This window comes from Suricata suricatta, chromosome 7 (assembly GCF_006229205.1).
Source record: "Suricata suricatta isolate VVHF042 chromosome 7, meerkat_22Aug2017_6uvM2_HiC, whole genome shotgun sequence".
Lineage (NCBI taxonomy): Eukaryota > Metazoa > Chordata > Mammalia > Carnivora > Herpestidae > Suricata > Suricata suricatta.
In genome coordinates this window covers 66,412,475-66,484,563 of record NC_043706.1, presented here as the reverse complement: position 1 = coordinate 66,484,563, position 72,089 = coordinate 66,412,475, and positions in this window count along the sequence as shown.

The following is a 72,089-nucleotide window of genomic DNA, read 5'->3' as shown; positions in this document are numbered from 1 at the left end:
GCTGTCCTCTTTGGAGAAGTGTCTGTTCATGTCTTCTGCCCATTTCTTCACTGGGTTATTTGTTTTGTGGGTGTGAAGTTTGGTGAGTTCCTTGTAGATTTTAGATACTAGCCCTTTATCTGATATGTCATTTGCAAATATCTTTTCCCATTCTGTCAGTTGCCTATTAGTTTTCTTGATTGTTTCCTTTGCAGTGCAGAAGCTTTTTATCTTGATGAAGTCCCAAGAGTTCAGTTTTGCTTTCATTTCCCTTGCCTTTGGGGATGTGTCGAGTAGGAGATTGCTGTGGTGGAGGTCTAGGAGGTTTTTTCCTACTTTTTCCTCGAGGGTTTTGATGGTTTCCTGTCTTAGTGAGATCATTTTTAAATGAAATGGTCAACCAGTGGCACAAGTATGCTGAAAGAATACAAATATAAGAAAATTTAGAAATTCAGGAGGTGTGATATAAAGATATTTAACTGATGCCTTAAAGGATTTATTACATATTCATGTTTATTTGATAAACATGCTCTGAGCCACTTGTCACCAGGCTTGTGATGAATTATGTGATAAAGTGTTTCCCATTTTGTTTAACTATATAATACAGCAATAAGAATTTTTTAAAAAACTGTCATAATTGTTGTCTTCATTATTATCTTTCATGGAAAAAAGGGGGCTCTTTTCATACTGGACATAGGCAACATCATGAGGTAAACTTACTCTTCTTTTTCCTTTCCCTTTCCTCAAGGAATAAATTTGGTGACATGAAATTGTGTGAGAGACAATAGAAAGACTATTGAGAAGGTATTGTGTGCCAAGCACTCTGCTTTAAGGGTATTCTACCTCTAATCCTCATCCAACTCAAATGGTCCCCACTGTGTTTTCTGCATTTTACAGGTGAATGATGGAAATAGAGACAGCTTACGCAACTTGCCCTAACTCTCTAAGCCAGGCAGCTGTGAGCCAGGCAGTATGACTTCAGAATCAACATGTACAAGCGCTAGGGTGTGTAGCAAAATGTCCTTACATTAAAGACCATTGCATTTTTAAGAGATTTTGTGCAAAGAAATCTAGAACATGGCCTAAGTGATTTCATTCAGAAGAATCCATGACCTGAGTGTGAACTGAGTCGGAAACTGTTTGGACTGGGAGAAGCCTCCCTAATGTTCCTTGAGCAGAATCCCTTGGGAGCTAACGCCTTCTGCCTAATTCAGGTCACACCCATCCAGGGCCATGGAAAAGGAAGCAGGCAGCTCATCTGTTATCTGAAGGACATGTAACCTCCTTTTCCCATGTGATTCGTTCAAGTTTCACTTTTTGCAGCTCTTGCTGTGCACTGGACTCTGACTCTGAATACATGTGTGCCCTTGTGTGAAGTTCTCACAACTTCCTCCTCCACCTTCCAGAAAAAGTAAATCGATCCCAGTTAGCTCTTAATTTAAGCATACAGAACCATCTGAATGCAACTGGGAAAAGAGCCCTTGTGACACAGCTCCTTTTCGTATCTGGTTATGTCAGGGCGGCCTCACGACATAAGTCAACATCTAACTTGAAGAGTCACACAGGAAATGATGAGAAGCTCAATTTGGCTTGTGTTCCATGTTCCTAGCTTTTCTTTTATTATTTATTTCTTATTTTGTTAATCACAAGAATTTATTCATGTCTTAAATAAAAAATAATGCATATTTAAGGTATCCAAGATGATGATTTGATATGCATATATTATACATAATTAAACAATTACTATAGTCAACCTAATTATCATATCTTCTCTCACATAGTTACTACTTTTTATGTGAGGAGTGCAGCTAAAATCTACTTTCTTAACAAATTTCCAATATTCAATACATAATCATTAACAGTAGCCCTCATGATGTACATTAGGTTTCTAGATGTATTATCCTACATAATTGCAATTTTATATACTTTGAGCAACATCTCCCTACTTCCCCCACCTCTCCAGTCCCTAACCCTGGCAACCACCTTTCTACTCTCTGCTTCTATGTATTCAATTTTATTTGATTCCACACATAAGTGATATTACAGGGGTTTTTTTTCTTCTATGCCTGTTTTTTTTTTTTGATACGTCTTTTTTTTTCTTTTATAGTTCATTGTCAAGTTGGTTTCCATATAACACCCAGTGCTCATCTCTACAAGTTGTGCCTGGTATTTTATACTTAGATATTGCCTTCTTTATTTATGTTGTTGCAAAGGGCACAATTTCTTTTTTTTTAAGGTTTAATAATATTTCATTTTTACTTTCTGAATATCTTTCATTTTTTTCATTTTTTTATTATAGTCATCCTAATGTGTATGGGATTTTATCTTGAGGATTTGACTTACATTTCCTTAATGACTAATTATGTTTAGCATCTTTATGTTTGCTGGTCTTTGTATATCTTCCTTGGAGAAAGTTCAATTTAAGTCTTTTGCCCAGTTTTTAACTGAGTTGTTTGTCTTTTTGTTGTTGAGTTGTAAGAGTTCATTAGATATCCTATATAGTAAACTTCTATCAAATATACAATTTGAAAATATTTTCTCCCATTTTCTAGGTTGTATTTTCACTTTTTTTGTATTTTCACTTTCTTGATATACTTCTTTAGTGTGCCAATTAAAAACATTTTTGTAAAATCAAATTTATCTATTTTATCTTTCATTCTTTGTGCTTTTGTGTCAAATCTAAGAATTTAGTATCAAATCAGAGGTCATGAAGATTGACCCCATGTTTTCTTCTAGGATTTTATGGTTTAGCTCTTATACTTAGGCTGTTGGCCCATTTTGGTTTTTTTAAAATTTTTTAAATATCTTTATTTAATTTTGAGAGAGAGAGACAGAGAGAGAGAGACAGAGAGTGAGCAGGGGAGGGGCAGAGAGAGAGGGAGACACAGAATCTGAAGAAGGCTCCAGGCTCTGAGCTGTCAGTACAGAGCCCAACATAGGGCTCAAACCCACAAACTGTGAGACCATGACCTGAGCCAAAGTCAGTCACTTAACTGACTGAGCTATCCAGGCACCCCCTGTTGACCCATTTTGAATGGACTATTGTGTATGGAGTGAGGTACGGGCTCAACCAAATTCTCTTCATGTAGTTATCTGGTTGTTCCAGTAACATTCATTGAAAATATTCTTTCTCCACTGAATAGTCTGGCACCCTTGCCAAAAATCAATTGGCCATAGACTTTTGGGTTTATTTCCGGGTTCTCAATTCTATTCCAGTCATCTTTATGTCTATCCTAATGCTGGTACCACACTATTTTTGATTGCTGAGCTTTGTAATAAGTTTTGAAACCAAGAAGTGTGAATCCTCCAACTTAGTTTTTCTTTCTAAATGTTGTTTTAACTCTTTGGTGCCCCTTGCAATTCAATTTGAGTTTTAGAATTGGCTTTTCCATTTCAACAGAAAAGGTCATTGGAATTTTGACAAAGGTTGCTTTGACTCTGTAGATCACTTTGGGGAGTATTGCCATCTTAACAATATATGCCTTCTAATCCATGAACATGAAATGTCTTTCCATTTAACTAGTTCTTCTTTAACCATGAGTTTCAGCAACTTTTTATAATTTTCAGTGTATAATTTGTTCACTTCCTTGGTTAAATTAAGTTTAGTCCTAGGTATTTTATTCTTTTGGATGCTATTATAAATGGAACTTTTTTTGTTCCAAAACTTGTTTTGTTTTGGTCAGCCAATGGACATTTGGACTCTTTCCATACTTGGACTATTGATGACAGTGCTGCTATAAATATTGGGGTGCATATGTCCCTTTAGATCAGCATTTTTTATCCTTTGGTTAAATATCTAGTAGTGCTATTGCTGGGTTGTAGGGGAGTCCTATTTTTAATATTTTGAGGGGCTTCCATACTGTTTCCCAGAGTGGCTGCACCAGTTTGCATTTCCATCAGCAAGCAATTCAAAAAGGTTCCCCTATTCTGCATTCTTGCCAATATCTGTTGTTGGCCGAGTTGTTAATTTTAGCAATTCTGACAGGTGTGAAGTAGTATTTCATTGTGGTTTTGATTTGTATTTCCCTGATGATGAGTGATGTTGACCATCTTTTCTGTTAGCTATCTATATGCCTTCTTTGGAAAAGAATCTATTCATGTCTTTTGCCCATTTATTTGCTGGATTATTTGGTTTGGGGGTGTTGAGTTTGAGTGTTATATGTTTCTAGGTTCTGGATGCTGACCTTTATCTGATATGTTATTTGCAAAGATCTCCCATTCCATCAGTTGCCTTTTAGTTTTGTTGATTGTTTCTTTCACTGTGCAGAAGCTTTTTATCTTGATGAGGTCCCAATAGTTTATTTTTGCTTTTGTTTCCCTTGCCTCCAGAGACATGTCAAGCAAGAAATTGCTCTGGCTGAGGTCAAAGAGGTAGTTGCCTCTTTTCTCCTCTAGGATTTTGATGGCTTCATGTCTTCCATTTAGATCTTTCATCCATTTTGAGTTTATTTTTGTGTATGGTGTAAGAAAGTGGTCCAGGTTCATTCTTCTACATGTTGCTGTCCAGTTTTCCCAATGCCATTTGCTGAAGAGATTGCCTTTTTTCTATTGCATATTCCTTCCTGCTTTGTCAAAGATTAGTTGGTCATACATTTCCGTATCCATTCCTGGGTTCTCTATTCTGTTCCATTGATCTGAGTGTCTGTTTTTGTACCAGTACCATACTGTCCTGATGATTACAGCTTTCTAATACAGCTTGAAGTCCAGAATTGTGATGCTTCCAGCTTTGGTCTTCTTTTTCAACATTACTTTGGCTATTCGGGGTCTTTTCAGTTTCTATACAAGTTTTAGAATTGTTTACTCTAAGTCTGTGAAGAATGCTGGTGTTATTTTGATACGGATTGCATTGAATGTGTAGATTGCTTTGGGTAGTATTGTCATTTCAATACTATTTTTTTTTCCAATTCATGAGCATGGAATGTTTTCCATTTCTTTGTGGCTTCTTCAATTTATTTCATAAGTTTTCTATGTTTTTTAGTGTATAGATCTTTTACCTTTTTGGTTAGGTTTATTCCTAGGTATTTTATGGTTTTTGGTGCAATTTTAAGTTGCATCGATTTCCTGATTTCTCTTTCTGCTGCTTCATCATTGGCATTTAGAAATGCAACTGATTTCTGTAGGTTGATTATATATCCTGCAACTTCACTGAGTTCATATATTAGTACTAGCAGTTTTTTGGTGGAGTCTTTCAGGTTTTCCACTTAGAGTATCACGTTGTCTACAAAGAGTGAAAGTTTGACATCCTCCTTGCCCATTTGGATGGCTTTATTTCTTTCTGCACGGTGTCAGATTGCTGAGGCTAGGACTTCCAGTACTGTGTTGAGTGGGTGTAAGGTCATGTTCCTGACCTTAGGGGGAAGCTCTCAGTTCTTCCCCATTGAGGATGATATTACCTGTGGGTCTTTTGAATATAGCCTTTATGTTCTTGAGGTCTGTTCCTTCTATCCCTGGTTCTTATCCTTTCTTTTATTAATGTAATATATCACATGGATTGGTTTGTGGACATTGAACCAGCCCTGTACCCCAGGAATAAATCTAACTTGATTGTGGTGAATAATTCTTTTTTTAAAATTTTTTAACATTTATTCATTTTTGAGAGAGAGATAAGAGTGCAAGTGGGGGAAGGGCAGAGAGGGAGACACAGAATCCAAATCAAGCTCTGGTCTCTTAGCTGTCAGCCCAGAGCCTGACACAGGGCTGGAACTCACAAGCAGTGAGATCATGACCTGAGCTGAAGTCAGATCCTTAACCGACTGAGCCACCCAGGTGCCTCTCATGGTGAATAATTCTTTTAATTTATTGTTAAATTCAGTTTGCTAGTATCTTGTTACAAATTTTTACATCCATGGTCATCAGGGAAATTGGTCTGTAGTTCTCCTTTTTAGTGTGATCTTTGTCTAGTCTTAGAATCAATGTAAAACTAGCCTTGTAGAATCAGTTTGGAAGCTTTCCTTCTATTTTTATTTTTTGGAACAGTTTGAGAAGAATAGGTGTTAACTCTTCTTGAAATGTTTGGGAGAATTCTCATGGATAGCCATCCAGCCCTGGACTTGTTTGCTGGGAGATTTTTTTATTACCAATTCAACTTATTTACTGGTTATGTGTTTGTTCACATTTTCTATTTCTTCCTGTTTCAGTTTTCATAGTTTATATGTTTCTAGGAATTTGTTCATTTCTTCCAGATTGCCCAATTCATTGGCAAACAACTGCTCATAATATTCTCATATTATTGTTTGTATTTCTGTGGTATTGGTGGTGATCTCTCCTCCTTTATCCTTTATTCATGATTTTATTTATTTGGGTCCTTTCCTTTTTTTTTTTTTTTTGATCAATCTGGCTGGGGGTTATCAATTTTGTTAATTCTTTCAAAGAACCAGCTCCCAGTTTCGTTGATCTGTTCTACTGGGTTTTTTTCTCGATATCATTGGTTTCTGATCTAATCTTTATTATTTCCCTTCTTCTGCTGGTTTTGGTCTTTATTTGTTGCTGAATATCTTTTTAAAGGCAATGTGTAATGTGAGGAAGCTGTACACTGGGTGCAACTTTTCTAAATGTAAGAGGAAAGAAAAACTAACCAATCTTTCTGAGTGCTGGCTGGCCTTTTAGCTGTAAGTATGGAGAAGTTTGTTTGGAAAAAATGTTCCTTACTTAATTCATGGAATTTGACTTCTTATAAAGAGTCTGTAGAATGTCAGATTTCTCTGCCTCCAGTGGAGAATTATGAATCACAAATACGAAATATGAGAAATCCAAACTTGAGTATCCAAATCAGAGCTCTCAGTTCAAACCGATTCACATGCCAAGAACAGTTTGATCATAGTTATGCCAACCAGACACCTTCATGGTTGCCTGGGGCTGGAGCAGAGCAGTATATATACACCCTGGTGCACTGCACTGACCAATGGAAATGGTTTGCTAATGGTTTGACCAGAGAAGTGCAAACTAAGAGGGCTTGCCATTTATCATACTTAAAAGGGTATGTTAAATCTAGATATCACTCACTTTACTTACTGAAAATTTTATCCTATTTCTTTTTTCACTACCTCTGGATTTGTATCTTTACCTAAGGTTAAAGAATATATATGATCACTTTCAAAAAGAATTTTGTTTTTGTGTAAAACTTAGATTATTTTTCTTGTCATATGTTTTATTTATTGCTAGGAATATTTTGTTTTCTTTTTTGCTCTTTTGGGTATGAATCTACCCAGCTGTCCCAAGTGGCTGGCATTGTTATGGTTGTTGGTTATGAAGTGTGCATCTAAATAGGAAAGGGAAGTATTGAATTTGCATTGGCTATAAAAAGCATAATGATATAATTGGGTCTAAAAATGTACAGTATAGGGGCGCCTGGCTGGCTTAGTCAGTTAGGTGTCCGGCTTTGGCTCAGGTGATGATATCACAGCTCATGGGTTTGAGCCCTGCGTCGGGCTCTGTGCTGACCGCTAGCTCAGAGCCTTGAGCCTGTTTCAGATTCTGTGTCTCCCTCTCTCTCTGACCCTCCCCTGCTTGTACTCTCTCTGTCTCTCAAAAATAAATTTAAAAAACACTAAAAAAAATAAATAAAAAACATTTAAAAATAAATAAATAAAAACGTACAGTATAGCAAACCCAAAATGCTATATTTAAAAAAAAGAGGTCATATTTCCCATCACTCTAAAATGCTCTTTAAAACACCACTATAAATGTGTTATTGTTATGCCCATATATATCCCTTCCCTAATTTATCTTGGAAGAACTTCTTAGTTGATGTGACAATTTAAAATCCAATAAACAAAGAATCCAATAAACAAAATTGAGTCTGCTGGCAGATATTTAAGAATACCTCAAGTGGTTTCTCAAAAGCATAAGCCACACTTGCCATTTACCCACTGGCAGAATTAAACTAGTGAACATGGGCTAAGTCTGACACCAGGTATGGTTGATGGGTATCAGATTTGCAGTCAGAGAAAATCTTTGCAAAGTAGCTTTGTGGACAGATGCAAAAAGCAGGTGGCCTTGGCAGTGGTATCAATAAGGATGCTTTTAGCTGCGACTTGTGACTAAAATTGGAAAGGCATTTGCTAGATGACATTACTGGGAGTTGGTTGACATCAAGGTTGGTTGATTCTTTTGCTTAGCAAAAAACTGAGTTCTCAGATTCTTTCCATTTCTCTACTATATCAATAATAGTGTTGGTTTCATCCTTGGATTCATGGCTGAAGCAGTTCCACATACTCGATTCAGATAAAAACTATATCCAGAGGTTAAAACAAAATCCCTCTCCTACTCTTCTACTAAACTCTCCACTAAAGGGTTTTTTTTGGGGGTTTTGGGGTTTTTTTAATCATTTACTTAATTTTCACTTTTTGTTCTTGAACCAAATCTTATTAGCAGAATGGATTACTTTCCTAGAACAGGGTGTCTATTGAAGTTGGGACTTCACTGTTGTTAACTATAGCAATACTTCAGACTCAAAGATCCACAGAGACCACCTTAAGAAATTCCCTAGATAGATAGAAAATATTAACACACTACATTCCTCCACTTCCCTTTAATATTATATCTATTTCCAACTATCATTCTCTCTAATATAATTTTACCTGTATGATATTAAAATACTTCTAAAGTACTTTCCATTGTGTTCTGATAAACTGCTTAATTTGGCCCCCACAAAAATCATGTTTCCCCACCATCATCCCCCTTCACCGACCAATAATTGTATGAACAATCATGTTAATATATTTGTTACATTGATATGCACCTCCCTTCTCTCACAGACAGAGGAATGTACATTTCTTGAAGACAGGGAACATTTCTTTATCATCACAACTAAGGCTGACCACAGTTTTAGTAGAAAATTAATAAAAGCTGTTTAACAAACAATTACCAAAATTGGTTGCGTAGAACACCAAGGTAGGATAGGAGAGTGTTTTTGATCAACTCTGCTCCTATATCATAGATTCTGCAGAACTGGCAACAACTATATACAACACAATTTATTTCACCATTTCTTTATGGTTTGATGTTCAATTAATTTATTTTTTTCTGTATTTTCTACTAAAATTAATTACGATGAATATCATTTTACAAAATTGTGTTTTTTATCTTGATTTTATCATTGTATTAAATTCCTAAAAATAAAATTATTGAGTTAAAGGGTCAGTGCATTTTTAAGGTTCTTCATAAATATTGCTTGTTTTCTGGAAAGGTTGTATCAAATTATACATGTCTGGAAGGATCTCTGTGGTCATATCCTGAGAAGCAAGTTTTGACTTTGACTTGGGTATTTGCTAATTTGAGAAGCCAAAAGAAAAGAATCTTCATTGCTTTTGAAGAGTTTTTTTCTTTAATTACTAAGAAGCTGTGCGATTTTTATATTTGCTGTCTTTTGTAAGTCTATTCATGGTTTTACATGTTACAGATTATTTATTCACATCTTTGACTCATTTTTCTTTGGATTCTTCTTTATTATTATTATTCATCATGCTTTCAACAGCTTATATTAAATCTCTAGGGGTGCCTGGGTGGCTCAGTCGGTTAAGTATCTGACTCTTGGTTACAGCTCGGGTCATGATCTCATGGTTTAGTGAGTTTGAACCCCACATCTGGCTCCAGTGCCTGCAGAGCCTGCTTGGGATTCTCTGTCTGCCTCTCTCACTCCCTCTCTGACCCTCCTCCACTTGCACTATCTCTGTCTCTTTCAAAATAAATAAATAAACTTAAAAATATTTATAAATCCCTGTTATACATCCGATGTTTTCTTGCTTTCTTATTTGTAGTTTAATTTTCTTTGACATACAGCAAACTTTGTTTTTTCAGAAATATATTGATTATGCCCTGCTGTTTATGACTGTCGTCATTAATCTACATATCATACCTTTTTTCTTCCTTAGTATGTATTTGGTATACATGTAATTAGGAAACATATAGTATTTTTATATGTGTTTTTATGAAAATCCATCATTTTTCTTAATTTGCATTCAACCTTGATTTTGAAATCTCCCCATGAGTTCATGTGGAAATATTGATAATTGCAGTGTAGTATTCTTTTACCACAATCACTGTAGCAGATGCTTATTGGTGTTCTGCCTATCCCCTCAGACTTTCTTAGCAGTTTTGTGTTTACCAGACAAATTTCAGATGGCTAGCACTTGCAGCTTTGGTGGTGTCTTACCCTTGGGCACCGCTTAACAATTGCTATTTGGGTGTGGATGGATAAATACCTTTGCTCCCTCATCCTTGGCTGAGATTATTTTGATATGTGTTTTCCACAATTCTCCAGAGACTATTCATGAGATTAAACTTAAGTGCTCACTGTAGTCGCTGACTTGTAGTAGTGTATTGGCTGCTTTTCTTTTCCTGTTTTACCTCTCCACTTCAAAAGGCTTTTTGGTTTCCTCAGCTTTTATTTGAAGGTCAGCTTCTGGAGGGAACTCAATAGGGCAGCTACTCTTTTGTTTTCTATATTCCTCGGGGTTGATCGATAGATTGTTTCCAATATCTTGCTACTATAATAAACAAACAAAACATTGCAATAAGCATAATTTTACATCTCACAAATCTATGCCGGATTTCTCTAGGCTATATTACACAGTATTGGGTTATATAATTACCAAGGATATCACCCAGGGACATGGAGGCTATAAATATGTAATTTCACTTTGTACTTCCAGAATGCTTTTGAAAATTGCTGCTCAGTTATAATTTCACCAATATGGTATAAGCTTCTCTGTTTCCCCCTACATCCACCAACATTTCATACTATGCAACTTCTGGTTTTTGTCATACTACTGTTTGTCAAGCAGTATTTCATTTTTATTTGATTTTTATATCTCTACTTATTAGTTAAGTTAAATATTCTTCTTTCCTCTTAGTTGAAGGGGGTCTATTATTGAGTTCTCTATTTGTAGCCTTAGCTCAGTTTTTCCTTTAAACTTCCTAATTTTCTTGCTGGTTTAAAAAGCTCCTATATATTGTAAATGCTGATTCTTTCTTGTTTTCTTAACATTACAAATATTTATCTCATGTGTCACATCTTTGTTCATGCTGTGTTTAATGGTGTTTATGGAACAAACAACTTTAATTTTGCTTCAGTAAAATCCATGCATGTTTCCCCATTATATTTCGTGCTTTGGGGTCTTTTAAGAAATGCTCTCCAACCCAAAGGTCACAAGGATATTATTTCCATATTTGGTTTTCCTAATACTATTACTTCATATTTAATACATTTAAAGTTTACTGATATTGAACACTATAGAAGCTCAGTTTTACCTTTCATTTCCATTAGATAATTTTCTTGATACCATCAGCTATATAGTCTATTTTTTTCTATGCTGATTTGTGACACTATTCTATCCTTTTTTGGCTTTTCTATTTTATTAAGCGGGTCTATTTGTCAACACGTGTTCATATGACACTTTTAATTAGTCTTGCTTTCTTTTCTTTTTCTTTTTTTAACATTTATTTATTTTTGAGAGACAGAGGAGACAGTATGATCAGGGGAGAGGCAGAGAGAAAGGGAGACACAGAATTCGAAGCAGGCTCCAGGCTCTGAGCTGTCAGCAAGAGCCTGACTCCGGGCTGGAACCCACAAACCTGAGATCATGACCTTAGTCGAAGTCGGAGGACGCTGAACTGACTGAACCACCCAGGTGCCCCATTTGTATTGCTTCCTAAAGTCTAGAAAGTCAAGCATCTTTCCTCAGCCCTTAGGTATTCATTTTTAAAATTGTAGATTTTCAAATACCTTTATTTTTTCATATATATTTTGGATTATTTAATCAAGTTCTCAAAAAAAAAACTTCTGGACAATGAATTGAACTGCATTGAATTTACCAGTTAGTTAGCATATAATTTACTCCATGGCTATTGTGCTTATAATGTATTTCCCTATCTGATAGCAGATATATATTCACATATATTTTTAAAGTTTTTTATAAGTGAATTTCTGTATATTTAACTCAATGCTCTGAAGTTTATTTTGTTAAGCTAGGAGAGTAAAGATTTGATTATATTTTTGTAGTAATTTAATATTTTTTGTCTAATTGTTCTTCACTGATTTGTGATACATTTTTTAAAATTTTAACTTAGTGCATTGTCAAGATTACTTTTCTTGGTATCTATTTTGCTGCAAGACTTGCTGATTGCATCTAATAATCATTTTGGGAGACTCTTCTTGTTCATTTATTCTTTTATTTTACTTATTTTGAGAGAGATAATACATGGGAGGGGCAGAGAGAGAGAGAGAGAGAGAGAGAGAGAGAGAGAGAGAGAGAATCCCAAGTAGGTTCTGCACTGTGTCTGGGCAGAGCCCAATGTGGGGCTCAAACCCAATGTGGGACTCAAACTCAGAAACCTGAGTGAAAATCAAGAGTCAGTTGCTTAACCAACTGAGTCCCCAAGGAGCTCCTGACAAGTTTGATTTTAAAATCTTATTATAATTTTATTATTGTATTAAACTTCAAATTAATTTTGAAATTACAGTTTCACATTTTGTATTTGTATTATTTGTTTTCATTAATCAAAACTTTCCTCTATGTCACTCATATGTGTTCTTCTTTTTGTCTTGCCTTAGAGATGATCTTCCTAAAGTACTCTCCAGTCCTTCTTCTAATGGCAAGAGCTGATAAAAATGGGGAATTATTTAGAGAGATTGTATTAGCTCACTTTGGCAGCACATATGCTAGAGAGATTGTATCAAACTATGCATATTGTATAAGAAACACTTTGAGGGGCACATGAGTGCTCAGTCAGCTAAGCATCTGATTTCAGCTCAGGTCATGATCTCATCACTTGTGGGTTCAAATCCTGGAGCCTGCTTCAGACTCTGTATCTCCCTTGCTCTCTGCCCCTCCCCATTCATGCTCTATTTCAATAAAAAATAAACATAAAAAAGTTTTTAAAAATCACTTTGAATATTAGCAGCATCAACTCAGGACTATGTCACCCCTGATCAATTATGATGTACTAATAAATACCACATTATACAAAATGAACATATAGCCTTTGTATTAAGTAGGAGAGAGTTTTGTACAAGGAAAGTACTCAATGATTGCAGAATTAAATGATTGCTGCAATTCTAGCTTTTAGGCCTCCATTTTCTAAATTTTACAGATTTGGAAAATTCATTTAATGATATAATAGGATGGATCTATCAAAATTTAAAAGTATTCATCCGGAGGTCCTATCCTATCAATGCAAATAGGCCTCCTTCTGGTTGAACTAATTAAAGCTTTGCAAACCACACATTGTTTGCATTCATTTTTGATTTAGCAACAGCTTCAGAAATTTTGCATCCTGCAAATATTTTCTACACACGACTTCACTAATCATTACTGAGCTGGGAAAGGAGCCAAAACACTTGATACCCATGCTGCTTTTTGTTGAAAATCGGCATGTGCAGTGTGTGCCCCTTTATTTTACCTGGTATGTGTTATTTAATGATTTTAATTGCATTGTGGGAGAGGTTTGTATAGATTGAGTCAGGAAAATAAGATTAAAGAGATCCCCAAGGATCAACTCTCCAGGCAGCTCATTAATCTTTACCTCGGCAGTTCATGTTACAGTGGTGATTCCAATCATAGACTGGAGCAAAACCTAATTGAAAGTTTGGAGCAGTAACAAAGTTATCAGGTGGACCATACATTTACCTATATCCCAAAGGCAGTATTTTGGTATGATAAGAACAGTTTTCCCTTTTATTTCCAACTGCCAGAGTCCCAGAAGATTCAGACTAAGAATCCTTTGAGTGACTATTGGTTACAGCAGAGAAATTATTGCAACACACAAAAAAGAATTTACGTCTAGAGGATTAAAAACACAGAGCTACAGAGAACTTTGCCTTTTTCACCACCAGTAGACCTATAAGTACCTGAAGTGGATTGAAACACCTGCTGAATTCCAAACCTCCTTCCATCCTAATGCTGAGTTAATGGCACATCGCTATGTCTTAGCCTTAAATGCAGATGCAGGGCTCACTTTGGTGCTTACAGTTGGACTTCACATATCTTTCTTCATTATGTCCATTCCCTATGGACTGTTGTTATCACTTTGCAGCTATCAGGTTCTTACACATAAAAACAAACAATATTGCGTCATTCTTGTGTTCAAAACCCAACTGGCTTGCTTTCGGAAGTCATCTCCTATCTGTGTCCTTTTGGTTCAGTTCATTCCAACCAAAATAGCCCATTTGTTTTTCTTTGGACTGGTCAAATTTATTCTTACATCAGGTGCCTTGCATATCATTTTTTCTGCATATTTGTGATCTTTCCTCACATATTAACATACTTTTCACTTAATACAAGGTTTTTCTTTTCTTTTGTTTTTTTGTTTATAGGTTCAGCCCCTCCTGGAATGCTTTCTTAAAGTCTATATAAAACACCTCCTATCACTTTCTTGGTCTGCCCTGTTTCTTATCTTTGTCTTCATAGTCTATCATCTATACTAAAATTTCAGCAACATGAGTAAGAGTTATTTTACATTGTATTTCATTGTGTCCCCTGTTCTATTACTCATAAATATTTGTTCATGAACATTAAATATATATGAGAACTAAACCCACATTGGTTATAATTTACTTAATTATGGATGTGTAAGCGTTAAATAATCTCACTCCTAGAGTTATTCAGTCATGGAGACAGTTGATTTTCACTTATTAAATGATCAGCTAATATTAAATTGAGCACTTGTTATGAGTCGGACACCATTCTAGGCAGTGAGGATACAGTGGGGAGCAAAACAGATGTGGTTCCTGATGTCCAGAGCTTAGATCATGGTGATGTTTATATTAACCTTTTGGTAAGTCTTTATTCATTAGGAAAATGTCTGTTTATTTTGGATCTCAGTAAAAAGGAATCCTTCAGTGACAATCAGAAGAGATCCTTGAGAAACCGTCACAAATCTGCTACTGAAAACCTTGATTCACTTTAAAAATAAAAATAATAAATGACATATCTAATAAGAGTAATTCTTTTGTTTACATATTCTAGTGAAATATTTCTCTAATGTTTATTGGCTTCTGTTAAGCCAACAGGAATCTACTGTGGGCTATGGACATCATTTAAATACTTATTAATTTGAAAGAGGCAGAGATAGTAACACAAAAGACTGTAGCAGTGGCATATAATGATATGTAACATATATTATATATTATGTATGTGTAAATATATAAGTGTGTGTATATATATCTATATAGTTTTAAGGCGAGTTGATCTCTTCCAATCTCTATCCAAATTTTTTTATTCCCTTTTTGACTTTTCACTTACATAATTACCAGTCACTTTGACTAGTATCACTACCTCTTGTCTTAAGGGCAATGATCCATAACCCAAAGAACTATAGTAATGACTGAGCCAGTACTGAGGTATTAAATAATTTATACTCGAATCTCATTTAAGCTACCTAGTGCTATGGATTTGATTGTGTGGGGTAGTTTTGCATTGTAGTAAAAAAAATCTTTGTTTTTGTGGAATTAAAATAGTTTTTTTTTTTTCCTGGGGGATAAAAGAAATCTTAGCACTTTAACATACTAGACTTTTCTACTTGAAAAGTCTTCGAAGGACAGGAGACAGAAACTGAAACATAATAGCATATGCAGAGATAGAACAGAAATAGGGCCCAGCAAAAACTAGCAAAAGTTAATTGTGAAGAAATAAGGGATTTTCACAGGTATTCAGCAGCATGTATTTGAAGCTTCCTTAAAAATAGTATTGATAAGTGTTGTTTTAAAAGTAAAGTTGAGAGAGTTGGGGAGAGAGAGGGATGCAAAACTTGAGAGACTATTGAATGCTGAAAACGAACTGAGGGTTGAAGGGGAAGGGGGAGGGGGAAAAGAGGTGGTGGTGATGGAGGAGGGCACTTGTGGGGAAGAACACTGGGTGTTGTATGGAAACCAATCTGACAATAAACTAAAAAAAAGTAAAGTTGAAGGTGCATATGATGTGGAGAAAAAAGGCAAAAGGAAATATAGATAAAATTAAGTTTTCTTACTATTTACTATCATGACAAATACTTGAGAATAGACAGACTATCGCATTCATCTAGGAACTCCCAGCTGTCTTTCTTTTTTATTTTTTTTCAGCCTTTATTTATTTATTTATTATTTTGTTTCAAGTTTTTATTTAAATTCTAGCTAGTTAACATATACTGTAATATTGGTTTCAGGAATAAAATTGAGTGAGTCATCACTTACAACACTCAGTGCACATCACAAGTGCTCTCCTTAGTACCCATCAACCATTTAGTCCATCCGCCACTCACCTCTCTTCCATCAGCCCTCAGTTAGTTAGAAGTCTTTTATGGTTTGCTTCCCTCTCTCTTTTTTTTTTGCCCTGCCCCTATGTTTAGTATCTTAAATTCCACATGTAAATGAAACTATATGGTATTTGTCTTTCTCTGATTGACTTGTTTCACTTAGCATAATACACTCTGGTTCCATCTGTGTCCTTGCAAATGGCAAAGTAATAATACAGTGTATATATCTTCTTTATCCATTCATCAGTCAATGGACATTTGGGCTCTTTCCATATTTTGGCTATTGTTGATAGTGCTGCTACAAACATCCAGGTGCATGTGCCCCTTCAAATAAGTATTTTTGTATCCTTTGGGTAAACACTGAGTAGTGTAATTGCTGAGTCATAGGGTAGTTCTATTTTTCAGTTTTTGAGGAACCTCCATACTGTTTTCCAGAGTGGCTGCACAAGTTTGGGTCCCACCAGCAGTGTAAGAGGGTTCCCCTTTGTCCACATCCTTGCCAACATCTGTTGTTTCTGGTGTTGTTAAGTTTAACCATTTTGACAGGTTTGAGATGATATCTTATTGTAGTTTTGATTTGTATTTCCCTGATGATAAGTGATGTTAACCATCTTCTCATGTGTCTGTTAGTCATCTGGATGTCTTCGTTGGAAAAGTGTCTATTTATATATTTTGTCCATTTCTTCACTGGATTATTTGTCTTTTTTTTTTTTTTGGTGTTGAATTTGCTAAGTTCTTTATAGGTTTTAGATACTGAGCCTTTATCAGAAATGCCATTTGCAAATACCTTCTCCCATTCCATAGGTTGTCTTTTAATTTTATTTATTGTTTCCATGGCTGTGCAGAAGCTGTTTATCTTCATGAAGTTCCAATAGTTCATCTTTGCTTGGTTTTCTTTGCTTTCGGCAACATGTCTAATAAGAAGTTGCTTTGGCTGAGGTCAAAGAGGTTGCTGCCTGTGTCCTCTTCTAGAATTTTAATGGTTTCCTGTTTCACATTTAGGTCTTTCATCCAGTTTGAATTTATTTTTGCATATGGTATAAGAAAGTGGTCCAGGTTCATTCTTTTGAATGTTTCTGTCCAGTTTTCCCAGCACCATTTGTTGAAGAGACTTTTTTCCATCGGCTATTTTTTCTCCTTTGTGGGAGATGAATTGACCATGTGTTGTAGATCCATATCTGGGTTTTTAAATCTGTTCCATTGATATATGTGTCTGTTTTTGTGCCAGTACCATACTCTCTTGATGACTGCAGCTTTGTAATTAATACAGCTTAAAGTCCAGAATTGTGATACCTCCAGCTTTGCCTTTTTTTTTTTTTTTTTTTTTTTGCTTTGGCTATTGGCTATTTGGGGCCAACTGTCTTAGTGTTAATGCTTTGCTAAAGGCAAAAAGCAACCATACCTTGACACTAGCTAGACCTCTAGGGTCCTATAAGTCTTCTACAACATATGAAAATCCTTTTGGGAACTTCTTTTTCTCTACCTGCTTCCTCCCAACTTAGAAGTATGTAACCAATCACTCCTCACAATCCCAGTGCAGGGTCCTATTTCTGTGCTTTAATAAAACCACCTTTTTGGCACTGAAAACAACTCAAGAATTCTTTCTTGACTGTTTGCACTTGGACCCACATAAAATCACATCACATATTCCTAATGTAACACAAAAAGTAATGATGTTATAGAGGGTGTTAAAAAGGGAGGAAAAAGTGCCTTTAAATTCTCTGAATTTTTAATTTTGTTAACATCCAAATCAACATCTTGATTCTAAGCCTAATAATCAGAGATACATAAACTGGACAATAAAATTTGAATCATGGTCTCCACAACAAGTGTTATTAGTATTAGCATGCTGATGCTTTCATATTTTATTTCTTACATATGCACTAAATAGGAAATGCCATTATCCATAAATATTTTACTTTCAGCTTCTCTCACAGTATGGGATTCTGTACTGTTGAACATAATTATTTTAACTTTTGGTCCAAGAACATAATATTGTACACAGTAGATTGGACCAAGTCCTCTTTCTAATTGAAAATCTATAATGACCATATTGGAGGAGATGGCTGATATTGTCTTTTGTCACAAGTCCTAATTATAACCTTCCCACAGCTCAACCACAAGGTTCTTCTAAATTAATGAAGTAATAGCTCTCTGGTATCAGGAGGTCAAAATATTTGTTTGGAATCTAAAGGGAGATGCTATTATAAAATACTAAAGTGGTTCAAAGGAGGAAATGTTTTTGGAAAACATTTACAACTTAATTTTCTAGTTACTTACTATACCCCAATTTCCATATATGAATACTCTTGTGTGTTCCTTCCAAAACTAAAATAATAAAGCCGCGATAAATGTGTATTGACCATTTTGGCTATTTCTTTTGCTTTTATATTTGTAACAGTTTATGTTTATAAAGAAGTTATGGGAATCTTTTGGAGGCTATAATAAGAAATGTATGGAGACATTCTTTATTGACAGAACTAGTTAAATAGTGATTAGATGGGTGTTCTTTTGGGGGGGATGTTCTTTTTGGATGTTCTTTTTCTTTATAGCTTATTATTCTTTCTCGCTTCAAATGTTTGAACTACTAGATGACTTACTGGAATCCAGAATGTAAGGGCACTGACATATGTTTTTGTTGTTTGTTTGCTTTGTTTTCTTATGTTTTGTCTACATGGAGAAAACAAATTGTTCGTGGGCAACTTAGCTGAGAGTTTTATCAACCTCAGTTTCAGGACTGACAGAACTACCAGAAGTACAGAACCTGCAGCTTTTGAATTATAATGGAAGCCGCTATAAATGTTGGGAGTTGGTATGGTTTTTATTCCATAAAGATACCCAATTTAACATTTTCAAAGCTTTTTACAACCATTGATTTATCAAACTGTTCTGTTTAGAGTTAGTGATTTTTTTCATAGCGTCAGAAAATTTGTTATAGAGATATTTAACGTAACAGCCAAAGCCATATGAATTTCTCGCTTCCATCTCCACAACTATTTTTTGAAAACCCTTTTAGCAATGAATGTTCTAATTCCGAGCACTTCTCTCTGAAGTAATCATGTTGGAGAATAAGACTTAGAGGAGTATGACTTGATCAAAAATCATTTTCTCAGCCTATACAGAAATCACTTTTCTTTGCAGGCCATTGAACCTTTAGATTTTACATTCCAATGATCATTTGGTCTGCCTTTACATGTATGACTGTGTCTGTCACCAGCTTTGCATTTTGCTGCCTAGGAAGGAGATATTGCTCTGAAAATTAGTATCTGCCTTAAGTAAAAGAGATCAAAACAAGGTGAAAATAAGGCACAGAACCATGCAGCCTCATTTATGTGACCCAGAGTGTGAAAAGCATTGGAAGCAAAAATGATTTTGATTAAGCAGAAGATAATAAAATCTGTGAGTTTCCAGTTTTGAAGGGATTCATTTTGCCCTTTCATTTATAAGTGCAACTATGGAAGTATTACCACAAACAAAAGGAAATAATCTTCAGTAATCAGACCTTAGGAAAATATATCAGAGCTGGCTAGCCAGAGTTCAGGAAGTTCAGAAACAGTTACGAAAGGATACTTCCCAGATGGAGTGACAGACTCAAAGTCATTGCTTGAAAAGGGAAAAAAATTGAATTAACTATTTATATGGGTTAAAAATAAGACTTAAGCTACTGCTGGCGTTAGGAAGACTTCAAAGTAAATTAAAACAATTAAACAGATATTACCATCGAAGGATCAAATAATTCTGAAGACTATTCAGTGGATTAATGTTGGAACTTTGGAAGATAGAGATAGTAGAGAAATTCTTCAAGTTAGTAATGGTATGAGACATTACATCTGGTATAGTGACATAAATTGAGCCTCTGAAACTTTGTTATATACAAAGTGTCAAAAGCCTCCATTGACCCAGTCTGTGTGCTTTCTGAGAGGAACATATGTTACGGAGCTCCCCATGATAATTATTAAAATGCTTCTACACTGAAGACAAGGCACATATCAGACTTCCCTAAGCTAAATGTGGGGTTCTGCTCTAATCTGCCCACTTCATTTTGACACACTGAAAAGAATCTAAAAGGAAAATTTATACAGCAAACATTCTAATTCAAGACAATGAGGAATCAACACAGCCTTTTCTCTCTTTCTACTACCCTGACACATATGTGTCTGAGATTTGGTTTCTTTCTCCATAGAGACCTTAGATGAGGTAAATAGTTCAGAGGACTAATTCACCCAATAAACGTAAGGTACATAGTGTGGGTACCAGTTGATGTCGAAGGGGAAAATAAAAGTTAATGGTGGTGCAAAATGGTTTTTCTTGAAGAAAACTGCTTTTCCTACTGTTTATCAAATTATGATCGTACCTAATGTTAGCTGTATTTTCCTTAGTGTTTAATATACTAGAAACTGGCTATCCTATTGATCTTTATTTATGTACATTTAAATTTATTGGTAAACATCAATGAGTTTTGGAACTTCTCTAATTTATGTAACTCAGTAATGAAGATGACCATAAACTGAGAATTCTGAGACCAGTGTCTGTGGCCACTTTTATATTGCAACTGCAGTAGAATTATTGCAAAAGAAGGACATGGCCAGCAAAGCTGAAAATACAACTGAACAGCACCAGTTTGAACTGCATGGATTCACTGTATGCATATTATTTTCGGTAGAGACAGCTCAGCACTGTAAATGTATTTTCATTTTCTTAAGCTTATTTTATTATAATAATACAGTATATAATACATGCAAATTATGTGTTAAACTGATTTTATGTTATAGGTAAGACTTCTGATCAACAGTAGGATATTAGTAGTTAAGTTTTGGAGAGTCAAAACTTATACACAGATTTTTGACTGTGCAAGGGATTAGTGCCCTTAACCTGCATGTTATTCAAGGGTCAACCATATTTGTTATCTGGATTTTTATGGGAAAAGTTTGCTAACTTTTTTTCTAAACTAAACTATACTTTGATTCTTTTATCACTGTATGAGAAATATTGATACACAAAAAAGATAGAAACCACTGACAAAATTTCACAAAATATTTTATTCCTTATTGCCACAATGACCTCCACAACTTAGATATACTTCTTCCCAAAGGTAGAAACTATAACTCTGGGCAGCCCTGAGGCTCAGAACTGGCTTACTCTTGTTGAGGGCAGAAAGACGGGTCAGTGTCCACAGTTTAAGGCTGAACCCTGCAGAGAACGATCTACATAACCAGTCTGTAATAACTTGACAGCTAGAGGAAGTGTCTTTTTTGTTGGTGGTGGTGGTGGTAGTGGTGGTATTTTTTTAAAATAGAAGTATGGTTAATTCACAATGTTACGTTAGTTTCAGATGTATAACATAGTAATTTGGCAACTCTGTATGTTATGCTGTGCCCACCCTAGGTAGACAGTCTGTCACCATACAATGCTATATTCCCTATGCTTATTTTATCCCCATGGCTTATTTATTCCATAACTGGAAGGTACCTCTCACTTTTTTCACCCATTTTGCTTATTCCTCTATCTCCTTTCCCTCTGGCAGCAATTAACTTGTTCTATTTATATGTCTATTTCTGCTTTTTGTTTGTTTGTTTATATATTTGTTTTGCTTTTTAAATTTTGTACATAAGTGAAATTATATAGTACTTGTTTTTCTCTGTCTGACTTATTTCACTTAGCATAATAGCCTTCAGGTTCACTCATATTGTTGAAAATGGCAATATCTCTGTTTTATCACTAAATAATATTCCCGTGTGTGTGTGTATGTGTGTGTGTGTTTCAGATCAGTGTTTTCATTTTTTAGGTAAATACTGAGTAGTTGCATTAATGGATCATATGGAAGTACTATTTTTTTTTAATTTTTTAAAGTGACTCCATACCATTTTCCACAATGGGCACACCAGTTTGCATTCCCACCCACACTGCATGAGAGTCCTTTCTTCTCCACATCCTTGCCAAACTAATTATTATTTTTTTAATTCTAGCCATTCTGACGTGTGTTAGGTGATATCTCTTTATGGTTTTTATTAGCATTTCCCTGGTTATTAATGATGTTGAGCATCTTTTCAGGTGTCTTGGTCATTGGAGGGAGTGTCTTGAACCATTTATGGACTACTGAAGCTGATGGGTGGATGTCGTGGTGTAATAACCAGATGTACTCATAGTTTCCCTAGAGTTTTATCCTGCTAGTTCTTACTGGAATAAAAAAAAAAAAAAAACTTGTCCAGGGACATAGAGACTTTAAACCATAACAGTAGCAGCAACAACAACAAAGACAAAAGCATCCTAAATAGAGAAAAGTAGGTAAGGACACGTGGGACTCCTGAGCAAAGCCATGGTATTTGAAAATGTAATTGATGCTTCTTTACCACAAACACACAAACATTTCTTTCATTTTCATATCTTTTGAAGCATCTCATATGATCCTTTCAGAACACCTGCAATGCAGATAGGACTAGCCTATCTGCAAGTCTAAGTTGGAGAAAGCAAAACTACTCAGTAAGTGATTGATGTTATCTACCTAATATTCATTATACTATTCTTTGGTAACAAAATTCTAATTGTATTCAGGACAGTAAAATACATAAATGAAAAGATTACTTTTTGCAAACTCCTTTATAGCTAGTTTGGTTACATGAGCACGTTTTGACCAAGGAGATTTAAGGAGATGTTGACAGGAAAAATTTTTAATGGGAAGCTAAGATACTCAATAAACATTTTTGTTAGCCCCCTTCTCCCATACTCCTAATTCTTGCTTTAACTACTGTATTTTTGACAGTTATTTTGGATCATGAGATACCTTTTAGGGAGAGAAAGGGAATCATATATTAAGATAGACAAATTAGATATAGAGAAGAAATCTGAATCTCCAAGGGTACTAAGGAGCTGCCATACTGCACTTCATGTCGTTTGAAAGAAAAATAACTCCCTAACTTGTTAAGTCACTTTATTTGTGATTCTATCACCTGCAGCCCTACCAGCACCTCCATATTTCTAGCGCTGGAAACATAAAGATGCAGAATTGTCCGCCATTACCAACCACACCAACGGCTATGAAAAAAGAATGACTATCAAATGCACTTCAATGAGAAAAAAAGGGGGGAGAAAGATATCCAGGGGTACAAAAAAACAGTTATAAGAAAAAATAATTAAAATGTATTTTAAGTATAAATATACATTAATTATAAAATTAATGGGAATGCAGATGGGTATGGCACAAAGAAATAATGGGGACAGTATAAATACATAATATCACTCTATATTTTAATATATTAAAAAATTAAAATAACCAGTAGAAGAATCAAAATTAAAAATATGACTTTTAAACATTTTTAAATTTTCATGATATCTATATTAAAATGCTGTTTTGAATCTATAAAAAACAGTTGGATAAAAAAGTAAAATATATGACCCAAATACCCTAACATCTAAATTATATGTTGATTTAATTTTCTTTAATTTAATATATATAATCACTTATGATTTTGGTCTATATGCCACCATATCATAGGAACACATGCATAACAAAAATAATATAATTTTCACAAATAAATTTTTTTCCATAAGTGAAGGAGTGTTAACCATATGAAAAGATGTGTCAGTGCTTTTGGGCTCCATATTGCCATTTGGTTCACAAAGTAGTCAGCTAATTGTCAAATATAATGTTCTGGTTGAATTGACCAGATTAAATTGATTGATAAGTCAAAGTGGACAAATCTGAGCATTTAGAACATTAAAGGAAAACGATATGAAATATTTTAAATTTAAGCTCAGTGACTTATCTCTGATGGGTGATATTATCATTCTATTATTCTATTTTCCCTAATTAGCTGAGCTAATTTTGAGAAAATATGTTCCCCACACGTACTATTTGGATCCCACATGGTATATAGCTGAATTAGGAAAAATAAGATAAATGCTCATTATTTTCCTTTTATTTACTCAGTTTTCAACAGAGTGAATGGTTCCTTTCCATGCTTTTAGAGTAATTAGTTTGCTTTTCTTTATTTATTAAAAACTCATTAATTTAAACATACTCAGTAACTTGCAATCCATTACAATTTCATATTCACATGAAACCTTGAATTGGCATATCTTAGGCTACTGTGGCCTCTTCAGATTGACTGGACTTGGTGTCTCTTTGATGTGACTCTAGTAGTTTTAAATAGCTATTTTCCCATTGATATAGAGCTTCCACATTCGTATTTTATACTTACTGCTACAGAACTGGATCAGCCAATTATCCAAAATGCCATGCATTTCATAAAATTTAATGAGAAATAGTATTTCAAGAAATTAATCACAGTGGTCATACCACTTTTTAATGTAATTAACGTATTGCAGAATTTCCACTTGTTGGTTTAAACCATGAAATGATATTATTTTCCCTAATAATTGCTACTAATTGTGTTCAGTTTTTCTTGAAATGTTGTTATAAAAACTTTCAAACATACAACAAATTTAAAAAATATTTATAGTGAACACCCATTAAAGCCATCACTTAGATTCTACCATAATAATTTACTATTCTTGTTTCATTGCATAACATATTCCTCTAAAAATACTCTACTAACCAACAACTCTCCCCATTTATATTTTTAATAGCTTTATTGACATATAATTTACATCACGTAAAAATTCCTGTGCTATAAACGTAGTCTGATATGTTTTAGTAAATGCATGTAATTGTGCAACCATCACTACAATATGGTTATGTAATACTTCCATTGCCCTAGAGGTTTTCCTTTCTCATCTGTAAATTCTAAATGAAACACGTATCTGTTGAATAAACAGCATCTAGAACAACAATCCTTTTCTGAGCATCATCATATAGTTAGTTGTTTCCAACCCATAGTGGACTGGGATCTGAATGTCATGTTCTAGTTGTGGCTAATGATACAGATGTTCAGATTTTTCATGGTAATAGTATATGAAATTCAACACAGATATTGACATCCAACTGTCAGTCTTAAAAGAGGTTTCTTTTGTTCATTTTCTGATTCTCAGATGTATTCTCAGAGAAGTTACTGGGGAAGAAATATCACCATATTTATTTCATTTGAATTTGAAGCATGCCACTCTCCAAGTCACCAATCAATTCTTAGTAAATACTTGATAATGGATTGGAAATAGCCTCTCATTGTTTGTAATTTTAGTGCTTTTAAATTGAGAGAAATACAAAAAATATGGTTTTATCACATGTAGACTCCATCAATCCACAATGGCTGTCAGTGAAGAATCACTTGAATGATAATATGAATACTTACTTTAGGTTATACATGCATACTTTGTGTGTTACAGAATATCTTATTTTCATATTTTCTGTTAACTTAAACATAATAAAATCTTTTGATATGTTGCATCCACTATGCCCAATTTAATATTATAAGTAATTTTTTGAAAAACACTTCCTTGGGACATAGTCAAAATGCAGGTTTAAAGATTACTTTGGACTATGGAGAATTTCTACAGTGCCCTTCAATCTCCTTGGCATTGATATAGGAAATGTGCCTTAGGCATGTGGTTCTACTGATTAACTTGGAAGTGTTCATTGTTGTTTGTAAGGTACTAATGAGTGGATAGATGAATAAGATGATGCTGGAGGCACTGTTTGCAAAGGTTCTTACTTTTCTTTTTAATTATGGAGAACAGAAAGTGATTCCAAATGCCAGGAAAAAATATGTGTTTCATTTGTCCCAGATTTTAGTACTCAAATCCTTTAATATGTCCACTTAAAAATTCTATGATTTTATATGTAACCAAAAAGTAAATCCACTTTTATTTTCTTTAAGTATAATTCCACTTTGACTCAAGAGTACTAAGGTCACTTTTAGAGCCAGTTTTCTTAGATATTTTTTAATGTTGTGATGGTGAGAGGAAAATCAAGCTCTTCCCAGTATAACAGGACATAAGAATCTATTTCATCCATGTCGTAGATTTATGACAATAATTAATGTCATCTTGAACTTCATTGAGTAATAATGCAAAGGCCCTTTTCTTACATTTTCTCTCAGACTTTATTTATAGTGATATTTTGGCCTCCACTTTAACTCCTATTCCTTCCTCAAACATAGACCTAGCAAATCTTCTACTAAAGCAGTGTCACAACATTTCTTTTGTAAGCTTTATATATATTATTTCAGGACAATGACTTAAAAGTAAAGTAACCGGCTGACAGAGACTGACTAGGTAGAAATTCCCCACTTAAACATTACATTTAACCTGGATAACAAGATTCAGCAGAAAGTATAGATTGTTAATTGATTTCTGATAATATTTCTTGTAATCATTGTCTTCAAATTCCAATGTTAAATTCAAGGTTATTGTAAAGTTTATACCACCTGGCTTTGATATATTGAAATAAAATCAAGGTCATATAGTCATAAATTCTTTACATTTGGCTTTTCCCCAACAGTCAATTTTCTTCCAAATGGGAAAAAGTTAGCTAATAATAATCTACAGAAGAAAACTTAAATAGTAACAAAACATGTTCGTTTTAGCAGTTTTTAACCAGGATGGACATTTCAACAATGAACACATCCTGGTTACATTGGGGAGAGTACCTGAAAACAAGAGCAAAGCATTGTAGCAAGTGACAGTGTCAATTCATGTGTGCGTGCGTGACAGTAAATGAGTATAACTAATTGGATTAAGCATTTGAAAATTTATGTTTCCATCTTGGAAATATCTACTCTTCAAAGGCATTTTATGAGGCAGAAGTCCCAAGGTAACAGAATTAGTTAATAAATTTTTAATTATATACTTTCAGTACAGTCTACTCTTAGACCATGTGACCACAAGTCTAATATATTATATAAACAAAAATCCTGCATAAATCTTTAAAAAATTATTTCCCACAACTAGAAATTTGTGGATTTAATGACATGATCATCTACTTCAGACAAGGAAGTTATAACTTATTAAAAGATTACCATTAAAAAAATGAAGTAACATTTAAAACATCCTGTGCTATGGTAAGTTTTGAACATGTATTGCAGCCATCATCTTTTCATTCACACATAGAAATTTCTCGAGTGTCTATCATGTGTCAGGAATTGTTTTCAGTTCTGAAAACAAGACCTAATCCTTGATGTGAACATTTCATTGGCTTTATAATTTCAAATGGATTTTTTTTCTATGAGACACCTGGGGTTTTGTCATTTACCTATGGTAATTCTCAGAGACTTGGTCTTTGCTTCTATTTGCTTCTTCAAGGGTGTTAGAGTCTTCTTTAATGTTCACAGTCGTCAGATACATGAGCCATGTCCAATATCTATGTTTTGATTTTCTTTTCTAATATTCTTTCATGTTTTCATCTTTAATTTGATTACCTTACATTTCAAAAGGGTTCCTGGGTAGCCTTGCATAAAATACAAATTTTATTTTTTTCTTTATAATCATGTTATAAAGTAGGAATAGTTAATTGAATGTGTTTTTTCTTTCAAAAATAACTTAAAACTTCATATTTCTAAAAAATGTTTTCAAGCTTATAATAGCCTAGCTGCTCATTTATATTTTTTCTGTCAAAGGGTTCAAATCATCAGTTAATAAATTGCCCTTAACCAAAAGTGAAATTAGTGAAGCACTTCCAAATTATTTTTCCAAGTAAAAGCATACACTGATATTTTGCATTTATTTATTTTTTTGTACAAGCAGAATTTAAGAAGCAGTAAACAAAATGTTAATTAAATCAAATTAAGAAATTGCTGACACAGATCCACCTCTTTCAGTCAATGAATGGCAGATTTCCAAAACACATTAAATGCCACATTGCCGTGGGTTATTAGTGTGCACGGTTTTCAAATGTGTAGCCTAATCTTAGATTGAACATTAAATTATCATTTACATAATTCTTTGAGATATGAATGGTGTACACCAGGAAAATTAATTGTAATACATGGCTCATTGTGTATTTTGTTTTGCTTGAAGCCAGTGTGTACCAGAATAAGCACCCAATACCTCTCTTACCTGCTCTTCTAGGAGCAACACTGATGCATATCTATTTCAGTAAATTAGATTTACATTTCCATTATCTTATTTTATTGGAATTGTGGCAAAGTTAAATGGCCTGAGCTAGCCAGTTGTACCTATAATATTTCCATCTATCATAGTTTCCCATCCCCCGTTTATTTACATATATGGCGTATGGGAAACTTGGTTTTTGAGGTGAAGCTTCAGGGGCATCTGGTTTCTTAAGTGAAGTCTCAAGAAGATTTACACGCTTCTGTTCTCTCTCGGAATGCCTCTAACCAAGCGGGTCCTGCCCTCCCTTACCCCTTTCATTTGCATACTTATCCACTACCTATTACTGAATAAACTCCAATCAGAAAATTAGTTACAAGAAGTTGAAACTGCCTCAACATGGGACACTCGTTCACTCAGCTCTTGGGATTTTGTGATTTTCCAGAGACTCTCTTTCTCCCATTCTCATTCTCACTAAAATTTTAATAAAACTATGGAGGTGTCTTCCATGAAGGAAACTAGCTGCATATACTACGACCCTCGGGTGGTCTTCGCTAACTAGGCCATAAAATGCACCCATAGCCAGAGTTTTGGGATCCAGGGGCTCCAGCAAGGGTGCATGTGATCTGTGACCTTTGTCCCCTCATACATATGTCGACCAATATGCAGAACCTAAAATCAGAAGTCTAGTCTCAGCCCATTGCCATGTTCTATGATAGTTCTTGCTTTTCTCTTGACGTTGCATGTTTTTTCCTCATCTGGATGCCTATCATATGCCTGAAGCCTGATAAGGGCATTTAAGCCCACTGTCCTTGGTGTTCCCCAAATAAGTCACCTTAGGGTATTAATAGAATTTCAAAGATCCCTTCAAAATGTAGTTTATGACATATAAAAGATACTAGTCAATGGAAGATAAAGGAAATGATGAAATAGCTAGGGGGTTCCGTTAAAGAGCTCCTTCTCCAATCTTCCCGCCAAAATATCTTCGACTTCTCCTTTTTGAGCCATTCCAGCCTGCGGTGAAAATAACCTGGAAGGTCTTTGTCTAGTGTTAGCGTGTCATTATGAGCATTTTTCTCATAATAGTCCCACTCATAGCAGACGGTAAACCTCATTTAGTACACAAGTCATATTCACTCCAGCTTCATGGCTTTTGTTCTTGCTGTTTCTCCTGCCTGCTTTTTTCTGTGCCAAGATATATGTAGAGTCTATTTCTCATCCTCTAGTTCTTAGCCTAATACCCACTCCCTCTCCCAAGTTTTCCCTATCTACCCTAGAGTACCCTCCCTTCCTTTTCAGTATTTGTTCCATCACTCTGTCATTTAGAAATATTTAAAATAGCACTTAATACAACATGAACTATCTTTTCTGTTTTCATGTTCATTGCCTGTTTATCTCCACTGGGATGGCAGCTTCATTAGGGCAGAAAATGTATCTGCCTTATCAGGCTGTCGGCTAAATTTTTAGATGTTCAATAGTCTTGAATCAACTAAATAAAATTGCAATGAAACTGAAGCTACCAAAAGGCACATTCTGTTGAAAATCAACATCGTAATAAAAAAGATATTTGGAGTCTATTTTCTGTGCAATGACAACACATCATTTTTCCATTATAATAGCACATTCATATTGAATTTACTTGCTCATGGATTTATCATTCTCCTTAAAATGGCAGCACTGCAGGTGTCATGGCTTGCCCTCAATTGTCACAGTTTCTAGAAACAAACAGGAGCTAAGTCTATTTGTTGAATTATTGAGTAGGTAGATGTGTTCATTGAGTATTTATGAAGAGCACTGCAATTTATTGATTTTTCTTAAATTTTTTTTAACATTTATTTATTTTTGAGAGAGAGAGAGAGAGAGAGAGAGAGAGAGAGACAGAACATGAACAGGGGAGAGGGAACGAGCGAGGGACACACAGAATTGGAAGGAAGCAGGCTCCAGGCTCTGAGCTACCAGCAGAGCCCAATGCAGAGCTCGAACCAATGAACTGTGAGATCATGATCTGAGCCAAAGTCGGATGTTCAACCAACTGAGCCACCCAGGTGCCCCAATACTTGATTTTTCTAAATAATTCTGTCATATTTGCAAAAATAGTCATTAATATATCATGGAATGAATGCAAGACACCTCCAAGAACATGTTTACAATATCTTAGAACCTTGTTACTTTAATACCTGGCACCAGATTTCTGTCTGTATACTTCACCTTCTGTAGGAGGATTCATAAAGTGGGTGCAAGTACTAAGGATTGGTTAAAAATTCCACAGCCTCTCTATCAAGTCAAATGTTTTCTTGTTTTCCTTATTTTATTTTTCTTCACATTCTGGTAGTTTTATAACTAGAATCATATTTTTTAATTCCGATGATTAGCAGTATATGTTCCTCATTTTTATTACTGTTAGTGCTTTTATTACCATTATGATTATTATCGTCTCTGTTGAGAATTAAACTGTAAAAAGCTGTCTTTTCTACAAGAAGGGCTTCTCTTAGTTGTCTTTTGAGATATTAGATGGAAGATTTTCTTTCCCTTACATACAAATGCAGTGCTAAAAACACTGGAAGTAGGAACATTTGTCATTTCTTAAAGCTTTTTGCACACATGGCACCCAGATGAGGATGTTTCCTCTTCAAATTCACCTTCAGACATCTGAGAAAATGGAACATGAAAGTAAAGTACAGGAGGGTTTCTGCTGGTGAATCACACCATTGCCACCAGCCTGAGCTCTTTCAGATGCTCTGTGTGGAGCAGGGTTGAACTGAAGAACCTGGAAGTTGAAAAAGAACAGATTGACTGGGTAAAAATTGGTAGGTTTAAACCGATAATAAGTGGCTGTTAAAAGTCATCAATTTTCCTGAATGAGCTAAAAGGAGTGACTATGGAAACAAATAATTAGAATGGCAACTCTAATCAGCTGCTTCCAGCAGGTCATTAAAATAATTATATTACCACATTATGACTGCCAGAGAAGAGCCACAGGCTGTAGATGAAAAATGAAGTTTACTCACTTTTGAAAGAAGTCTGAATGTCTTTTTTCTTTCTTCCTGCTTTCCTTGCTACTTACCTTTCTTCTTCCACCTCTTCTTCCCTCCCCCAACATCTTTTCTTCACTTCATCTTTTAAAGAAGTCTGAAATGTATTTTCTTTTTGAGAGAAGTTTTTCTTTCTTTCTCTTCCTTCCTCCTTCCCTTCTTTCCTTTCTTCCTACCTTCCTTCCTTCCTTCATTTCTATTTCTTTTTTTCATTTTATTTTGTTTGTTTTTAAGTTGGGGACGACAAGAGGCTGTGGAACCAGGGAAGTGAATAAAAACTATTGTACTGGGCCTTAGGTAACACCTCAGATTAGAATGCAGTTAAACTACAGAATCCAGAATGACATATAACTACTGAGTAGTTGTTATTAATTATTTTTAAGTTTTTGCTATGATAATGAGATTCAAGAAATATACCTATTATGTTCCCAGGGCTGCAATTTTTAATTTCACTATGCTCAGAGGTGTATCCTCTCTAATTGTAGTGTTTCACAGGATTCTGACAGGAATTTTTTCTTGACAGAAAATGTGTGGGTGACATTTCATATTTGTCTGTCTTAATAATTATTTTTGGTAAGTGAAATATAACATTTTATGACAACAAATCAGCTTTGAATAATAAGATTTTCTGTTTTATTTTCCCCCCAGAAGACTGAAAGAGTTATTTACCAATATTTTCTAGAACCTTCTTTTATTCATCCATTAATACACACATCCATCCATCCATCCATCCATCCATCCATCCATCCATCCATCCACCATTTATTGAGATTGACAAGACTCTCTCCTTAGACAAGCTTTAGTCATATTGAGCATCTTGTCTTAACTAGGCCATGACCTTGATCCTGGCTGATTTTCAGCCCACTTAACCCAGTTTTAGCAAAGAAATCAGCTAAGTCAGTTTACTAAGAATCACCCCACCCTTGACAACTAGTCAAGTTCTTCATCACCCACCTTTGATGTCTAAGTCTTTGGCCTTCCTTTAGCAAGAATAATTTTAGGTCAGATTAGGAAGAATCCTACCCTCAATAATTATTCATTCACTGATGCTTCATCTTGTTGCTTGGTTCTAAATCCCCACTTGTCTTTGTATTTGGATGTAAGCCAGAGTTCTCCTCCCTCTTGCAATACCACTATTACAACAGTCTTGAATAAAGTCTCCCTTACCATTTATTAAGTTCTAGAATCACTTTTTAATAGTATTATGCCTAGAACTTGGAAAGGATTCATCATTGGCCTCCTGGAACTCTCACCCAGGACTCCAAGTATTCAGCGTTGAAGGCTTTGTTTTCACTGCTGATTGATTGATAGGGGATCCATTGGCAACTTTGGCTTCTGATCCAGGCTAGTACTTTAGATGATAGTTTATAGAAGCATGAGAAGGACAGATTCTGATTCTTAAGATCTCTGAGGTTGATTTAGCGTCCCATGCTTCTTCAGTTTAAAGGTAATTGAGCAAGAATATTCTTTGATAGAAGACTTCCTGACTTTTTTAGTAGGGATTTATTTCCTGATGAGTGGGAAATTTCCTGACTCTTTTGTAAAGATTGTCTGTATGATACAGACACTGGATTAGTACCTCAGGCTTCTTTCTTTGTGAAGTACCATGAGTTAAAAACACAGGATCTTCTCAGTGAACTGAAATTTACCTTTTCAAATTCTTACACTATATGCTCTACCACTATGACACGATTTCTGTCTGTTTCCTTTCTTCTTGGAATGACTTTCCTAAGGATAATTTGGAACTTCATTGGCTTCTTTGAGAAATTTAAGATCTTCCCAAACTGAGTCTTCTAAGACTTCTCTTTATCTTTCCTTTTACCATTTTCAGTCTTCCCGTTAGTCCTCTTCAATCCTTCAGTAGGTTGCCCTTCAAATCTTACCTCCTTTATCCTTCCCTCCACTCCTGTCAAAACTTTCCTTTCCCACTCCAGCCTCTCAGCTCCCTATAGTCAATAGCTCTCAATGGATTCAGGGACCCCCTAAAGGTGATTATGTATCAAGACAAATGAAAATCTTAAAGGTATCTTCCACAAATAATGTTTCATTAACTTTTATCACAAAATTAACAATACATATGTGTCATTATAACTATTTATTGAGCTGTATGCTTAAAGATTGTGCACTTTTCTCTTTTCAGAAAACTGGCAGTTCATTTGCTGTATTTCAGGCAATGTTCTATTGAACTTTTAGTTAACATATTAGCACTTTTTGAAATGTAATTTAATTAAATAATAAATTACTGAGCATCATTTTCAGGATGTGAGGAATGGAGTTGATTCAGATAATTTGACTTTCTGGCAGATGTCCCCTATCTCCTTAGTCTTCTGCTCAGTGCATTAAAGAATATGACCTTCCCAAAAAGAATTGTGTCTTGGGCATATCACATTTATGGATGGAATAAAAACTTTTCTTATTTTTTATAGTTTATTATCAAGTTGGTTTCCATATAACACCCAATGCTCAACCCCACAAGTGCCCTCCTCCATGACAATCACCCCCTTCCCCTTTCCCCCTCCTCCTTCAGCCTTCAATTTGTTTTCAGTATTCAAGAGTCTCTCATGGTTTGCCTCCTTCCCTCTCCCTAACACTATTTTCCCCTCCCCATAGTCCTCTGTTAAGTTTCTTCTATTAGACCTGTGAGTGAAAACATATGGTATCTGTCCTTCTCTGCCTGACTTATTTCGCTTAGCATGACACCCTCGAGGTCCATCCATGTTGCTATAAATAGCCAGATTTCATTCTTTTCATTGTCAGGTAGTATTCCATTGTATATATAAACCACATCTTCTTGATCCATTTGGGAGTTGATGGACATTTAGGCTCTTTCCATTATTTGGCTATTGTTGAAAGTGCTGCTATGAACATTGGGGTACATGTTCCCCTCTGAATCAGCCCTTCTGGATCCCTTGGGTAAATCCCTACCAGTGCTATTGCTGGGTCATAAGGGAGTTTTATTGATAATTTTTTGAGGAACCTCCACACTGTTTTCCAGAGCAGCTGTATCAGTTTACATTCCCACCAACAGTGTAGGCAGGTGCCCGTTTCTCCACGTCCTCGCCAGCATCTATGGACAGCAAAAGGAAATAAAAGGTGTCAGATTGGCAAAGATGAAGTCAAACTTTCGCTTTTCGCATATGACATAATACTCTACATGGAAAACCCAACCAACTCCACCAGAAGCCTACTAGAACTGATCCATGAATTCAGTAAAGTATCAGGGTACAAAATCAGTGTACAGGAATCAGTTGCATTTTTATACACCAATAATGAAGCAACAGAAAGAGAAATCAAGAAACTGATAGCATTCACAATTGCATAAAAAACCATAAAATACCTAGGAATAAACCTAACCAAAGATGTAAAGGACCTGCACAATGAAAACTATAGAAAGCTTATGAAAGAAATTGAAGAAGCACAAAGAAATGCAAAAACATTCCGTGCTCATGGATTGGAAGAATAAACATTGTTAAAATGGCATTATTACCCAAAGCAATCAACATTCAATGCAATCCCAATAAAAGTTATTAAAATTGCACAAGCATTCTTCACAAAGCTAGAACAAACTATCCTAAAATTTGTATAGAACCACAAAAGACCCCGACTAGCCAAAGTAATATTGAAGAAGGAAACCAAAGCAGGAGACATCACAATTCTAGACTTCAGCCTCTACTACAAAGCTGTAGTCATCAAGACAGTATGGTATTGGCACAAAAACAGACACATAGGTTAATGGAATAGAATAGAGAACTCAGAACTGGACCCACAAATGTATGGCCAATTAATCTTGAGAAAGCAGGAAATCGTATCCAATGGAAAAAAGACAGACTCTTTAACAGGTGGTGCTGAGAAAACTGGACAGCAACAGGCAGAAGAATGAAACTAGACCACTTTCTTACACCATACACACACACAAAAAAACCCTCAAAATGGCTGAGGGACCTGAATGTGAGACAGGAAACCATCAAAACCCTAGAGGAGAAAGCAGATAACAGCCTCCTTTACCTCACTGCAGCAATTTCTTTCTTGACACATCCCTAAAGGCAAGGGAATCAAGAGCAAAAATGAACTATTGGGACCTCATCAAGATAAAAAGCTTCTGCACTACAAAGGAAACAATCAAGGAAACTAATAGGCAACCGATAGAATGGGAAAACATTGTTGCAAATGACCTATCAGATAAAGGGCTATTATCCAAAATCTTTAAGTAACTCACCAAACTCCACACCCAAAAAATGAATAATAATCCAGTGAAGTAATGGGCAGAAGACATGAATAGACACCTCTCCAAAGAGGACATCCAGATGACCAATAGACACATGAAACAATGCTCAGCATCACTCATCATTGGGGAAATACAAATCAAAACCACACTGAGATAGCACCTCACGCCAGTCAGAGTGCCTAAAATGAACAAAACCTTTCCTTTTAATCCAAAAACTTTATATGTCTTTGAAATTGCACTGAATTTGCCTTATTTAATCTCTATACTGAATAGTTATCATAAAATATTAAATAGCATGACAATCCTTAGTGTGGTATATTTAAAAATCTACCACCATTAACATATCTTGAAACAAGAGTTCTTAACTTTTCAAATAAATCAAAGCTGAGCTACATACAAATTGAAAAGAAAAAGGCAAAGATATACTCTGTATTATTATACATTTATTTTTCTCATAATATGAACAATACAGAGTAATTACAGAAATTTCATAAAATTTAAGAAAAAAATAAATAAAATAAGATATAACTAAAAATCTTACCACCTAATAATTACTACATCAAAGAGTGATTCTCTCCCTTGTGTCAGTAGCCACCCACGAAACTCAATATGATGATGCAGGATGAACATAATAATTAGAGTAGAGAAGGTGCTATACTTCTTCCTAAATATGAGGAAACAGGATTTTTACTCACATAAAAATTTTTAAAAGTGATGGACAATTTTTAAATGTTTTATGTATAAATTAAGAAAACATTGAGAAAAACACTGGATGTACATATTTTTACAAAATGTTTTTAATAATGAAAATATCTTTTATCACTTGAGAATCTCATTACATGAATAGCTTCTCTGTTTTGCTTACCTGTTGCACCCAATATGAAACATGAAAAAAATGATGTATTTTTGAGGACACCTTGAAAATATAGGTTAAATAATATATTTTCAAGCATTTAATATTCTTGATATTCTCTATCTCCATCTCTTTCTCTCCTATTATTCCAACTGGAGTGAGAGATGATAACTCCTACACTTGCTCCACGAAATGCCGCAATTTACTCTCTAATCTCATTTCCATTCAGTGGACCTGTGACAAAAACTCTACTTTTATATTTTTTCTTCCAATATCACTCTTCCTTCTTTCATCCATCAGCACACACCTATTCGGACTCTTCATCATTTTACTGGGCTTGTGTAGCTCCTCGATCACAGCTCGCACTTTCTATTTATCAGATCTAGTCAGAGACTGTATATCTTCCCTTCATCCTCACAGACCACTTATGTTAAGAGGGATAGGTACAGGCTCTCTTCTCATTGCCCCCCCTTGACACCAGTTCAGATTTCACTAAAGCAGCCACTCTTCTTTTTGGGGTGGGGAGATTATAAATCGTGGTCTGCATTTGTTTATCCCAGCATCCTTTTCAGTTTAATTTTTTTTACATTTTTTATTTTTAACATGAAAGGAGTTTTATTTTTAAAATAATGTATTTAAATTCCTTTTCTTATTTTTTGTTATTGGTAATCATAATAACTAAATCACCTATGAGTCTCTCCTTTGTCATTTTTTTCTTTTTGATTTTGATTTAGTTGGTACTATATTTTAGGCAGCCTTCTATTTTTTAATTTAATGCTAAGCTTTAAGTACAAAAAAATATAAAAGCCCTAGATGACATTATCTTTTTCCAAAAAGTGTGATTTTTCTTCAAAAGCTTTTAGAGTGCCAGCTATTTACCTGATTATTATAAAGGTTAGATTCAGCGTTTTTAGAATCAGTACATATTTGCTTTTATTTTATTGATGGGCTGGAATTTTTCATTTCCACTGTGTGGTCTTTTGGGAGTTTCAACAAAAAGCCCAGGGATTTTACCATGTCTCACCCACAGCACCCTGCCTGCCCATGATAGCAGAGTTTGTACAACAGACAAAGTCTGCCTCTCAAGTATTTTGCAGCTGCTGAGCTTTCTCTTTGTCTGTTCAATCTTCCAATCACTGTTTCTATCCAGAGTCACTGAAGTCTTACTATGTGTATTTTTAAAAAATTTAACATTTATTTATTATTGAGAGACAGAGAGAGACAAAGCATTAGAATGGCGGGGGTGGGGGGAAGACACAGAATCTGAAGCAGACTGAGGCTCTGAGCTGTCAGCACAGAGCCCAATATGGGGCTCAAACCCAGGAACTGTGAGATCATGACCTGAGCTGAAGTCAGACGCCCAACCAACTGAGCCACCCAGGCACCCCTTACTATGTGTATTTTAACTTAGAAATAAGTCAGTGTCTTGAGAAGAGAGTTCCAATGGCTTTAAGGTCCCTTCACTAAACTCTTAAGATTTTACCCATAAGGTCTTCACTGCTTTGGCAGATTTCAGCTCCTATTTTTCTCTATTTATTCCAGTAAAGCTTTCTTTTTTCACCAGAACTTCACTGTTCAATGTTGTGAATTGAGAAAAACCCTGTTTAATAAACAAGAAACAACAACAACAAAAGCATGGATAAATTTGGGGCTTACATCAGTGTGCATCTACATCAAATTTAACAGACCCTGAAAGTATGCTTTGTTCACTCTCCAGTCACTTCTTTTTTGTTTGTTTGTTTGTTTGTTTTGTTTTCTTTTGTTTTGTCTTGTTTAAATAATGTTTTCTGGTTTCCATAGTTCCTTCCAGTGAGAAGGCTATCCTAACATGAGCTGTTCCATTATTACCAGAAAAAGAAATTAAAATTTATTTTAAGATTAAATTTTTAGAATTATTGTAACTTGATGGATTGACTCTCTGGATATTATAAAATGTTTCTTATTATCTGTACTCATGCATTTTACTTAAACTCAAGTTTTTCTGATTTTTTTACCTTCAAAATTATATTAATATAAGTATATACATATATATGTATCTTTTAAGTAGCATGGAATTTCTAAATATTTTATCTGAAAATCTTTGCATTTAAGGATTAAGTCCATTTACATTTAATGTAATTTTAATGTATTTGATTTTAAACCTTAATCTCATTAATTTTTACTTATACATCACTATAAATTCTATTTTTCTTATAGTTCTCTTTTCTTGTTGTGGAAAGCTGAATAACACCCACCCCCCATTCCCAAGGTATCCACCCAATTGCTGGAGCCCATGAATATGTTACTTAGCTTGGCAAAAAGGAATATGCAGATAGGATTAAGTGAAGGATCTTCAAATGGAGACATTACCCAGTTGTTCCCACTATAAACTTAGGTAACTTTATAAGTGAAAATAAAAGGAGTCAGGAGAATCACAGAAGGACCAATGATGATGGGAGTGGAGTCACAGTGATATTATAAGAGCAAGACTAGACAGGCTATTGCTGGTGTGGAAGACGGAAGGAAGATGTCAGACAAGAAATGAAGGTAGCCACTAAAACTTTTGACCTCCAGAACTGTAAGATACTAAATCTGTATTATTTTAAGCTACTAAATTTGTAATGATTTGTTAGAGTAGCAATAGGACAATAATACAATTGTGTTTCAGGTAAACTAAATATTTTATTATTTCATTTTCCCTTTTTGTTAACTTGTTAGCTATAGATTCTTTTCCCATTCTTTTAGTGCATATTCTAAAGATTATAACATATGCATCTGTAAAAATGCATTACTGAGTTCTATCATAAATGATTGCTTTTCCTATTTTCTAGGTATGCAAGAACATTAAGACACTTGAAATTTAATATGCTTCTCACATTTGTGCTACTGTGGTAACAGATTTTAATCAACTGTATTTTACAAATCCATTAAACGTTATTTTTAAAATGATAAGACACTTCCATTTCTTTATCTACATTAATCATCATTGCTTAATCTTCCTACATAACCTCCAATCATTTTTCTTCTGCTTAAAATGACATCCTATTTTTTTACCATATGAATGCAGGTCTGCTGTTGACAAAGTATTTCATTTTTAGTTTGCCTGAAAACGTATTTAACTGTCCTTCATCTTTGAAGGATATTTTTACTAGTATGGAATTCTTGAATGGTAGTAATTTGCTTTCAGTATTTTAAAAAAGTCATCCTATTGTCCTCTGGCTTTCACTATTTTATTTATTTTTATTTTTTATTTTCTATTTGAGAGAGAGAGAGCAAGCCAGGGAGAGGGGCAGAGAAAAATCTTAAGCAGCCTCCATACAGGGCTCCATCCCAGAAGCCTGGAATCATGCCCTGAGCTGACATCAAGTCAGATGCTTAACCAACTGAGCCACTCAGACATCTCTGGCTTTTTCTGTTTTAGATGAGAACTCTAAAACAGAAAAAGCCATTGCTCTTAGTCATTTCTTTGAAGGAAATGTGTCTTTATTTTTCTTGTTACTTCTAAGATTTCATTTTTGTGTTTGTTTTTCAGCAGATTTGCTTCTATGGGCTTAGGTATAGTTTTCTTTATGTTTCTGTTGTTGGGAGTTTGTAGTGCTTCTTGAATTTGCAGCTTTATACTTTTAGTCTGTTGTGAAAAATTCTTAGTTGTCATCTCTCAGGTATTGTTTCTGCCTTATTCTCTTTTTCTGTCTCGGATTCCAAACACAGATATATTAGGCCTGCTTATTTCTTACACTTTATATTTTACATTCTTTTTCTTTATTTTTACTATCATCTCCACATTTTTGTTGACTTATATTCCAGTTCACTAATCATTTCATCAACTCTTTGATGTAATGCTAAACTTAACTGTTGAGCTTCAATTATTGTTTTTAGATTCTATGGCTTAGGTTTGATTCTCTTTTTTAACTTCCAAATTCAAATTTTCTGCTGAAGTTCTCTACATTGATTTCAACTTCTTAAAATTTATTTAAATTCCTGTTTCATAACACCAATATCTGTATTTCTCTAGATATTTTTTTATTCTCTATTTTCTTTAATGTTTACATATTTGGTTTTATTTCTTGAAAGCTGGTATTTTTAATTGAATGCTGGACAATATGTTTAAAAATTTATAGGGATATTGTAAAAAAATAGATAATTTTTTATTTTGCTACAGAGAATTTTTGTTTCTTTCTGGCAGTTTGTTAGAGTTGGAGCATCTGACACCAATCCAGTTTGAGACTGAGCTAATTAGAAATAGGACTTCAGAATTTATACTGGGAGATTTATTTCTGGTTAACTCTATCTGTTTCAAATGAAAAGCTAGTGCATTTGGAAGGTCACTTTTCTGACTGTTCCAATTCTGAAAGTTGTTCTTTGTCCCTATAAAATGGCTCACCTTCTGAGCCTCATGACTTCCGATTTTTGCTTTGCTTCATTTTAAATCCTCTCCTGCTAGATTTATTTAATAGTTGACTTTCAACTTTTATACTAAAATTGTTTACAATTTGGTAAATATCTTCAAAAAATAATGGCCCTGTCAGGATGATTCTTATACTTTATGTTGCTTTAAAATCTTGACTCTTTCAATATCTTGAAATTTTGGTGACAAATATAATTTCTTTGTAATAATTTTGTGTATGCTTCTTTATTATTCCCAAATAATTCTGATACAAGCTAGAATATCAGAATCAAAAAAATAAATCCTAGTGACTTTTAAATCTTTTAAAATATTTTATTTCAACATGGATGCCACAGTAATGTTTTTTAACAAATAATCAGTAGACCTCAATCTACTGGAAAAAAATAGCATTTATTTTAAAAGTCAGCACTTTATAACAATTTTAGAAACAGAGATAAAAATTGTATGACCTAATACTCTTTCAATCTTGTTTTTATTTTTACTTTTTTAATCTTTATTTACTTTTGAGGGAAAGAGAGAGAAAGAGTGCAAGTGGTCGAGGGGCAGAGAGAGAGGGAGACACTGAATCTGAAGCAGGCTCCAGGTTCTGAGATGCCAGCACAGAGTCTGATGCAGGGCTCGAACCCACAAATCCCGAGATCATGACTTGAGCCGAAGTCAGATGCTTAACGGACTGAGCCACCCAGCTGCCACTTAAATTGCTCTTTTAAGTAAATTTATCAATTGATCAAAACTATTCATTACTATTCTTTTCATATCTGGATGATTTATAACAATATTTCCTTCTTTCAAAGCCTATGTTAATAATCTTTGTTTTATCTCTTTTTTCCCCCTCAAACTTGCTGAAGGTTTATCATTTCATTAGAAGCAGTTTTTGGCTTTGTTAAAATTTTCTGTTGTTTGTGTTTTTATATTTATTGTTTTCTTCTACTATTTCAGTTTAATTTATTCATCTTTTGAAACTTAAAGTGGAAACTTTGATATTTGATTTAGGAGGGTTTTTTTTTTTCCCCTTCAAATAACATTTAAAAGATTACATTTCCCTCTATCTACTGTGTAGGCTGTTTTCTAAAATTTTTAATATGTTGATTTTTTCATTTTCATTAAAGTATTTTCTCACTTTCACTGTTATTTCTTCTTGAATCTATATGGTATTTAGAAATGTGTGTTTAGAGGCACCTGGATGGCTCAGTCGGTTGAGCATCCGACGTCAGCTCAGGTCATGATATCATGTTTGTGGACCCAAACCCCACATTGGACTCTGTGCTGGCAGCTAGCTCAGAGCCTGGAGCCTGTCTTCAGATTCTGTGTCTTTTTCTCTCTCTGACCCTCCCCTGCTCACGCTGTGTGTCTCTCTCTCTCAAAAATAAATAAAAACATTAAAAAAAAAGAAGTGTGTGTTTAATTTTCAATCACTTAGGGATTTTCTAGACATCACTTTGATATTGATCTTTAATTTAATTCTACTATAGTCAGATAACATACTTTATAAAACTTCAATCTTATGAAATTTATTGGGATTTATGGAGACCCAAGATACATCCATTTAGGTGAACTTTCCATATTGTACTTGAAAAGAATTTGTATTTTGTAGTTGTTGAGCTTAATATTTTGTAAATATCAGTGTGAGCAATTTGGTTGGTTGGCAGGGTCAGATAGCTCTTCTATGCCCTAATTGATTTGTTCTTACATTGTATAGATCACTAAGAGAGACTTGCTAAAATGTCTATGATGGTAAATTTAGCTATTCTTCTCTAGTTCTGTCAGCTTTTATAAATTCTTTAATTCAGTATATTTTAAAAATAGCTTTCTATTGGACTGACACTTTTTTTATCATAATGAGTTATCTTTTGTTTCTCTTCAGTAATATATTTTGTCTTATAATTCTGTCTATAATTTTTCTGATATTAATATCACCACAACAGCTTTCTTATTTTTTGTGTTTTCAAGGACTGATGAATATATATCTATCCTTTTAGTTTCAATTTGTATTTGTATTTGTATTTAAAGTACATTTCCAGCAAACATACATAGGCTAAAATGCCATTATGACAACCTCTGCCTTCTAGTTGGAGTCTAGTTCATTTATAAGTAATGTAATTTTTCATCTTTATCTTTAAGCCTAATATGCTCCTATTTGTGTTTTCTATTTGTCTCACTTTCATTTCATTTATCCTTCCATTCCTGACACTTAAGGGTAATTTAATAATTTTTAATATTATATTTTTTCCTAATAGTTTTTATAACTTTTAAAATTATTGCTTACATTGTGCTAGGGATCCATATGTATTCTTAAATTATCATAGCCTACTAGATTAAGTATGGTACTACTGTACACTTCACTCTTCTGTAGTGATCATTTAATAATGGCCTTGCATTATTGCAACCCAGGCTTTCTAGTGAGTTGTATTTCTCATTGACATTTTTCCATCTCAGTTTGAAATTGTGACAGATTAATAAAAACGGACTACTCATTTTATTTAAGTTTATTTATATATTTTGAGAGACAGAGAAAGAAATACAGTGAGAGCAGGGGAGGGGCAGAGAGAGACAGAGAGAAAGAACCCCAAGAAGGCTCCCTACCATCAGCACAGAGCCTGATGTATAGCTTGATCTCGCTACCATGAGATCATGACCTGAGCTGAAATTAAGAGTTGGGTGCTTAACCGATTGAGCCACCCAGACACCCCTTACTACTTACTTTAAAACATCACATTAAATACTGAAAGATCAGATAGAATTAGTTGTTAATTTCAGGCTAAAGTCTGAAATCAGACTTCTTCCAATACTTCAGGTATTCAGTTTACCTGAGTTTTGTTTTTGGTTAGTTGTTCAGTCTTTAGTTTTTCTTGTTTTGACATAAGACATTCTGTTTTGAAATTAGGCCTATGTTTTGAATTCATATCTCTCAATTACTTTTACTACTTTATTATATTTTCTATGAGGATAATCCAAATAAAGCAGGTCTATTTTATAGAAAAACTAAGTCTCAGCTTTATGGACAAGTACATAATATCTGGACACCATTAGCTCCAGCCTTCTGTTAACCATTAGGATTTGAAGTTCCAGGTCCTGAAGTTTCTCCCAAGTGCTAAACTGATTTGGTCCTCTTGTTAGAGCTCTTGCTTTCTCTCTACTACTCTAGCTGTAGCCTGTGTTATTATTATCACTGCTCCTTGGAGTACCCTGACTAGTCATCTGACATCTCATCTGTCACTGATTTTGACTTGGTCCTCCAAAACTAGAAATGCAGTCCCTTTATCTTACCTCAGGTGTCCTGGAATTATAGTTATTAGTGCTTTTTTAGAGCTCAGCTACCTAAATTTGGTCATACCTTTTTAGGTGCATATTCATTGTGATTCCTTGCTATTCAAGTTGTTCCAGACTGAAATTTCTCATTCCAGAGTGATCTCCCTGCTGCTACTGGGACAATATTTTTAGAATCTTGTTTACAGTTTTATTTGCTTCAGAATATTAATCTTGGAAATTTGTGGTTTGCATATCTGTCAGTCCTCTTCCTTTAATAATATTCTTCCTGTGATAGCTTAGATATCAAGCCAATAGAACTCCTAGGAACTTGTTCTAATTTCCCAAAAGAGCTAGGCAAAAACACATATATAGGGCCCCCATTGTTACACTTGACACAATCAGAAGAAAAATAGTAATAATAATGATTAGGAAATCATTTTATTTTTTCATTGCTTATTATGCACCAGCACTTTACATATGGAAACTCATTTGAAATTCAAATATTTGAAAGTAAGCACTGTAAACTGTATTACATAAGGAAATAATTTGCCCAAGGCAATTTGGAACCATGGAAGAGGTATACTTCAAAACCAGATTGGTCTGGGGTCCAAGGCACTTTCTCCTAACTTTATTCTGCGTTGTCATAGGAAAATCACAGGAGCCTTAAATCTCATAACCACCATCCCATCCGTGTATCAAAGAAACACAAAACTCTTTAATGATTACTCCACACATGAAACAGAGAAGCTACACATGCCTTGTGTTTGGTTGGATTAACTTTCTTAGAGAAAAGCCATGGAATCACTTTTGCTGAGCAGGAGTTCATTTTATGTTTTAATTCTTAAATTGTACAAATTCTGACCTTGGCTTTCAAAAAGCTTTATTTTAGGATCTGAGCTTTTATTCCTTTGCCCTGACATAGATTAGTGTTTGAATCGAATCTACATTTTTTCCTAGACCACAAACTGGCCTTTTAATATTTGCAGCCCTTTCATAGTATCCATGGTGGCTCCCAAATCTCTATAATACCTTGGACTTTAAGTATAGGTTTATGACTTCACCTTTTTCCAATCCCTTATTGTTTAATCCTTTATTTACTTCTTTTCAATAAGAAACGTTTTGGCAAAGTATTTGCTGTTAATCTAAACTTCCAAAGCGTGTGCTTGTTTCCATAAACATATTCTACTTTATTATGATTTTATTACATATGCTTACATTAATTCTTGCAGAGAATAAACAGTGTAGAAGCCAGTTTTCTAAAAGCACGTTTGAAACAAAACCAGTAATCAACAAGCATTAGCTACATTAACTCATTTGACCAATAGTTTTATTATAGTTCAGTAAGGCCGAACTACCTTGGACATTTTAAAAAATGTGGTCATTATCCCGTACAGATTATAATATCATGTGATCTACTGTATCACAAACAAATTCAGGAAGTCAATAAATATACTGACCCATGACACAGTGATCAATATATATGTGTGTGTGTGTGTAAATATATATATGTGTGTGTGTGTATACATGTATGTATATGTGTGTATGTGTTTGTGTGTGTGTGTATGTATATATATATATATATATATATATATATATATATATATATATATATTTGGGATGCCTGGGTGACTCAGTCGGTTAAGCTTCCAACTTTGGTTCAGGTCATGCCCTCATGGTTCATGGGTTTAAACTCCACGTTAGGCTCTGTGCTGACTGTCAGAGCCTGGAGTCTGCTTCAGATTCTGTGTCTCCATATCTGCTCCTCCCTCCCTCACTCATGCTCTGTCTCTGTCTCTCTCTAGAAAATAAATAAACCCTAAAAAATTTTAAATACAAATATACTTATATACTTATAGTTTACCTGCAGGATTAGTAGGTGTCTTATTCTCACTCAAAAGAGAACTCTTGATTTCCACACATTCCTATCAAATCTTCTATCCTCCCAGTTTTCACTCTTTTAATAAAATGGTGCTGCCCTCCATCTAGTCACTCAACCCAAGACCTAAGCTTTGGCTTATGCTGGAATTCTCCCTTTTTCTCACCCTCACAACAATAAATTCTATGAATCCCTCATCTTCTAGTCATCTCACTCTTCCTAATCCAGGCAACAGCATTTCACAGAGGTGGTCATAAAGAGGAAAATCTTGCGCTTCACTAAGGCACAGCCCAAAAACACTAGAGTTGAAAGTAAAAGCAATGAGAACTGTTCACCTGGTTTTTCAGGGGATATTTTTGTGTTCTACTTCCCGCTGTACCTGGTTTTAAGGCCTAGACTCTTAACATCTGGATTCTTTCTCACTGCCTACTTCTATTGAGTTGAGAACTTAATAGAGTCTATATGGAATTTAATCTCTGCTTTGCCATAAGACAGCATTTAATACCTTCCCTTCAGCTCCCCATAAACTTACAGACATACTGTGCCTTATAAGCACTGACACTCATTCTCGGGAAGCCTCACCTTTGCCTTGGTTCTGACCCTACTTAACTGAACGAGATATGTGCATAAATTAATCAGAAACATGAGAGACTAAAGAGGGAAAGGAACTCTGGTCTGACCTGGTAAACAGGCTTAGAATGGAATGTCAACATTTACTTCTGATGTGATGTCATTTCTTAAAGAGGCAATGTCCTGAGAACATGCCTTTGAGCATTCAAGTATTGGCATAATGTGGTCTGTCTTTGGTAAATTTTTAATCATGACTTGACTAAATCATTTTTACACAGAGAGATTATGTAAGCAATGATGATAATAGGTATCAGTTAATGGTCTAACAGTAATATTCTAAATCTAAAAGTAATCACAGTCCTAATAACCACAGTGCTGGGGATAATAATACCATTAATTGAATGCTTATTAAATAGTAGAAAATATGCACATATTTTCTCATTAAATCCTATTAACTATCATAAGAACTAGATATTTTAGTTCCTATTTTCAGATGAAAGAATTGACTTTTAGGGCACTTGTGTGACTCAGTCAAGCATCTGATTTCAGCTCAGGTCATGATCTCAAGGTCCGTGGGTTCAAGCCCCATGTCGGGATCTGCGCTGACAACTCAGAGCCTGGAGCCTGCATCAGATTCTGTGTCTCCCTCTCTCTCTGCCTTCTGTCTCTCTCTCAAAAATACGTAAATATTTAAAAAAAATGTAAAGAATTGATTCTCAATCCTAAATCTCTAAGCTGTTGAGCTAATATTTGAATGTAAGTCCATTTTTTAAAAGATTTAATATTTATTTATTTTTGAGAGAGAGAGAAACCAGAGGAGGGTGAGAGAGAGAGAGAGAGAGAGAGAGAGAGAGAGAGGGAGTCAGAGACAGAGAATCTGAAGCAGGCTCCATTCTCTGAGTTATGAGCACAGGGTCCAATTCAGAGCTCAAACCCATGGACCACGAGATCATGACCTGAGCCGAAGTTGGAAGCTTAGCCAATTGATCCACCCAGGTGCACCAAAAGTAAGTCCATTTGACTCCATGTGCCTGTATTAATATTTAATAGCTAAAACAGATTTATGCCTCTAAACAACTACAAAAATATTAAATTAGAATTTTGCAGAATGGCTGATGTGCTATGAAACAAAAAAGTATGAGTGTACATCTGTTTTTTTGTGTATAAGGCTCCAAATAAGAGCCTGATCCAAAGTATCTCAGTAGAACTCTTTATCACAATGTACACAGTTTTTGCACACTCTGCCAGGACATTGAAAGAGTGCTGGATAGTCATCTCTCATCAGTTGGGAGCATTTAAGGGAATTATCTTCCTTTCTAGGGCTTTAATTTCTGATGCACTAAGTCTGTAAAATATTATTTTGAGCATCAAGTTTTTTAGACTGCCAAACAAGACACAGGAAAAGCCATCAGGTTTTCCAAGACTCTGGTTAAAAACCTATAGAGATGGCACTTAGAGACATTCAATCAATAGTAATGAACTGCAATCCTGTAGCAAGAGTTCTGCTCTTTTACTAGAAACGGCCTTCTTGTGATGCTCCACATATGACAATATATTAAACAGATGTATTAGGCACTACTCTAGGTCCTTTACATTAAAGGGTTGGACCCACCTCAATGTATCCGACCCACAGGGGAAGGATGTGTTCATCAGGAGTTCACACTCCAGCATGTTCTCCAGAATTCCCATCCAAGCAAGCTTCCTGATCTACAAGTAAGTTCTGCATGATCCTTTCTCCTGCATCAGACTTCCTGAGGCTGGTATGAGCTGTCAGTTTTTGGAGGAAGGTGAACATAAAGAGTTTGGATATCTGGCCGGGCTTCCACCTCTATGTTCAAAAGGCTACTTGCAACTTGTAGGAATGTCAGGGCTGGGAAGAGAAGGAAGATGACTCATAAGGGTACTAAATATTAAGGGTGAGCAAGAATTTGGGTATGGATTAACATGGATTTATCAGGGTAATCAATAGAGATGACACTATGTATATAGTTTCAAGTATATCTCAGTTTATATATTACAAGTATATATTATATATTACAAGTATATTATAAATATATCTCAGTTTAAATGACAAATAATGGAATATATTATTACAACTGAAAAAATCAAACAAAAGCATCTTTTACTATGCTCTCCCCTCTATAAAGTGAGACATGTTACTGAAGAAATGACTATTCATCAAAAAAAGCTCTATTTAGGATGCTTGCTGACAGCAAATGAAATTTTAAGAAAATATTTCAAGAAGAAACACAACATAGTTTGGGGCTGAAGATATGTACTAAAAAAGAGATAAGTTGAATATTAAAACAATGCACTTACTTAAGGAAAATATAAGAATACTAGAAAAAATTTAGAAGAATATAAAGAAAAGGTGACACTTGGCAAAACAGTAGGTCTTCTAAATTGACTTAGAAGAAGCAGGAGAAATAATTAGTAATCTGATTGTGCTAGGGGATCAAATGACAAACTCATCAACAGAGGAAATATCTAAAATCCCAAAACGAATTAACTATGTGCCATAGTCATTCAAAATGGCTTTGAACAGCTCTTCACTTTTGCGAATTTAACTGACTCTCCTACATTGTACAACATGAGGTAAAATTAATAAACATTCTCCATTGGAGGAATTGGGGCTCTGGCATACAGTCTTTTTGAGATGTGTCTCCTGTGGTCCATCAGATTAGGAAAATCTCCTAATTCTAGTGTCTGGGAGACTTTCCACGTCTGGGTTGGTTCCATTCTTAGGAAATTCATTCAAAGCCAAGTCTTCAAGGACAAGGAAATACACTGGAAAGGACTAAACCCTGCCTCAGATTTGGGGGAAGTTTTTAAAATTTAGAATCTTTGGCCTTACCCAAACTCTTGAATAAGAATTTATTGGTGGTATAGACAATGAATCTTTATTTTAGATACACAGAGGTGAAAACTTAACAGTAGAGGATCTAATAAAATAGTAGGATTTATGTATCGGTAACAGGGAGATTTAACTTGATGCAAATATAACAGAACTGAAAACACACCCAACAAAATCTATCCCCAAAGACTTAATGTTGGTGCAACAAAATACAAATAAAGTATTGATCAAGGAATTGATAAAAGACAAAGATAATGAATAAAGGTGAATTAGACAATATAGGCTATCAGCTGTCATAAGCAAAATCCAAATCTCATGATAACACTTACTACACATTGTAATCTAGTCATCTCCTGAGAAACATTTGTGGGCCTGGGATCCTGATGTAATAACAGGTAGAGGTGTCCTATTGCTGAGTGAGAAAAAGAAAAAATTTTCCTGTCCAAGACACACCATAGAGTAAGGGCACAGTTTGCCATCATGGAGTGGTAGGAATGCTGAGGAAAGAAAAGAAAATGGCCCGACACCAATTCCCAGGTTCACTATCCCTGTTAAGACTGGGCTACAGAGAACCTTTCTGTCCCCAAGAAAACTCTAGCAACCAAGAAGCAAAGCAACATCAGCTTAGGGCTGTGGGAGGGCAATGCCATGGGTAGTAACTCCCTTTCTGATACAAGTGTAGGATAACTGCCTTTTGGAGAGTCGACCTTGGACACAGCCCTATGAGAACAACCCCAGAAATTAATGTAATAGTGTAACCCATAATAAGTCATTATATATTTGGACATGAAAATATGACAAATAGATGTTTACTTAAAGTGATATATTTTAATGTATCTTTTGTTACATAAATACTATTGATTAATCAACACAATGATAAAACTAGTTAACAGAAGCATTTAGCAATTAATAAGACTAAACAAATCATATGTGTGAGAAAAATATAATGATATTTCTTAATATTTGTATCCTCAGATACAATTGATTTTAACTTATTTTTTATCGCGCATTCAAATTTTATAGATTATACTATTATAGAATGTAATAGCCATTTTATAGACACATATCCAAGGATCCTATCTCCTTCCATTATAATAAAATAAAAATTCTAATTATATATAAATACAAGAGTTTTTAAAGGAGATTATAAAGTATTTAAACAAATGCTATATATATATTTAATAAAAATAACAATGGCATGCTTCTTTTATGCCATGTACAATGGGATACTTTTACTCTTTTTTTCTTTTTCCAATAATATTTCCTTGAACCGCCTGAAGCCTTTAAAAAATGCTTCTTTTTTATTGTAATGATAATATTGAATATAATCAGTTTTAAACTTTATTCTAGTTCGCAGCTCTGCTCTTATCAGGTCGGCATTATTCAGTGTTCTGGTCTGAGTACAGTGTGACGGCATCAAACAAAATATTCTCTTGAAATACACTGTAGAATGGAGCACTTAACATTTTATTTATCAGCAACAAATTTTTTAGACATTTAAGAATGAGTTTCCTGTTCTCCAAGAATGGCCCACCTACTTAGCACCTGCAAGCTTGTCTGGGTAGAAAAACTGCTTGTTCATAAGGTCCTTTGGATCTATAAGTTCATGATATAAGCTGTCCGTGTCTAAACTGGCTTGCATTTTTTAAATATTCTGAAGCACAGTGGCTATGATCCTAAGTTACACTTCTCTTTTTCTGGGAGAATGGTTTTAAAACACAGAACTCATTTGAACATGTGGAAGTTAAATTCCCAAAAAGTCACAGTTTTGGTTGAAAAAATGATGAGAAACTTGTGCTTAAATCAGTTGTCCTTATCTGGTGACATATTTTTGAGTTCTGAAGTAGGCTTATTTGTGAAAAAGCTGTTTTGTTTTTTTCTTTGTGAGTTGTAGCATTCTGCACATATCATCAGATCCCTTTCTGGGCACACTATGGCCTCTTTAAGGTCAGGCAGTTTTGAATAAATATTGTTTTACTGTAATCTTTTTATCAATTTTTTACCTTTCCAAATTAGAAGGCATTATCCTTGTCCCATACTTTGAAAATGTGATTTTATGCAGACCAATATTTTAACATGTTTTTATTTTATAGACACATGTCTAAGGAGACTATCTCCTTTTATTTCAATAAAGTAAAATAAATCACAGTAAGTGATTTACAGTAAGTGCTTCTGTAAATGTTGAGAAAACCAAAAACTAAATAAAGACGTTCAAGAAAAACCTCAATATCCAAAGCAAACCTATAATTCCCCTTTTTAGCAGTGATGTGTACAAGGTGTGTAGAACATTTAGTACATAACATTCTTTTATTTGCCTTCATAAGAAGCTTACTGAGTGGATTAAATTTGTCAACATATAATTTTCACTGTCTGCCAAATATGCAGGTAGACAAGCAAAGTCTTTACTGCATTTGGACAAAATATCAACAATCTTTTATGTTTTCTTACATTTCATTCAAACCTTCGTAAAAATCAAGGTGATTGGAAAGTCTGTTTTCAAACCAAAATTCCTAAGAGCTGAACAGGGACATTTTTGTTGTTGCCATGATTCAACAAATCACTTGATAACTCTAGAAACACGATCATTGTTAAGATTTGACAGAATCAACTCTGCATGGTAAGGGATGAGCACAGCTGTTATCAGGTTTCTTTTGTTTTGTTTTGTTTTGTGTCTTCCACCCAACATTTTAGCTGCACCTTCTGAATCAGAAAACATTTCATAAAACAAAGGAATAATACAATAATATGTATTTGTTCATGTGCTGCACCCATGCAAATTCAGTGACTGCTATCTTCAAATGAGCACTCGCTTTGCTTAAGGTACTTAACCACCGCGCACCGGAGCAAGATTCAGCCTTTAAGGTGCTCTCTCCTCCCCTTCTCCATCGTGTCCAAGCCCAAATTCTTTGTTTCAGTATGCTCTGTTTTTGCTTATTTAGCTGTCTAACCCAGCTGTATGTTTCTTCTGTCTTCTTTTATTCAAACAATGGGGTTATTTATTTATTTATTTCTGGTAGTATCTGAGTTATGTTGGTTTTGGTATTATAATTGTTTCATAATTTTCACTCTTTAGAAGACATGGTCACTATATCCACAATGTCAAAAACTAAAGTAGCTGTTTCTATACAGCAATCCCCAGGCGAACTCACAGGCAAACTGTTAACATGCATGATTACTAAATTGCACATATAGATCACATTAATCAGAGAGATGCAGTAATGGATCAGTGGAAGAGGCAAAATATAAAGACAGCAGCTACCGAAAGTCGATTACCTGGTATCCATTTGATCCTAAAACAGGATTCATTTCAGTCACTGTTTTAATGCTGCACTGAGTTTTGTACAGTTCCCTCAACTTTCTACTCCCATCATCTATACACCAGGACTTTCTGTCTCCTGGAGAAGGGTTTCTGGGAATTAGGACAGCTAACACTGAGACAGTCTTGGGTGAATTGGCACAGTGATGACCCTGTCACATGTGCAGAACTGCTCAAAACTGAAAATAGAGTGGAATACTGGGATAATCTCTATAGTTAAATTGAGAGTACTCCTTGGGGTGCCTAGGTGATTCAGTCAGTTAAGCAGCAGACTTCGGCTCAGGTTATGATCTCACAGTTCATGGGTTCAAGCCCTGCATTGGGCTCTGTACTGACAGCTCAGAGCCTGGAGCCTGCTTCAGATTCCGTGTCTCCCTCTCTCTGTACCTCCCCTGCTCACACTCTATCTCTCTCTCTCAAAATAAATAAATACTAAAAAATATTAAGATCTCTCTTGGCATAAATCACACTTGTGCATGATAGCTTTTTAAAAAAATATATTTATGGGTTGTTTTTGCTAATATTTTGTTAAATATCTTTGAATTCATTACAGTAATGGATACTGACTGGTCTATAGTTTTTATTTGGTCTTAGTATCTGGTTAATACTGACATGTTAGTATGAGTTGGGAAGTGAATGACTCTCAGCATGGACACCCTCTTTCCATTCACATCCCTTCATCCTACTCCAGCTTCATTTTACCATAATGTTCTTTTTCAACTCTTCTGATTCATTACTAAATTTATAGTCTTCTTGCATTATGCAGTTCAGGTGCATACCATTATCAAGTCAGTCTTTAAGATGTACAATTTTATAATGTTATTTTTGTATTTTATGGACTCCAGATGTCCTATATAATAAAATATAAATCACTCAACCTCACATATAAAGCCATCCTGCATCATCTGTAATTTTCCTTCAGATCCTCAAATTCTCTATCCCAGCAATTCTTAAACTCAGTGTGAATGAAAACCACTTGAGGAATATTTCAAACATATTTGCTGTGTTATAAAGGAAATTATGTTGTTGTAATGGTGGCCTCCAACTAGGCTATCAAGCATGATGTTTCAGAGGTCACAGACAGGCAAAATGAAAATACTCAAATGGCATTGATACTAAATCAATTTTAAAGCATATAGTGAGAAGCACAGGGGAAGATATGAGTGAGTTAACCCATTTAGGATAGCATCCAAGCAGGAAGGAATGCTGAACCCTGGAGTATTCAGTGTTTGTATGTGCTATATCTCTTTCTGCCACAATAGCCTTCTCTGCTGATGGTATGGTTATGAAGACAAGAAATAGATTTTAAACACTTGAGTCCACAGATGGAAAGGGCTTTGGTCTTGCTGTTTTGTGTAGACACAGGCTGATTACTCTTGGCCATACTTGTATCTTTTCCAATTAGCCTGCAAACTGCCATGGATTTGCTTCATGTGTTTTAGGCAAAGATAGATGAGGCAGAATGAGTGTCAACAGTGTGTGGTCTAATTGAGAGCTCATGGCTATCCAATGCCACTTGTGTGTCTGGTCTCATATATTTAGTACCCATGTCTCATGGGTGTAAAGTCACTCTTGGTACTTACTACTTCTATTGAATGCATCTTCTATTTTTGCTTGTCTTATTCTTAATGCATTGCTGTGAATTCTGGATATGTCTAGTAAGCGTTTCTTCTCACTAGCCAGTTAACGCTACTGAAATGTCTTGAAACGTTTTTCCTATGCTTTATAAACTATGTGGGTTTTTTTTTTATCTGACAAGTTTGCATAATATCAAGGAAATGCATGTTGTAGATTGGGTGCCTGAAATTCACTCTGGCCCTACAGAATTAGAATCCCTGTGAGAGGTATCTAGATCACATTTGTAAAGCTCTCCAGATGATTCCACTGTAAAGCTATGACTGATATTTCTGTGCTCTCTCCCACCTAGGCTCACTAACAACCCATCCCCCATATAAACTAAGAATCTCTAACTCTGCTTTATTGATTAATTTTATTTCAGCTGATCCACGTGGGTTCTCCCTTTTTAGCTAAATCTTATATAAGCCCATTGCACCATAAAAATCTGTCTAATCATTCAGCTATGTTTCAAATTCAATTTCTCAAAGGTTAATTTTCAATTAGTTGAAAACATCAGCCACATCATTTCAAAATATTTTCTGAATCTACTACCATTTGCTACTTAATCCTATGCATGGTGGGCTATTATTATTACAACTTTTTAATTATGTACTTATTTTATTGGTACTGAATTCTTCATCTGTGTATTTTTGCACCATGCAATTGGAAGAGTTCGGGCAGCATCTGAGGAAGGGGTGAGAATAAGACAACCCAAGCGACCTCAGGAAAGTGAACCTCATAGAAATAATTATGAGAGAAACAAGGATGCTTGACTGTTTCCCAGGAGAGAGGGGGAATGGGAAAAAGAGGGATGAAGACTAAGGGAGGTTTCAAATTTAAAAAATGAAAATGCTTCTAAGTAAAAACACAGAGAATTTCCCTTGACCATCTCAGTGGATTCAGAGACGGAACCATCTTTAGTGAACTGTCTGTTTGGTGTGTGGACCTTGTCATCTAGCAGTGTATTTTTTGCATTTCACTTGAAATTGCCCTATATATTTAGTTCAGAGATCATAGTTTTTGCTGAAAAATTCTAAAGACATACTTGTATTCAATTGATTGTGGCATAGACCATCCTCATCCAAATTCTCAGCAGTGCAGAGTCCCAAATTCATGTAGACAGTGTCACACACTAGAGCAAAAAATGAAAATTTTTGTCAGTAAAACACTATTTTAGCTCCCTGACAGCAACTATACAAGCACTCACAAAACATGTGTGGTCCTGGCTTTATTTTGTATTTTACTTGTTGTGAGACTAGTAAGTAATCTATTCTTGGTACTGAAGAAAAATGTTCTTATATTACACAGTTTTAAAGTTGTCTGTTTGATTTAATGATACAGCTGTTTTTAATTAATTAGTAAAAATGGCATCTAAAACTTTGATTTTGAAGATACATTTGACGGAGCTGATCTTGTATATTTAAATGGAGTGAAATAAAACTTCAATTTAATGTCAAGTTTATTATCTGTGTAAAGAAAATTATATTCCCTATAGAATTCTTGGGAAATAGAATTTTCTATTAGGTCTATGGAATTACTGATCACACCTACTGCTATTGCATTCTATATGACAGGAAGTATTAAAGAATGGTTGCCCATGAAGTGTTACTAAACACTGGATACTAAATCCATCAGAGAACCACAAGGAAATACCTGAACCTGTGCATGACTTTGATTAGACATTAGGTAAGTTATTAATTCACTCTGTCAAGAGTTGCTATATATTTTATCTAGATAGCATTAAAAGTGCTTCTTTCATTATCTAAGCAATTAACCTCATTAGATTGTTTTAATGTCCTAGATTCCTGCAGGAGATGCGACACTTTAAATTTTGCTTCTTTAGTTGAATTTGTAGTATTATTAGATTATGAAATGTTAATGGATAGATCTGAAATTTCATCAGGATGATAACATATTATGTTTATCTCATTTTGTTTGAGGAAGACTGAATTCCAGTATAAGTGAGACTTGTTAAATTTTAATGGCAAAATAAAGCCAAACTATGTGGGCCTTTAAATAAATTAGATAATGAGGTATGGGATGGTAGCTAGTTTCTCGTTGGTAGAAATTTGAATCCATGGTAAAGATACAGTGTTCCAAATTTTGTGAATTCTTAAATTTATGATACTTTTTAGTAATGAAAATCATATTCATTTATCTATTGTTTTCTTTGAAGCAACATAGATAAAAATTTGACTTTTGTGGATTGTCTAATTTCTTTATTTGAATATCATCTGTCTGATGTGGGACACTCCTTTAAATGGACAGACCTGCTTAGCTCACACCACCAGTGGTAAAAAGAAGACTGAAGAGTCACTAGACCATCTCCCTTTTTCTGCTCAGTCTGGGACCTTTTAATCTAAAAGAGTTCTAAAGTCTTCTTTTATGAAGTAATATTTCACATTGGATTATTATGAAATCACATACAAATTTATCATTCACTAGGGGAAGTATATTTACCCCCAATCCTTATCAGGATTTTTTCAGAAGATAGAAAGGCAAGCATTTTGGTAATTTATATTCCTAGGTAATTTATCAAAGCCAACAGTTTAGATGTAGTGTTAATAAGGGTATACGTTTACCATTTGGGGCAAAATGTAAAAGAAATTATTATCTTCCAAAGAAGTTGTTCAGAATAAAAACTTTTGTTAATCTAATTATTTATCTGACCTATGGCCTACTATCATTGCACATTTCAACATATCTTAAGATGAAGTATTAAGAGGGCTGGCCTTGAACTGCATACTACAAAGACCACCATTAACAAAGTAAAAGGATAATTCATACAATGGGAGACAATACTTGCAAATTATATATCATGATTTGTATTCAGAATATCCTAAGAACTCTTATAACTCAATAATAAAAGGATAAGTAGCCCAATGTAAGAAATGGACAAAGTTTAATAGATATTTCTCTAAAAAAGATCTACAAATTGGCAATGAGCACATGAAAAGATGTTCATTTCATTAATCATTAGGAAAATGCAAATCAAAATCATAACGGCATGCTATTTTATACCCACTCAAATAGCTAAAATGAGACAGATAATAACAAGTGTTAGCAAGGGTGCTGGCAAACTGAAACTCATAAACATTACTGGTAGAATTGTAAAATTGGAAAGGCACTTGGAAAACATTTTGACAGTTCCTCAAAATGCTAAATGTAGAGTTACCATATGATCATGCAGTCTCCCTATGAGTGTAAGTCCAAGAGAACTGTGAAAACATACATCCATGCAAAATCTTGTACATGAATGTTTATAGCATCATTACTCAGAATAGCCAAAATGGGAAAACAACCATAGTGTCCATGAAATGATGATTGGATAAATAAGATGTAGTATTATTCAACAACATAAAATAATTAAATACTAATACAACAACATGGATGAACCTTGAGAACCTCATTTTAAATGAAAGAAGCCACACACAAAAAGCTATATACAGTATGATTCCATTTACATAACATTCTCAGAATAGGCAAATTCATACAGTAGAGCTGGAGTAAGAAATGGGGAGTGACTACTAATTGGGAGTGAGTTTCTTTTGGGGTGATGGGATGTTCTAAAATTAGAGACGAGATGGTCACACAACTCTGTGAGTATATTAAAAATCCCTGAATTATGCGTTTTAATGAATGAAGCTATGGTGTGTGAATTATATCTTATGGTGTGTGAATTATATATTTATATGGTATGTGAATGAATCCTATGGCATGTGAAAAATATAAGCTGTTATTTAAAAAAAAAAACTTAAAGGCTTAAAAAATTGTATCAAGCTCACTGAATCTATGGGTCAGGACTTTGCACCAGGCTTTGTAAAAAAATGGTTTGCCTTTGTTTTTTTTATGTCTGGGGATTTCGTTTGAAGGACTCAAGGGACTGAGTGTAACCCTATGTCTTGGGCTAGAATCATCTAGAAATGTCTTCACTTATATGTTGTTTAGCAGATGCTGTTTTCTGAAACTTACGCTGAGGACGTTAATTGCACTAGCTCATCCCTTCTCCATGTGCCCCGGCTTTGTCACCACACACGGTGGCCGTAGGCCATCAGAGGTCTTTGTTCTTTAATGTTTATTTATTTTTGAGAGAGAGAGAGAGAGAGAGAGAGAGAGAGGGAGAGAGAGAGAGAGAGAGAGAGAGAGAGAGAGAGAGAGAGAAAGCATGCGTGGGAGTGAGGAAGGGGCAGAAAGAGAGGGGGACAGAGGTTCTGAAGTGGGCTCTGTGCTGACAGCTCATATTCATGAACTGCGAGACTATGACTTGAAGTGAAGTCAGACGCTTAACCAACTGAACCAACCACGCACCCCAATGTGTGTCCTTTTCTGACAGGCTTATTTTACTTAGCATGATGTTCTCAAGTTTCGTCCATGATGTGATGTGTGTCAAAATTTCCTTCCCATCACTAATTGGGTCACTTCCACTTTTTAAGCTATTGGGAATAATGCTGCTATGAACATGGATGAACAAATATCTCTTTGAGTTCCTACTTTCAATTTTGGGGGGTATATACTCAAAAGTGGATCTGTTGGATCATATTGTAATTCTGTTTAATTTGTTGAAGAATCATCATATTGCTTTTCCATAGTGGCTGTGCCATTTTATCTTCCCACCAACAGTGCACAAGAGGTCCAGTTTCTTTACATCCTTATCAACACTAGTTATTTTCTGATTTGTTTGCCTGTTTTCACTTATAGTAATCATCCTGATTGTGTGGCTACAGTTTCAAATACAAATTTGGGTTACAAATGCAAAGGAAAAAGGTTACCAGTTATACTGCTTTCTTGTCTAATTAAAATGATTTCTTGAATTTGAGATAGCTGGGGTGCCTGAGTGGCTCAGTTGGTTAAGCATCTGACTTCGGCTCAGGTCATGATCTCACAATTCATGGGTTCGAGCCCCAAATCAAGCTCTGTGCTGACAGCTAGCTTAGAGCCTGGAGTCTGTCTTTGGATTCTGTGTCTCCCTCTCTCTGACCCTCCCCTGCTCACGCTGTCTCTCTCTCTCTCAAAAATAAATTAAAACATTAAAACAAAAATTTTGAATTTGAGATAGCCCATGACTTACTTTTATTGACTAATAGACTGCAAGTAGAGGAACAATATGGAACTTAAGAGCAAAGTCCTTTTTAATATTTTAGGTACATAGAACTTCATTTTTTTCCTTTTAAGTAGGCATGGATATGTGTGTGTATACACACACACACACACACACATATATATATTTGAGAGAGAGCATATATATATATATGTTTGAGAGAGAGTATAAGCGCAAGTATGCTTGAGCAGGGAAAAGACAGGAAAAGAGGAAGAGAGAGAATTGTAAGCAAGCTCCACACTCAGCAGAGAGCCCCACACAGGCTAACTCTCATGATGGTGAGATCATGGCCTGAGCCCAAATCAAGAGTTGATGCTTAACGACTGAGCCACCCAGGCACCCCCAGAGCAAAGTCTTAATGCTTCTACCACCCTTTTGGATATCTGTCCCAGAATCAGCAGGTAAAAACCTACACTATCTCCTTAAAGTATAAGAAACCATGGGAGGAGATTCAAGGTATCCTCGCTTAAAGTGAATACCAACTGCCAAACATGTGAGTGAGGCTGTCTTAGTCTACCCACTACCTATTGAGACACCTATTGACTCCAACCCCATGAGTGGCCCCAGAGGAACACGGAAGAGGAACCCCACTGTGATCCCAGACAAAATTACTGTCCAGAATTGTAAGCAAAGAATGGGTTTTTGTTTCAAGCTGCTACGTTTGGATGGTCTTGCCACAGTAGATAACATACTGCCAGGTCAGTGGTGTGTGGGAGACGGCGGCTCTTCTAAACTCCACATGCTCCACATCAGGAATGTCACATTGTTGGCATGAAATTGGCCATGCTGTGAGTATTTACATATTTACATGTGGAAATCAGCAAGCAAACTGGAGCTTTTTCTTTTTTAGAGAGAGAGAGAGCTAGTTAAGTATTTTTAACACACCACTAGATACAGTCATTTAGATGCTGAGAGGGAAGCAGCCATCCGATGACAAAGGAATAGACTTGAAAAACTCTGGGAGAGCTGCCGACAAAAGCAGCTACTGGGAACTGCTGGAGCTGCGTCCTGGCGGCTGAGGTGTCAGCAGCTGCTGCTGCTGTTTGGAGTTGCACCGTCAGCAGGTGCTGGCTTGGGTTACCAACGCCATAGGTCACTGTGTGCAGCTAGAGAGGGCAGGACGATATACATCAGGTCTGAAGTTGCAGAAGATACCTTCCGTGGGACTAACTGCCTGCATACAGTGCAGGCTTAGAACATGGAATATAGGTTAGTAGATGGGATAAAGTTGTCCAATCTCATGACCTGAAGTCTCAGGCTCATTAGAGACATTATCTTCCTTTGAAGTGATCTCAGATAAGCATGTTATCAAATATTTTGCAAATAGAAAACCTATTATTATTCTTTGCATATAGTAAAGACATTGTATATACCTACTGATATACTTATAAAATAATAGGCATTCATCTATTTACACATTTATTCAGTTGATTTAAGCACAAATATGTATTAGATGCTTATCCAATATCACATGTGCCTCTGAAATACAAATCATATAGTAAACAGCAAGAAATAAAATTCTTCACTATCACATGTATCATTAAAAAGAATGTACTATAATATGTTCACTGGAAGTTTGAGTATTTTCAAACTCTTAGGTATTGATTATTATGCACCAGACATGATTTAAGGAGTTTGAATGAACTGACTAATTAATCAACACTGATGACATATCTATTTTTACACTTAAATAAAAAATAAATCTTAGTAGTTCATGGAATTAAATTTTTTCTCTTGGGGATCCTGCGTGGCTCAGTCCATTAGGTGTCCGACTCTTTATCTCAGCTTAGGTCATCATCTCACAATCTGAATTCAAGCCCCAGATTGGGCTCCATGCTGACATGGTGGAGCCGGCTTGGGATTCTCTTTCTCTCCCTTTCTTTCTGCCCCTTCCCCACTCACTTGTGCATGTGTGTGTGTGTGTGTGTGTGTGTGTGTGTACACTCTCTCTTAAAAATAAATAAAATAAATAATTTTTTTCTTAAAATATTACCATGAAATATACAGTGAAATTACATTTAATAGTGTTTCTTTTAGCAAAATACAGACTTGAATTACTAAAGTCAGAATCATGCATACATTTTGGCTTTTTACTTATTTCCTCTTTCTTGATTATATTTAATATTTTTCACAGATTTAGAATTTTATTATGCCTAATTATTTAATGATTCTGTGGCAGTGGTTCTCAATCTGAGATCATTTTGTTCCCCAGTGGACATTTGGCAATATCTACAGGCATTTTTGGTTTTTATTATTTGAGGGCTGGGGTGGGGGAAGATACTAGCATTTTATGGGTAAAGGCCAGGGATACTGTTAAATAGCCCCTGATAACCACCAAACAAAGATTTATCCAGCCCTAAATGTCAATTTTCCGAAGCTGAAAAACTGTGCTAGAAGGTTCTACTGACCTTGACCTTTAGTGTAGCTCTACAATTTTTGGAGGTGAAAACTGATTTCAGGAAGCTCCAAAGGCTGTAGTTTAAGAAACAAGACAGGAACATCATATGGTGAGCGCTGAGAAAGATGGATCTGGCAAAAGGATTCTCAGATATTTCTATCCTGAGGATTTTAAAATTCTAAGTCTTATGCAGTTTCTTTCCTTAAAAGCCATATAATATTAAGGATGAGAGAAATGTAGCTAATGTGACCAAGCCTGACTTCCCACCCAGGCAGCTATATCCTCTGCCTCACCATCACCCAGGCTCCCCAGATGAGGCGGTCTCCCACCTTGAAGAGCTTCAGTGATACTGGAGATATGCTCTGAAGAGTTTAAATGTTTGTTAAGCCTCTAATTTCTTCCTGTTATTTTTGCCCTTTGATTCTGGAGTAAGTGTGAACAAGTTTATTCCCCATTATGTAGGCATTCCAATATTTAAAAATAGCTATCATGCCAACATTACTTACCTCCACCAGTGTTTATCCCCATTTTCTACATTCAGAACCTTCAGGGTATGCTACCATTCCTCTATATGTCCCAGAACTTAACACAATATAGGTGTTTATAATGGGAGCTTACACAACCATCTTAGAATCCACCTTAGCATTCTATAAGCACCATATTCTAACTGTAATCCAAGTAACAGAGGACCCACCTGAGTTGGCAGTTACTGCTATGGGGATATTATGCTGCTATTCAGGTAGCCAAAGATTAAAAAGATTACTTTTTTAAACTAGATAACATGAAATTGGAATTTAAAGCCATTTTCCTCCAATTTTTCATGCTCTAGTGACAGCTAATAAAGTCCCTTAGAATATTTTTTCCTGGGGTGCCTGGGTGGCTCTGTCGGTTGAGCATCCGGATTAGGCTCAGGTCATGATCTCGTGATTTGTAGGTTCGAGCCCCGCATCAAGCTCTGTGCTGACAGCTAGCTCAGAGCCTTGAGCCTGTTTCAGATTCTGTATCTCCCTTTCTCTCTGACCCTCCCCTGCTCACACTGTCTCTCTCTGCCTCTCAACAATAAATAAAAAACATTAAAAAATTTTTAAAAATAATATTTTTCCTTTTGATTTAGTTTTTTTTAATTTGGTTACTTTTTTATGCATTCTAAACGTTTATTTTTTTCTTTTTTTCTTTGAGTATAGTTGAAACACAATATTACATTAGTTTCAGGTGTACAACATAGTGATTCCTGATACAACAAGTTTAAACGTTATGTTATGCTCGCCACTAAGTGTAGCTACCATCTGTCCCATCACATTGCTGGTACAGTATCATTACTATATTCCTTATGCTGTCCCTTTTATTTCTCTGACTTCTTCATTCCATAATTGGAAGCGCATATGAACCTCCTACTTCCTTTCATTCATTTTTCCCCACCCCACCACCTCCCTCTCTTCTGGCAACCACCAGTTTATTCTCTGTATTTATAGGCCTGATTCTGCTCTTTATTTGTTTTACCATTGGTTTTGTTTCTCAGATTTTGTTTTTCACATATGAGTTGAAATCGTATGGCATTTATCTTTCTCTGTCCTACTTATTTCAGTTAGCATAATACCCCTAAGTTAATATCTAAGACTTCAAATCTTTGAATATCACAAGATATAGATTCTTGCAGATTCTATTTGCAGCTCACAGGCTATTTGAATGTGGGAGGTTACTCAAGCTCTCTGGGCTTCAGTTTCCCTAAGTATAAATTGGGAGTAATTTTACCTGCCTTATAAAATGGTAATAAGGATTAAGTGAGTGACAGTTTATTCAAACACATGGAATGGTTGACCTATAGTAAGTGCTTAATAAGTATGTGCTAAAACAAACAAAATAAATGATATTTCCAATGAAATCATGAAGAACAGAATCCCAGATAAAACCAGTTCTTCACAGATTCCAATAAAATGCATATTTCCTCTCTATACATAGAAAACCAAACTGAATTTTAACAGTATGTATGTTGAGTCCATGGTATAATGCTCTAACTTTTCATGATTAATATTCATCTTTCTCCTGTCTGACAGCCATAGTAATCCCTATCAGCCATGAAAGCAGCATGAATCATCTATTGCTTTAAGAAAATGAAAATGTGTATATTTTTAAAAGGTGGTATAATTTTGTTACTGGGATGCGTTGGACTGGATTGCTCACAAGGATTTCACTGTTGAAATAGTACACCTACCACATAACACGGACCTAGATATTTTTCTAATCCCTTGTTCAACCAATATTTTCAGACATATTTGTTGACAGATTTTTCCACATGAGCACCTTCTGACTTAATTCAGTGGGATAATAGATGTGGAGCACCTGGGTGGCTCAGTCAGTTAAGCATCTGACTTCAACTCAGGTCATGATCTCACAGTTAGTGAGTTGGAGCCCTATGTCAGACTCTGTGCTGACAGCTCAGAGCCTGGAGCCTGCCTCAGATTCTGTGTCTCCCTCTCTCTTTGCCCCTCCCCTGTTCATTCTCTCTCTCTCTCTCTCTCTCTCTCTCTCTCTCTCTCTCTCTCTCTCCCTCCCCCTTTCTCTTTTCTCTCAGAAATAAACATTAAAAAAAGAATTCAGTGAAGGAAACTGATTTTATGAATTGTGTAACATTATTAGGGCATTGATGACTCCCCAGTGTCTGTATAATGTGTATGCATGAAGCCGTTCCTTACTCTGCAAATCAGAACACACCTGCCATAATCTATCAAGACTCAGGGAAGAATGGTGCTTAGCATCAGGGCAGGGAATGGATGTTCCCCGTCTCCCTTGGCAACAAGTCATAAACTGAGATGCAACATTTAGGCTTTCTCTCATCAGACTTTACCTGTTTTCTCCCAGTTTGAAGCTTAGTCCACATCCCCACTTATACATACCATTGTTAGGTTTCTTTGTCCTTGCTGATATATTTGATGACTGCTGTCTTTCTGCCTCTTTTACCTATGTGACAAAGTTGATACCAAGCCTAGCATGAATGAATAACATGGAGGAATCCGTTGGCCCTTCGTTTTGAAAGCAGATGTCTACACGTGGATGCAGGTTGTACTCATAACACACCTGCCCCCCATTTTAGTAGCTGTGGACATTTTTGAGTCTTGATATCACTAGATGGAATTCAAACACTTACTGGCTGGAAGAATCTTAGGAGATTTTATTGCACACATGAGCATCCAAATTATTCACTCAAATTTATAAGCAGGAATATTAGAATTTCTCCACTTCTCCAAAATTCCTTCCCTTTTCTATCACCATGGCAGTGAGAGTAATCAAAGTAGCAATAGCATAGTTCTCTGATGTTTTCTTGTCAAGAGGTTCTTGGTTCACTCTGTGATTTGCCAAGATTTTTTTTACCACTATGATAAGTTATATTTTATGATTTGAGGAAGAAAATTTATTTAAACTTTTTTATCATTAGCATTGGTTCCCTGAGAGAGTCTGAGAAAGAATTTTGGAAATAACAGAGCTATTCTGAAGCATTAAATTCATTAATTGAATCAAATAAAAGTCATGAGACAAATTCTATGCAAACTTATATCTACTTAGTATCATTCTAAAGTGAGGAATCTTGGTAGACAGGGAGAAGGTTATATATTTGAAAGTGTTTGGGTTAGAAGATTATTATTATAATTATCTGTCCTCTGTATTCTTTTTAGTATAGTTCTCAACAGATGCGAATCTGTTCCTAATTAGGAAAATTAGGACAAAATTGGGATCTAGACAGTGAACCCCTGGAACTTAGAACTGAGAAGATTAAGAATAAATTTCCAGCAAGGATATAAACAAACATTTGGAAATCCAGACAGGCTGGAGTGGAAGAAAAAAGCTTGTGGAAGCATGAGAAATATGAAATTTTAGGTCACAAGTACAGGTTGAGTTGAACCAGGAATTAAATGTCACAGGAATGAGAGCAGGTTTAAATCAGAGGCTGAGAAATGAGACTAGATAATATAAAGTTGTAAATAGGTAGGGGGATGAGGGAAGAGAGAGAGAGAGAGAGAGAGAGAGAGAGAGAGAGAGAGAGGGAATGATACACTAAACTAACAAGTTGAATTAAATTAAATTAAATTGTGTTACATTAAATTAAAAAGAGCAGCTCCCAGTCCTAGACAGAATTCTCCTGCATTCCTATAGCTGCTGTATGTTTCTACCACTTGGAGGCAGTATTGATATCCTTCCTATCTGCATCCCCTCACTGCTATACATGTACATGTAAACACATGGATAACCACACACACAAACCTTACTAGAGACACCAAATAGTTCTTGATACCAACCTGTGCCCTTTCTGTCCTTCCCACTAAAATGCAAGCTTTTTGAAGGTAGGGGTTTTGTCTGTTTTCCACACAATGAAACCCTCAGTGCCTAGGGCAATGTTTTGCATGAAGCTGAATAATTAAGCTTATACAAAAACATATTTTATTCCTTAAATATGAAATGTCATGTCTTTGATAGACTTCTACCAACTATAAACATCATTATATGGGCAACCTTCAAGAAGTCACCTTGTCGTAACCTGCCACAATCTTGGGGTAGCTAATGGACAACAGTCACTTATACGTGGACAAAGTTCACTTATCATTCATCTGCCACCATGTCTGACAGCACTGTTGCCCTCATCAATCACCACAAATTCATTGCTTCCCAGTCATGATTCTCACCCAGTTTTTAAAACGCTGCCTTCATACACCTTCTAATTCCATACGTCTGCTCTGTGCAGTTCAAGTTAGATACTCAGCAAAATGGAAATGTCCTTGCTTTCAATTATTCTCTCTTAAGGACTCTACTTTCCTTGCAGGTTTCTCAAAGATGGGCTGTTTTATTCTGTCACATACCAGATCTCTCAAGGCCCAGAGGTGGGGTTAATGGTATTCTTGCTAAATTTTGCCCCTCAGATTGTTAGTTCCACTTTCTGCCAAACTTTTCTTGGTGGCAAGCTGCTTCCATGAAGGGCCTGGTCAAATACGTTGGTTTTTGGAAATCTTTGTGAGTCTTTCCCTATTTGAGAATATATCTCCTGGTTTGGAATCAATCATCAGACTTACATTCTACTAGGGCATCCTTTAAATGTTTATTCGCAAGCCTTGTTCCAACTTGACATCAGTTCTCATACAACTCTGTGATGTCGCTTTTTTGTGCTCCTCTATGCTTTTGCTTTTCACATTCTGACCTTTTCCCCAGCAAGAGAGCCTCAGTTCTGACAATTAATTACTGTGACTGGTAGCCTTGGTTAATTGTTGCAATTGCTTTTTCTATAATAATAAGCCAATCATTTGCCATGGTCAGCATGTGTAATGATTATTTCACTTAGAAGTGATTTCCTAGCTTGGATAAAAGAGTTGACAATTACATTTATAAAATACATTTCTCATGTGCTCTCCAAGCCAATTAAACCACCCAAAGTTGTGTTGCTTTTATTAAGCAGTTATAGTACATTTATTTGAGATGGTTTAAATGGATACTATGAGTCAAAGAATGATTATTTAACCTAAAAATTTCAAAGTAACTTTAATACAAAGCAATGTATTCATTTATCAAACGTTATCAGACCTTAGTACGTGTTGAAGTTAGGTTTAATCAATGTTGACTGTTTAAGGTGTGTATGGTTTTTTTTTGCCATTTGATTTAAATATAGCCATAAAACATAATAGTCTTAGAGTAGGACTCAGTACTTGAAAAAAGTAGAAATAATTATTGTATTTTGAATGTTAGAGCACAGACTGTCTTACCAAAAATAAAAAATGATAGAGGTATCCTTTTCCCATTTCTTTCCTGCAACCAAATTTCATCTATTCTGTGTTGCAAAGTGTTTTTTCTTTTATTTCTTTTCTTATTTTTTAACACTTAAGCTTCTTTTTGTAATTAATTTTTTTATTTTGAGATAATTGTAGATTCTTATATTGTTATAAGAAAAATTACCCACCCCCAAATCCCATGTACACTTAACTCAGTTTCCACAGTGGTAACAACTTGCAAAACACAATATCACAACTGGATATAACATATATGCATCACATTATGGATTACTCATTTTGCCTTTTTTTGTACCCACACCAGTTTCTCTCCGTCTTCTCTCCCATCATCCTTACATCCTAAAAACTAATAATTAACTCTATGCTATAATTTTTCATTTCAAAAATGTTGCATGAATGGAATCATATAGTATGTAATATTTAGATATTGACTTTTTAAAAACTCAGCATAATTATTTAGATATTTATCCAAATTGTGTGCAATAATACTTTGCTCTACTTTATTGCTGATTAGTATGCCATGATTTGGATGTTTCCATTTGTCTGATCATTCACCAACTAAGGACATGTGGATCGTTTCCATTTTGGGACTATTATAAATAAAACTGCCTTCACCATTAGGCAAACCATAGGTTTTTGCATTAATAAAAAATTTTTATGTCTCCATTGTATGTTTAGTTTATTAAGAAACTGTCCATTTTTTTCCAGATCAACTGTACCAACACATTCTACCAGTTTCACCACATCCTCACCAGCATTTAGTGTTGTCACTACTTTTTACTGTAGTCATTCTGATAGGTGTGTACTGAGAACCCAGGATTATTTTAATTTGTATTTCCCTCATGCTTATGGATAAGACATATGCTTATTTACATGTGCTTATTTTCCATCTATACATCTTCAGTGGAATGTCTTTTTAGGTTTTTGTCTATTTTCTAATTAGGCAGTTTTTTAAATGTTTGTTTTTATTGTTGAGTTTTAGCAGTTCTGTATATACTCTAGAAACTAGACCTTTGTTGAATATATGTTTTGTAAATATTTTCTTCCAGTATGTAGCTCGTCTTTCCATCTCTTAATGAGGTATTTCACAGAGCAAAAGTTATTTGATGAAAACCAATTTATCATATTTTCTTAATATGGATTTTGCCTGTGGTGTCAAGGCCTCTTTCCTCAGTCATAAATTCTGAAGATTTTATCCTGCTTCTTGTTTAAAGCTTTATAATTTTATATTCTTCATTTAAATCTATTCTCCATTTGAGTGAATGTTTCTATAAAATGTGAGATATAAATCGAGGTCCCTTCTTTCCCCCCAGCACAAGCCAATTGCTCCTGCACCATTGTCCAAAAGCCCATCCATCCTCCAATGATTGCATCTGTGCCTTTGTCAAAAAAAAGCAGACCATACTTGTTTAGAGCGATTTCAGGGCTCCCTATTCTGTTTAATCCATCGGTGTGTATATGCCTCTGCCAATACCACCGGAGTCTTGTTTACTGCAAATATATAAGAAGACTTGAAATTAGACTCTTTTTTCCACTTTATTTTTTTATTGTTTTAGCTACTTAAACTCCCTTATTTTCCTATATAGAGTTTTAAATAATCTTACCTAATATCTACAAAAAATCTTGCTGAGATTATTACAGGAATTATGTTAATTATATCAATTAAAGGAGGATTGACATCTTTACTATGTTAAGTTTTCCAGCTCATGAACATGATATGTCTTCCCATTTATTTACATATTCTTTGATTTCTTTCATTATATATTATAATTCTCAGTATGCAGGAACTGTACATATTTTTCTAGGATTGTTCTCAGGTATTTCATTTAGTTTTGAGTGACTTTAATGGTATTTTTAATTTCAGTGATGGTGTGTTCTTATCTAGTATATAGAAATTCAGTTGATTTTTTTTTTTTCTATCTTATGTTCTGTATATTTGTTGTGTCAGGTCTCAGACCGCTGATAATAATACTATGGGTTAGAAATGCCTGAGGCATTCACGGGGTCCCTACCATTGGTGAAGCTCCTACAGATTTCTCCAACAGAAGCAATGTTGAGGCTGGACCAGCCTTCATGGTTCTCTTATTAGTGCAATATGCACCTTAGCAAAAGACTTTTAGGACACTTCAGTGAACAAGGTTTATTACCCACAGGTCCTGGAGGACATATGGAATCCCTGAGGACCTCACTGTGAGGTGATGGATAGAGAAGGAGAGAGCATGTATCTGAGGCTCTGCTTTTAATAGGGTGAAGGGTGAAGTGCTTATGGTTTAATGAGTTTACTCTTTATTGGCAAATTTAAAACATGAGAGTGGAAGTTAGAGCAGAGAAAGGGAAAAGTAGGGTCACTCAAGTGGTCAGTTATCTAAGTTACCCAGGACTTTCTTAAAAGGAGAACCTCAGGGTGAGGGCAGCCTACATTTTTACTTAATTGTTTTGCTTGGAGCTGTGTCTTACAGCTAGCAATAGGTTTATTTGAGAAGGATGTCGTTTAAATGGGTGGCTTTGTAATCAAAAGCTTAATACCAAGCACTTCTATTACAATAAAAAAGCTTAATATCAGGAACTTACATTATAATGTCATGATTTTAGTGAGTGCACTCATTAGTTCTAGGTGTCTTTTATAGAATTCTTGGAATCTACAAAATCTATGCCTACGTAGACAAACATGTCATCTAAAAATAGAAACAGTTAATTGCTTTTTAGCCTTTGGCTATGATTAAGTGTAAAAATAAAGACTTTTGGGGGCACCTGTGTGGCTCAGTCGGTTAAGTGTTGGACTTCGGCTCAGGTCATGATCTCCCGGTTCCTGGGTTTGAGCCCTGCATTGGGTTTTGAGCTGACAGCTCAGAGCCTGGAGCCTGTTTCAGATTCTGTGTCTCCCTCTCTCTCTGTCCCTCCCTTGTTCACACTCTGTCTCTCTCTTTCTCAAAAAATAAATAAACATTGAAAAAATTTTTTAAATAAAAAATACTTTTTTCCCCATTCAATCTTTGTATGGTTTTATTTCTTCCTTTTGAAAAAAACCCTGATGATGTTGGCTAGTATTTGAAAAAAATATTAAGAGTGTATGTTGTTGCCTTGTTTTCAATTTTAGGGAAGGCAAATTATCCAGTTTTTTTCTTTTGTTGTTTGAACTTTTGGTGTCATATTTTAAAAACATTACCTAAAAAAAATTACCTAATCTAAGATTGCAAAGATTTACTCCAATGTTTCCTAAGAGTTTTAGAGTTTTAGCATTTGCATTTGGGTCTTTAATCATTTGAGTTCATTTTTGTATGTGGTATGAGATAGAGGTCAAACTTCTTTCCTTTTAATATGGATATCCATTTGACATTCCATCATGATTTTTTTAAAGAACTCTTCTTTCTCCAATTGTGGTGTTTTGACATCTTTGTTGAAAATCAATTGACTGTACCTGTAAGATTTTTTTTTTTGGTTTCTCAATATTATTCCATAAAGCTTTATGCCAGCACATATTCTTGATTACTGTAGATTTGTAGTAAGCTTTAAAATCAAGAAATGTGAAACCTCTAACTTTTCTCCTCTTTATCAAGATTGTATTGGCTTCTCTGAGTTCCTTGCATTTCCGTATAAATTTTAGGAAAACCTATCAATTTCTAAAAAATCAAAACAAAACAGAACAAAAAAACCTGGAATTCTGATAGGATTGGCACTGAAAGTGTAGATCAATTTGGAGAGTTTTTCCAACCTGAACAACATTAAGTCTTTTAATTCATAGGCTTGGGATGTTCTTCAATTTATTTAGATACTCTTTAATTTCTTTCAGTGTTATTCTGTGGTTTTAAATGTGCAAGTCTTGTACTTCTTTTGTCAAATTTATTCCTAAGTATACTATTCTTTTGATGGCTTGTAAAGAGAGTTGTTTTCTTAGTTTCCTTTTCTTTCTTTTTTTTATTTTTCCTTGAGAGAGCACAAGTAGGGGAGAGAAGAAGAGGGAGAGAGAACCATAAGCAGTCTCCATGCTCAGCATGGAGTCCAACACAGGGTTTGATCCCACAACCCTGGGATCATGAGCTGAAATCAAGAGTTGGACACTCAAATGACTGAGCAGCCCAGGCACCCCACTTAGTTTCATTTTCTAATTGTTCATTGTTAGTATTTAAAAATAATACTGACTTTTTTATATTGATCTTGGACTTGCAAACTTTCTGAATTAATTAGTTCTAATAGTTTTTTTTTTTATGGATTCTTTAGGATCTACACATGTCGTGTGTAGATTAAAAAAATATTTCTTCCCTTCCAATCTGGACACCTTCCCCCCACCCCCTTGACTAATTGCTTAGCAAGAACTCCCTGTGCAATGTTAAACTAAAGCAGTGAGAATATACGTATTTGTTTTGTTCCTTATCTAAGGGGGAAAGCATTCAGTCTTTACCATTAAGTATGATGTTAGCTGTGAGTTTTCCATAGATATATACAGTAGGATGAGGACATTTTCTTCTACTTCCAGTTTGTTGACTGTTTTTATCATGAAAGGGTAATGGATTCCATCAAATGACTTTTTTTCTAAATCTACTCATCGATTGTCTGCTCTTTGTACTTTATTCTGTTAATATGCTGTATTGCATTGATTTATTTTCATTATGAAACCAACTTTACCTTCCTGTGATTAATCCAAACAGGTCATGTATATAATCTGAGTCTATTTTTTTTACTCTCTTTCTTTCTGT